This window comes from Garra rufa, chromosome 19 (assembly GCF_049309525.1).
Source record: "Garra rufa chromosome 19, GarRuf1.0, whole genome shotgun sequence".
In the NCBI taxonomy this organism is placed as follows: Eukaryota; Metazoa; Chordata; class Actinopteri; order Cypriniformes; family Cyprinidae; genus Garra; species Garra rufa.
The window spans coordinates 11,605,536-11,677,167 of NC_133379.1; the positions used below are offsets into that span (position 1 = coordinate 11,605,536).

The window sequence follows — 71,632 nt, forward strand, 5'->3', positions numbered from 1 at the left end:
ATGTAAAATTAAAATTAAAAGTAATCAGTTACTACCCAGCTCAGAATATTAATAAGAATTATATCAAGTTATTTATACATTGTGTAAAGGTGTATGTAGTGTAAAAAAAGTAACTTGCGTTACTTGTAATGCGTTACCCCAAACACTGCGTTCATACGCAAAAAAATGTCTTAAATCGTCTTTTTTTCTCTCTTTTTCTTGCTGAACTTGATTCTCTTGTTCTGTATCTTAGACTCTTAGTGCCAATATTTTGTTGCATTATGACAGCTTTTCTAAAAGGATGTATTTTTTTATATACTTTTCTTTTCTGTATGGATAACGCCATAATTTGATGTACGCAAATTCAGAATATTATTTTTCTGTTTTTATCTTTATGATTGGTCCTTGTAGGAATTTATCGATGTCTAATTTCTAAAAAGTTTTGCAAAAAAAAAAAAAAATTATGTTACTATATCTAGCTCTGTATACGTTAGATAAATCTATAAGGAAAGCATTAACATGGATAAGTGTGTGTGGTGAAGTTCCCTGATGGTGGCAGCAGCTTTAGTGACGCAGTGTCTGTGTGCTCGCGGTCGGAGCGCGCGACTCCACCCAACGGCCAGAGCTGAGGCACAAAACAACTTTGCGAGCGCAGCGAGAGTCATGGCGTCAAAGAGGATCTCCTGAAGAACAAACTCTGGACAAACTCTCACCAAAAGCGTCTAACAAGCCATCGTGACCGTCTGGATCTTATATCACTGACAAAAAGTCTACTTTACGACGGAATTATGCTTACAGAGTGTCGACTTTAAAGCTAGCAGAGCGCAGCTAGCTCAAGAGTTTGGCGTCGCTGGGAGTTTGACGAACAGTGTGAACATAGTATATATAATTTAAAACGAAGCAGTGTGGGGAAAATAACTCTTTAAGTATCTCTCTGAGACTTTATTCGGCGTGTAGGTTGTCTGTGGACGGGTGGATATGGCTCAGTCGCCGGTAGCTGTTCAAGTTCCTGGAATGCAGGTGAGTTGGTGTGGAAAGGTAACGCCAGGCCATCATCACCACCATCATCATCATCATAATCATAATCATAATCATAGGCTAACCTGCATTAAGTATAAGACACTCATTAATCATCCATAATGCGTCTTTACATTCACTTAAGTCAGTTCTTTAAGACTTAACGTTAACCTTAATCACTGTTTTTTAATAACTTCTAACATAAACACTAACAAAAAGTATTATTCTATTAGTATTTTTTATTTTTTATAATAGAAAAGCATGTTTTTGTGCATTTGCCATGGTATTCTTTTCTATAAGTGCTATGGTACATGAATATGGTGGTTATCTAGTACCATGGTAAATGTCATAGTAGCCTACCATGGCATTATTGTTATTATTTAACACCTGTGCAGTTGTATACTAATTTAGGTACTCTTTTTGTTACTTTGCTCATACTTGTCTATTCAAACAATTCTGTTCTGTTGAATGACAAAAGCGTTGTCAAATCAAACTGAGATGGGGAACTTTTTTTAACAATGCTTAAGTTCCCCATGGTAAATAATGTGACATAAAGATTCGTTTTGTTTTTTAATGTTAGTAGGCAGCTCACAGTATACTGTCAGACATTTGAATTTGAGAAAGTGAAATATAATTAGTGCTTTCAAACGATTAATCGTGATTAATTGCATCCAGAATATTTTTTTTGCATGATATATATATGTATGTGTGTGTGTGTGTGTGTGTGTGTGTGTGTGTGTGTACTGTGTATATTTATCTATATAAAAATACACACGCATACAGTATATATTTAGAAAATATTTATATATACAGTGCATTAGTACTGTCAAACAATTAATTGTGATTAATCGTATCCAAAATAAGTTTTTTACATAATGTGTGTGTGTGTGTGTACTGAGTATATTTATTATGTATATAAAAATACACATGCATACAGAATATATTAAGAAAATATTTATATACATAGTACACTAATTAATTGTGATTAATCGCATCCAAAAAGTATTTTTTTTGCATAATATATGTGTGTACTGTGAATACTTGCGTATATATAAATACACATACATGTAGTATATATTTTGAAAATATTTCTAGTGCAGTCCAATGATTAATCGCATCTAAAAAAAATTGTTACATATTTGTTGTGTACTGTTTATTATATATATATATATTTTTTTTTTGCGTAATATATGTGTGTACTACTGTGTATACTCGCGTATATATATATACACATACATACAGTATATATTTAGAAAAAATTTCTAGTGCCTCAAACGATTAATCACATCTAAAATACGTTTTTTACATAATATTTGTTGTGTAATGTGTATATTTATTATATATAAATACACACACGTACAGTATATATATTTTTTATTTTTACAAATATTTCTAGTGCTCTCAAGTGATTAATAGCGATTAGTCACATCCAAAATAAGTTTTTTTTATAATATTTTTGGTGTACTGTGTATATTATATATATATATATATATATATATATAAATACACACACGTACGATATATATTTAAAAAAATATATTTATATACATAGTACAGTAGCGCTGTCAAATGATTAAAAATTATATTTTTCTTAAATATCCATGCATGTGTATGTATTTATATGTGACCCTGGACCACAAAACCAGTCATAAGGGTCTTCTTTTTTTTTATTGAGATGTATACATCATCTGAAAGCTGAATAAATAAGCTTAATAATAATAAGATATATACAAAATATCTTCATTAAACATGATCTTAATATCCTAATAATATTTGCCATAAAAGAAAATCTATAATTTAGACCCATACAATTTATTGTTGGCTATTACTACAAATATACCCATGCTACTTATGACTGTTTTTGTGGTCCACGGTCACATATATACATTATGTACATTCTGTTATGTAAACAAAAAATGTATTTTGGATGCGCTTATTCACAATCATTTGGCACCACTAAATAATGTAATTCTGATAAACAAAAATGTGTAAGTTGCTAAATAAAACAACACAGCTCCTCGTTAGTGACATGTTTAATAGCATAATGTTTTCTATTAATTAAAGGATCATTATTTGTTTTAGAAATGAGTAATGGCAATGAGCAACGTGCATCTAATATGTAATTATTTAATTGAGCAGTTTTTCCAGTATGTTTGGAATGAGGACGTTAAGGAGCATATTAATTGATTCTAAGTGTTTATTTGTGTATATACTTTGTATACATGATTGAGTGGATGGCTTAGTCACTATGAACTGATTTGTGGTTGCGATCAGTCTATATTTGGATATCTCTATGCTCCTGCTCTAATGATGGAGCAGATATTTGTGTATAAGGTGGCATCTGCTCCCTAAAGGTGTGCTAGTGCTCTCTCTTGCTCCCATCTCTCTTTATAAAGCATAATGAGTGTGCATTTGCTGGCCGTGATCTAGGACAGTGATGTAATCCTTGTGTTTTAAGCTATTTTGTGTGACAGCCTTCCTTGCAGCACAGGAAGTGTGAATGTGGTTCCGCGTTGTGGCCGCCGTCTCAACTTCACACGTAATGCACGCTTGGATTCAGAACTTGTGTTTGAAATTCACCTTAGTGTTTTGATAGCAGTTGGAGGTCAGAAAGGCCACTGATCCAGAACACCACATCTAAGCGTGTGCTCCTTCCTGGAATAACACACACGTACACTGACTTGTCTGCTATGACAACTGGGAGGTATTGTTAATCATTATGCACAGCAGATGGGTAACAGCGATGCCTAACTTTGCTCATTAATGTAGCACTTGTGACGCCTTTTTAGTGTTTATTTTGTGAGTCTGCCTGCAGTTTAAAGTGCAATCTTGTCCTTGTGAGTAAGCTATACAATTGTCCATTCACAGAAGTGATGTGTTGTAGCTAAAGAGGCATGAAGGAGTGTCTGTCTTAGGCGTATTGTCTGGGTGTGGCCTGCAAGGAAGTGTTTCGAGCGCTGGTTTCCCGTGGTTAACACCTGAGTCAGGTAGAGCGTAAGAGGAGAAGTCTGAAGGAACACGATGAAAGCTTGTTGTGTCATGTCGCTCGTACCCACGTGTACTCGCTACGTTTTCCCAGATGTGTTTCTGCAGCCCCTGAGGGATACCTCTTTGTTGCCAGTTCATGTGTTTGTATAGTGGAGGAAATGCAGCCAGCTGATAAATCTTGTGGGGTGCGTACAACACCCTCTTCGTGAGCTTGTTAACATACAGATAGCTTAGTCATTAACGTACCGGTCTGTGCAGAGAGGTTTATCAGAAGGACACAGACCCGTGTACAGACAGTGGAGCAGGATATAGCTCATCGCTGCCGCTCCTGATCTCAAGCGCTAAAGACTTAGCTGCTTTTTCTTTTTTTTTTTTCTTTTTTCAGACTAATTGGATGTGAAATATAACTATACGAGCCAAGTTCAGTGTCTAAGTAAAACACTGCAGATAATCTAAATTTGCAATGCAAGAAAAATGTAATGTGGTATTTTTAGAATTTTAGTAGACCGCTATTAGGGATGCAAATTTTGGTGCATTTTTTTTAACCGGTTAACCCAGTTAAAATGGTTAACCATCAGTGATCAAACATGTGGTAAATGCAGTATTTGGGATGGAATGTATAAGAAAAAGCCATGTTTTTATATTACTCATATTTGGGTGATGTTGAAATCACAATGTGCACATTTTTGTAAAAAAAGCTGTTTTTTGAAAAAAAGGCGTTCACTTTTTCCAGTCGTCAATTTTTCTAAAGTATTGAGAGACCTACTATATCACAAATATGATCATTTTTAAATATTCTTGAGCATGTCAAGTCAAGTCAGTTATTTGTGTTGCGCTTTATACTAGGGCTGTGCAGTTAATCGAAATTCAGGTTCGATTTCGACTTTAAACAATTATGAAAATGCAATAATCGAGATAAATGATCCCGATTCCGCCCCTTTCCGGTGTTGAGCTTTCGCTTCTCCGTAAAAACCCAATTTCACATGCAAATCAGTAAAATCATGTAACATGATTTATTAATGTTTTTGTGACTTTGCACTGTGTTCAGAGACAGAATCGAACACGGACAAGTAAAGTAAATGTTTAGCTTAAGATGCTAACCTGAACGGTCAAATACATGCAAATATATGTCAAAATGCGGCGTTTTGTGATTATTCATGTAAGCCTCAGTTATGTCTCAAATTAATGTAAACAGTTGAGAAGGAAAATTTGTGTGTAACACTATATTGGATCCGTGCAGCTCTCAAAGTGAACACAAGTAATATTCCTTCTGCCTTCTCTGTGCTTAATGTTAATATTATAACAAAAGACAAAGACTAAATAATTTGCTGCTCTTGACGGAGGGACTTTTCTAGTTTTTATAAGAAACTAAGCATATTTAATAATTACGATGAAGACTAATCTGTTTTTTACATAAAAAAAGGTTCATTTGTATTTATTTATTTTTTATTTTTTTCCCATTGTATTGCTATCTTTAAATGAATCAATTATATAATGTTCCAGACCCACTCATAATTGTGTTAAATAAGCGTGATTACAATATTGACCAAAATAATCGTTATTATGATTTTTGCCATAATCGAGCAGCCCTACTTTATACAATACTATGTCTGTAACGATATCAAAATCTCACGGTGCGATAATACATCGATATGAAGTACACAGTAAAAAATTGGGGGAAAAATGATTTTTTTTAATATTTTAAAGTTAAATTCTTCTATCTAATGCACTTTGAGAGTTCAAAATTAAGAGCTCCAATCTATTTTCTTAACTAAGAAAACTCATATATATTGTCTCAGTCTAAATTACATTCACACTGGTGTTTTAAGAAGCCAAACATTATGATAAAACAATAATAACGATTTTATATTATTGTTATTCCAGTGACAGCAAGAGGCCTATATTGTAAAGCAATTGCACAGTACAATAAATGAAAATTAATATTTCATAGGTATATTGTTTTTGCTTTACACTACAGTAGGGAAATTACAATACTTCTTTTCGAATTTCTACACTTGAAATAGTGTTGTCACGGTACCAAAATTTCAGTATTCGGTACCAATACCAGTGAAAATCCACGGTTCTCGGTACCAATTTCGGGACCAAAGTAAAACACTATAACATTAATTGAACAACACACTATTTTTTATTAATAAAGTTCAAGAAAAATAAAATGTGCAAAAACCAATGTCATTCATTATACTTATCTAAATTTAGTTTCAGGTTTTTCCAAGTAATAAAAGTATTTCAAGGATTGTAAACATTTTAATAATTAAATAACAACTAAATAAATTACAGGCATTCAAAAAATGTACACAAGCTTCATCCAAAAGTTTGTTTCTGCTGCTTCTAAAAACATCTGTACTGTTGTCTGTTTTAGAGTTTGCTGGGGTGTTTCATGATCTTCCTCAATCTGCAGCTGTAAAAAGAAAATATAATACATTTAAGTAAAGCAGTGGGCTAAGTCTGACCAGATGCAACATTAGATCATTGACACCAGCAAAAATATTAATTTTCAGTAAATAACAAACCTCAGCTTTTATAATAAATTTAGATAAGATTACATATATTAAGTTAACTTTCTATCACAGATAGAAACTGCAGTATTGAAAACTCTTTACAATACGATTTCATTTGTTAGACAACATGACCTTACAAAAAAACAGTAGTTATATGGCAATTCTTCTTCTTAAGGTTAGGCTCATTTCAACATTTACTAATCCATAAAATCATGTTAAACTGTTAAACATGAACAAACATGAATGATCATGTGTTTGTATTGAATAACATTTTGAATTAATGTTGTAAAAATATATTGTTCACTTAAGTTTGTTAGATAATGCATGAATTTGATCTTATTGTAAAGTATGACAAAACTAAACTGGAGATCAAACGTGTTTTATTTGACTGTACTTTTATTTAATCCAAACTGCGTTCATATTTGATAATAAAAAGCTTTATGAACCTGCTAGAGTTATCCAGCCAAGAATAAGAACGTTTTCTGACAGACTGATATTAAGGACATAAACATTGTTAACGATACATTTGTACATTCTTTAACACACATATTTTGGATAAACAGGTCATTTGTGTGTATAAATAGTACATATATCACGTCTTTCTTTTTTCTTTTACCCTAATGAAAATTATGGGAGCGTTAAATAGCTCAATCGTTCTAAGACCCAGCATATTAGCGTTAACCGCTTATGCTAATAATTAACTACATTACAATCCGACATTCAAATTAAAATATGCAATGTTCTTAACAGAAGCTCTAAATATGAAATTAAATTGAAACATACCGTACTTGAACTCTTTAATTTGATCCTGCAGTCAGCCTTCACTGTGTTTTGTTCAGTTTGATGCGTTTCCTTCTTTTGAGAGAACCTAGACGATCTATGATGTTCGCCGCCTTCAGCCGAAAATCGAAAATGTTTGGAGCATGCCTGGCTCTTCCTTGTCAACAAGTGGATTCAGAGCGACCGCATCAGCAGCAGCGCCGAAGAGAGCGCAATTGCGCAGTGCGCACCTTTTAAGTAGCGCGTCAAGAACCGGGTCGACCGGATAGTCGGTACCACCGGTACTAAAGAAAACCTGGAACCGTAACATTTTAATTTTTTTAGTACCGACTTGGTACCGAAGTACCGGGACTTTTGACAACACTAACTTGAAAGAGATATTTTAAATTTATACTGCAATAACGTTATTAAGCTGCTTGCTGTCAGCAATTCACACTGCACTTTTAAGGTTTTATTTTGATGGAAAACTCCAACTTCAGTGAAAACAGGCCTACAAAAAGGTGTCTAACTACAAATCTAGTGAAATGCTCTAATCATCTGCCCATTAAAATGTTGGGAGTTACTTAAATGTGAAAATAAAGCATAACTGGTGGCCATTGCGTTCCCAAACGTGCGCTAAACTCACAGCACATGCAATAAATGAGTTCACTGCATCCACTGTGAACTGAGCCGTTCTGAGGTGCGGAAAACACCGGATCACAAGCTGATCGCCTGAACGATGTGCACGCTTCGCTTTGAAACGTACAGCGAAAAACAGACTTGATGAAGAGGTTAAGCCATATTGTGCTCTGGGTTTTAATTTGTTTGACAGATACTGTGCCAAAGCGTAATGGCAACAACAACTTCAATTAATGACAGTAGTGTCATTATTTATCTCAAATTCATTGAGTTTTGATTGAGTTCAAGAATGAGTGTCAGGGTTCCCGAGTTTTGCAAAGAATTGCAAATTGCAAAGAAATCAGATTGATAAACAAGTAAATATTAAAAAAGATGCATGAAGTGGCAATACCTCAGTGGTGTTCGATGCTGCACTGCCATCTATGTGGATCAGATTGATTGTCTTTGAGTTTTATGTAAATGTAAGATACTAGTAAGAATTAGAGAATAGTTAATTATCTTACCTGTCCAAAAACTAAAGCAGCAATTTGGACTTTCGTTCTCATGATTTTCTCCATCATCAAATATTTACACCTTGTTTTGACCAAACTAATGTTTGCACCGTTTTCTTTTCTTATCACTACAGAGTGTTTCTTCTCGTCTCCACTACTTAAGTGTATCCAGTAACTGATTTTTACTCCTTGCATTTACAAACAACACTATGCTACTAGAATATCTACAAAGACAGCAACCAGTGATGCTTAATAAGACACCACGGGTAATGTCATTTCAACACAGTGAAATACATTGCACCATTATTAGTCCTTGTGTGTCGATTTAAATAAGTTAGAGGACAAAAAGTCAAATCAGTGATTAGCAACAACATTCATTCTGATGGATTATTATTTTTCTGCCGCATCAGATTTACTACCTTTCACACACACACACACACACACACACACACACACAAACACATTTCTCAGAACCCACATATAGGATACACTCTGATATCCATACCAATGCAACCATACTATTATAAGAAATTTCAGTAAGCATTTTCATCACAAGTTCCATGACAAGTTTGACATTTCAAGCCCAGTTTTTTGATTCGAATGGTCTTTCCTGGCATACTGAAATATTGGCAACAATATATCCATAATTAACACAAATGACTGCTTAATCCAGAAATTACACTGATTCAAGTTTAATGAACCATACAAGCAACCATATCTTTAATTTTGTGGGTATTTGTATTAATTTTGGTGACATTTTTGACAATCCTTCATTAATTTCTGATGCTGCATAATAGTATAAATCAGTGGTTCTCAGCCAGGGGGCCTCAACAGACTTCTAAAGGGGCCACAAGATTAGGGCTGGGCGATTAATCGAAAAGTAATCGAAATCGACATTCAGAACCTATAATCGATCAAATTTTTCCAGGTCAATTATTTCAATTACTTTCCCTTTAAAAACACTACTGCGTGTGGAGTCACGTGACCCCGCTCCGTTACGTTACATTATTCCGCCGACATGTCGATGGAGAGCTTAAGCAGTATTTATACAGTAAAAAGTATTTACAGGATATACAAGAGTAATTTTATTTAGAAGAGATACTGCTTATTTTCTGCTTTTAACATTTATTATTATTTTATAAATAATCTATTTTGTTTCCAAAAGTGCAAGTTATTTATTTTCACTAATTTAAGAAAATGTGACTTTTCGTTTTAAGCAATGTGTGCTTTAATTTCAGTTGTTCAACACTGATGTTCAATAAATTATCTTAGATAGTAGATAGTGTGTGCACCCTTCATTCAAAAATCTCTCACTTGTAATATGTGCGCATATTTACTGTACAAAACTTGTCAGTGAACTATGAGGACAAAAAAATAAATATTATTTAAATATAGTTTTATTAATCGTAAACGGGTTAAAATGTTCAATTAATCGAGATTTTGATTTTAGGCCAAATCGCCCAGCCCTACACAAGATGACTTAAAATGATTTAAAATAAGACAAAACAAGCGTTAAAATAAACTAAAACAACTAAAAATGTATGATTTCCTTTGTATTGGGTTATTTTTTTTATAATAAATATGCATTGTTCTAGTTATGCTAAGCATTAAAATATTTTGGGTGAGTGGAGGGCGCCTTTAAATATTTTTGTGGACAATAGGGGGACTTGAAGTCTAAAATTTAGAGATCTACTGTCAAAGTATTTATTATTGGTATTTAGTTATTTAGTCCGTTATTGATTGCATTTCAAGCAGAAAGATTTATATCCAATCACATCAATGAGGTTAACAAATAAATCAGACAATGCACTGGCAATTTAATGATATCCCCACAGTCTTGATCGGTCTTGAAACAAAATCCAAGTTCTTTTAGTCTGAGAGCAAGACAAGACCAAGACCTTTGAAAAAGTCACCAAAACCGGTCTTGAGTACTACAACACTAGTTTTTACATATGAAATTTATATTACATTGACCATATAAACAGCAAAAATTATGCCTTTGTTGAGCATTTGGAAGAGAAAAACTGAAATATCAGTGAGTTAGACTACACACTGTAAAGCAAAGTGCATGTTTCTCACAGTACAAATCCTGTGCAATGAAGCCTGTAATTGCCATTGTATTTTGCTTCAACCATAAAACATTATGCAAGTTTATATACTTATTCAACATTGTGTGTATAATTGACAGCAGGCAGAATATGGCTCTCTAGTACATAAAAGTGCCCTTGAACGTGTGGAAAAACAGCTCAGAATCGATTGTGGAATTTTCTCAATCGTTGGTGAGAGTATCGTGACGCATCAGGGAGTCTTTAACTCTTAACTTTTTTAACTTCTTTTAATTTTATGCAATCTTTTCATGTGGACTTTAAAGTTAATAAACAAACTGAACGAACAAACTTTAAGTGTTTTAAGACACTAACTGTAAAATGCATCTATGTGCCTCATTTTAATCAGTATTGACTGGATGAGTTCGATTCACTTCCTCATGCAATGAACTGTATCTGCAATAGGTAATCGAAACCAGTTAAACAGCTGCATATATTGATTCGTAGAGCTCCCCTCTTAAAGGTTTCTTGGAATATTATTGATTAACCTGATATGGCATTGGCATTCTTTCTGTTATAAACTCTTATGAACGGCCAGTCTTTGATCTTCATTGTTCCACTAAGCCTTTTATAGAACTGGTGGACTATAATCAAGCAACTGCATATGTTTTTAGTGCACTGAAACGCATGGTGAATAGAAAGAAAGTGACTACAGAGTTTCTAACTATAGAGTGTTGAAAATGAGTGATTTTATGTTTATGTAGTCTAATTTTATATTATGAACTTGCATTCCAAGTATGTGATATATTGTTAACTAGTTAACTGTCTAATCTGACTCAAACTAACTCTGTGTTACTTTTATATTCTAGAACTCCCGAACAGACCCTGAGGAGTTGTTCACTAAACTAGAACGCATCGGGAAGGGCTCATTCGGTGAGGTGTTCAAAGGTATCGACCGTCGCTCTCAGAATGTAGTGGCCATCAAGACCATCGACCTTGAGGAAGCAGAAGATGAAATCGAAGACATCCAACAGGAGATCACCGTACTCAGCCAGTGTGATAGTCCTCATGTCACCAAATACTATGGCTCTTACCTAAAGGTATGGATTGATGTTTGCTGTTTTACATATTAGGTATAGCACATGCTAGTAGTGTTGACACAATACCAATTTCAGGAGTGAGTACTAGGAATGCAACCATGCACATGAACCGATAAAATCGTTAATGTTGATGTTAAACAAATCGCAATACAATTGGGAGTGGTTTACACGAATGCATCTCTAAGGAGAACTGACTGTCTTCAGAACAGTTTGCCTCTGTATAATGTATATTAAAGTAGCAATTTATCCACCTTATTCTACAACACCAAAATAAGCCTATGGGTAAGACTTAGGGTTCATTAGCCGATATAGGGAAAAAAAATTGAACAAAATTGTGAATTGCATCTCATCGAACCTACATTGGTTTGTGTGTGATAGAAAGTCAAAGTTCAGTTGCAGAACAAAAATTTACAGATAAATTACTCACCCCCTTGTCATCCAAGATGTTCATGTCACTCTTTTTTTTAGTCGATAAGAAATAGTTTTTTTGAGAAAAACATGTCAGGATTTCTCTCCATATAGTGGACTTCTATGGTGCCCCCAAGTTTGAACTTCCAAAATCTAGTTTAAATGCAGCTTCAAAGGGCTCTAAACGATCCCAGTCGAGGAAGAAGGGTCTTATCTAGCAAAACAATTGGTAATTTTCAAAACAAACTGACAATTTCTGTTCTTTTTAACCTCAAACGCTTGTTTTTATGCCTGCATGAACTCTTGTTTTTTCCAGTTTATTACAGATAGGGTATGTCGAAAAACTCCCATCTCGTTTTCTTCCCCAACTTCAAAATTGTCCTACATTGATGCAAATGTACCGACCTAGTGTTTACAAAGTGAACATGCAAATAAGATCAAATGCCCTTTACGGAAAAAGGAAAAACGGCGATCTAGGACTATTTTGAACTTAAAAAAAGAAAATGAGATGAGTTTTTTTGACATACACTAACTGTATTGACCCGGATTACACAGACTTTCGCATCGCAGAGATGAAACGAGTATTTGAGGTTAAAAAGTATATAAATTGTACATTTTTTTCGAAAATGACCGATCGTTTCTCTAGATAAGACCCTTCTTCCTTGGCTGAATCATTCATTTCAAGCTGCATTTAAACTGCATTTTGGCAGTTCAAACTTGGGGCACCATTGAAGTCCATTATATGGAGAGAAATCCTGATGTTTTCCTCAAGAAACATAATTTCTTTACGACTGAAGGAAGAAATACATGAACATCTTGGATGACAAAGGGGCAAGTAAATGATCTGTACATTTTTGTTCTGAAAGTGAACTAATCCTTTAATGCTCAGGCTTTTTTTTTTGGTCTCATCTGTTGCTTTAATAGTCACTTTGTCAGTCATTGCAGTTTCATATTCAATCCAACATTTTAATATGGATGTCACTCCTGAAACTATGCAGTGAGGAGCATCAAAGAACAAAAAACAACTTTTTATTCAAATTGTGAATGGGTCATATAAAGCTCCCTTTATAATCAGTTTAGTTTAGCGAAAGCTCTCAGAGTTCTGCACTCTTGCAAAAACTTACTATAGAGACATTCCTATATTAGCTACGTCTTGTTTTAGAGGCAGCGTCCTCCAGAGGATGGCATTTGTAGGCTGCATACTTCAAGAATATCTTATTTAAGAAATGTAGCTATAATAAATTGACTGTTATTCTAGTGAGGTGTAAAATGCTGTAATTTCTTAATTATTTGGCAATTTACTTGTTACTTTTCTTAATGTATGCAGCCTTCAAATGCGACGTCCAGAGGATGCAGCCTCCGAAATTAGATACAGACAAGAAATAAAAGTTGTAGTAGTAATAATAATACACTTTAATTAACCTTTAAGAAATATGACACAATTTGTCTATCCATGTTTTAATTTATTTAGTACGCCTCTATTACAGCAAGTTAATAAATAATAGAAATGCTGTTCACCAGTTTTTTTTTTTTTCAGGCCAATGTGAAAATCAACCCATAATTTTACACAGCAAACACAGAGTTGTAAATGTGAAAGAAGCTAATGTGCCTTTTAAAAATCTAATCAATGAAGACAGTATACTCGTCCCTTTTCTTAAAAATGGTTTAAAGGCTGAAATGTGAAATGTTTATCAGTTTAGAATATTAATTGTTTTGTAAAAACCTGTATCTGAACTGTAAGCCATTTCTTTTAAGTCATTTAAGTTTAATATGTTACCATAGACATTGCCCAACCCCACTCATATGGTGTTCGTTTTATTTGTGCAGGTCTTAAAAGGGGTCATAAAAAGCCTTAAAGTGATTTCTAAAAAATAATATTCCTTTCTTGATATTTGTGTTTTGGGGGAAAAAAAAGATTTTATTGACATTTCACCTCTTAACTAGTTTTCTATATTTATTTATTTTTTTTTTTTTTTCATTATTATTAAATTTAATAAATAATTTATTATTTTGAGCTACCAAAACCTGAGCAGTGCCTACCCGAAAGGCTACCAGTGATTTTAAAATTTTGTGAGCCCTGTAGTGATAATGACTTAATTAAATCATTAAAACTAAATCAAGACTGGAATTCAGCACTGACATGCACTTTCAGTTGCACATTGTCATCAGATAGGAATTTACACAAGGGTTAAATGGGGTTAGGTGTTGATTTTCCTTCAGAAAAATGTATTGTTTTAGCAGAAATAATAAAATACTATATATTGACTTAGGTGATAATAAATTAAATGACATGGAATGACCCAATATTAAAGCACAAAAAGACTGCTGTTTGAGTCCACATGTTCCGCATGTCTCTGTGTGAATGTTGGGTGTACTACACATATTTTAATTTTTTATGAAAAATATTAAGGAAAAAAATTATACATAGTACTTAATGCTTTTTGTTTTAAAAAAATTGGAAAAATAATATTTATGGCACTCAGAATGGTATGTTCAATGCAGCTGCAATATTATTTGTTCTTCAGCCATTTCTCTTTAAAACAAAAGGAGTATTATATATGTATATATGTATTTATGAACTTTTATGATCCACTTCGATTATTGACTACTATATATACTACTATATATATTTTTTTTTTTTCCAAATTGACCCACATTTAGTTTTTGACCACTGAAAATGTCAAACTTTGGTGAAAAACTTGAAAAGTGCTATTGAATGCCATTGATGAATAATGCAACAAGAATCTAAAGTCAACATATTTTACTAATAGAACCAATCTCTGTGTAAAAATAAAAATATCTAAGGTGAAAATTGCCATTTTAACCTCCTTCTACATAATAGTGGATTACTCAGTAAATATTCATCCATGACATTTAGTATTTTGGCTTTCATCACTATACATGTCTATCTTTCCTCAGAAAAAATACTAGCAAAATCAATAAGTTGAGCCGGGGAAGTTTTTAAAATTTGGTTGATTTGACACGGAATGACCCAATTCACAGACGCTAGTCCATATCACCATTAAAGGATCCGCTCTCATCACTTTGCCCAGATGTTTAAGAATTTTACATGGTTCTAGATAAGCACTGATTCTCTGTTTTCAGCCCTAGTTTTTATGGGGTACTAGTTGCACAATATTATCATAGCACCATGGTGCTGCACATTGTGTGTAACACTAGCACATGCGCAGTACACATGATTGCCTTTGCATGAAAATGTATACAAAAGATGGCTGAGGATATATTTTAATGCTGAGTTCAGTAGCTGTTTGTAAAGATTTGATGTCATTGGTGACTCATGGCCAAACCCTTTGTGCTATGTCACAATACCTGTATTTCTGGAAGGCTGCCAGACAGAACGTGGGCTCATAGATTTTGTCTGGCTGCTTTGTGTGTCTGTCTGCATCCATGGTCAGTGTTTGTTTGTAACAAATGTTGACAAGTCTGCATCACGGTTAAATATAAGGTTAAAAAAAGAACAGGCACCTTGTGTATTTCATACTAAATGTGTGCATACAGTAGTTTTTTCATGCATTTTTTAGATTTATAAAACCGTGCATTGGAACCTGCACAGAATTCCCTTTTCCTTCCTAAAATAACCATATATGGTGCTTGCCATGTCTAGTTTCACTATATGCATCTAATTTCCATATGCATAGTCCCATCCATTTGCTACTACCACTACAACAGAACAAGACACTAGAATATGAGTCAACGAGCCCCTCAAAGTGTCATATTATGTTGCTAAGTCATGAACTTGGCACATTAATTAAAAAAAAAAAGTCTCATTATGTATGAGGAAAATGTTGTACACACGTTTAAGTGGGTTTTTTATTATTAAATACCAACGCTGCTGTTAAAAATGAACCGTTAACATTAAAGATAGCACCATAAGAGGTAAAACCTACCAAGCTCGGGTTTAAATGAACACAACCTTAGCAAAGCAAAGTGCATGTAAGAACAGTAAACCATATAGGGATGGGCATTTTTATCCTTTCAAGGACTTGATAGGTCAGTAAAACAGGTAAAACGATAACGAAAAGATTTTAATTAAAACGTACTGTGGAAAATATTAGAAAAATAACTTAATTATTAAGCATGCGTCATCAATATTTCTTGGAAATAAGGATCTACATTTGTTTTAAAAGATCCAGTCTTTGTCTTGTTTGTCGGGCGTTGCCGTTTGAATAGTACAAGTGACTGTATACTGTTAAACAGAAGCACATTATTAACATGCATCCTTTATTAGATCAATCAGATACATGCACAACAGAAACATTACAACGTTTTCTGTCTACACAGAATGACGCGAATGCACAAGTGAACTTGACCTAAATTATGTGCTAGTCAGGATGTGTAACTCCTGATGTAGATGCATACTTTCCATAAGAATGCACTAAAACGCTGGCAACTAAACATAAAGAAATCACAACATTGTATCACAGTAGTGTTTTCATGATAATGATATGCATATGACAGCTTGGCGCACTATACATCTTGCACATCAAGTTATTCCAGACATTGCTGATTTTTTTTTTTTTTTAAAGCCATGATGAGTAACTCATTTAAAACACATTGTTTGCCAGTAATGTGATGAAAAAATAATGCTACTGGATTATTAATAATATATTTTTTATTTTTTATTTTTTAAATAGAATCTGATTATTTCAGATAATTCAATCATAGTTAGCAATGTTGGGTGTGCCTGTTTTTGTAAGGCTTAGTTAACTCAACCAGACAATATCCTATATGGAATTAATCAGATACGTAGTGTTCTATTACATTCTATACATTCTTTTACAATAGTGAAAGATTCTTGCATTTAAACACAATCAAACACCATTTAAATGAAAATTAAAACATTAAACGATGATACTAATCATCTGAAATTTTACAGTGGAATGAAAATTTTAGTTTACTCACATTATGTCTTTCCGAACTTGTATGGCTTGCTTTTATCTGCAGAATACTAAAATATCTGAAGGATGTTACAACAGAAGTTTTGTACATATTATGAAAGTCAATTCGACCCCATAACATTAATGTAATGCCCTATAAAGTAAAAAAAAAATCTTTATCATAAACAGGTGTATTTTAAGGTGTATTTCAGAATTTGCTCTCAAATCAAATATATATGTGACCCTGGACCACAAAACCAGTCTTAAGTCGCTGGGGTATATTTGTAGCAAAAGCCAAAAATACATTGTATGGGTCAAAATTATTAATTTTTCTTTTATGCCAAAAATCATTAGGAAATTAAGTAAAGATCATGTTCCATGAAGATTTTTTGTAAAATTCCTACTGTAAATATATCAAAATGTAATTTTTGATTAGTAATATGCATTAAGAACTTAATTTGGACAACTTTAAAGGTGATTTTCTCAGCATTTAGATTTTTTTGCACCCTCAGATTCCAGATTTTCAAATAGATGTATCTCGGCCAAATATTGTCCTATCGTAACAAACCATACATCAATAGAAATCTTATTTATTGAGCTTCCATAAGATGTATACATCTCAGTTTTGTAAAATTTAACCTTATGACTGGTTTTGTGGTCCAGGGTCACATATATCAACAATAATCATTTAACTAACTTCTCAAATGTCTTCTGACATGCGAAAATCAATGAGTTTTGAGGTTAGTCAATGTTTTATATTTGTCATGTTTCAGGCTTTGCTGTATTTCAGTCTTATTTTTTTTCAGTATTTTGCAATTTTAGTCAATATTTTTTTTCATTGAAAAAAACGAGACGATAACGAAATTAAAACTAATTTTAAATGACAAAAACTATGACGAAAATGTGTTGACATTTTTTACCAACGAATAAAAACAAGCCATACAAGTAATTCCAAACTTGTATGGCTTGCTTTTATCTGCAGAATACAAAAATATCTGAAGGATTTTACAACTGAAGTTTTGTACATATTATGAATGTCAATTCAACCCCAAGACATTAATGCCCTATAAAGTAAATATGTGACCCTGGACCACAAAACCAGTCTTAAGTCGCTGGGGTATATTTGTAGCAATAGCCAAAAATACATTGCATGGGTCAAAATTTTAGATTTTTCTTTTATGCCAAAAATCATTAAGAAATTAAATAAAGTTCATGTTCCATGAAGATTTTTTGTAAAATTCCTACTGTAAACATATCAAAGTGTAATTTTTGATTTGTAATATGCATTGTTAAGAACCTAATTTGGACAACTTTAAAGGTGATTTTCTCAGTCTTTTAGATTTTTTTGCATCCTCAGATTTCTGATTTCAAATAGATGTATCTCAGTCAAATATTGTCCTATCCTAACAAACCATACATCAATAGAAAGCTTTTTTTATTGAGCTTTCATATGATGTATAAATCTCAGTTTTGTCAAATTTAACCTTATGACTGGTTTTGTGGTCCAGGGTCACATATTAAGTAAAAATCCTTATATTAAAACGGGTGTATTTCAGAATTTGCTCTCAAATCAAATATTGTTAAATATCGACAATATACATTCAAATAATGTCTTAAATGTCTTCTGACATGCGAGAACCAATGAGTTTTGAGGTTAGTCAATGTTTTATATTTGTCATGTTTCAGGCTTTGCTGTATTTCAGTGTTAATTTCGCAATTTTAGCCAACAATATTTTTTTTCACTGACAAAAGTGAAACTATAGAGACTATAACGAAATTAAAACCGATTTTAAATGACAAAAATCTGTTGACATATTCATCAGCTATTAAAAACGAAATGAAAATGTTAGAGAGGGACGATTTAGGAAAAGATTCAGTCAGAATGAATCTGCTGCGTGGTTAAAAGGGTAAATGTGAACGTTTTAACTAAGTGACATAAGCTAGCATACACTTGCTGCACATCTCATAAAAGGTAAAAAAAAGTCAATATTTGGGAGTAAGAGAAGAGTGGATGTATGGATAAATTTGACGAGGCAAAAGAACTCCATTAGATAGATTAGTTTTCTTAGCGCACACACAGTATGCACTTAAGTATGTTTAAGTATGCACACACAAAAAGTGACTCTTACGCCGCACACAAGTACTCTTTGGCTTCGGAAGAACAGAGAAATACACACAACTATATCGAATTGTCCGTTTTAATGATTGTTCATGTAAATACACTTGGTTATGTCCTAAGTGAACATAAACAGTTGGAAAAATATCAGTATTACATCTGTGCATTCGGTTTTAAAGAGACACAGGGTGGCCGCGGATCCTTAAAGTCTTAAATTCCGTTGTCCTAAAATAAGGCCTTTAAATGTCTTAATTTGTCTTAAATCTCAATCCAAGGGTCTTAATTTTTTTAATCTTGATTTTAGAGGGAATGTCTCCATCATTAAAATGTTACGTTTTTTTACACTTTGAAAAGGAAAAGTTTATCGTTTTGAGGAGAATCTCCTGTGCGGGTTCTAAATCTGTTCTGTTGCTAGACACGCGCTTGCTTGACAGCGCCTCAGTGTTGCCAGATTTAGCGGGTTTCCGCCCAACTACACGCATTTGATTTGCGGATTAACTGTTAAGTTTAACCATCATAAAGTAAAAGTTTATAATTAGCACATGTTTTGTCTTGCCACTTTACCAATTCCAACAATTTAAAAAGGGAACACGCACGCTGATTTTTTACCGCTGCCGCAGACACCTGACGCGAGCACGCGCACAAAGAGAGAGAGAGAGAGAGAGAGAGAGAGAGAGAGAGAGAGAGGGGCGCGAATCGCCGCACGATTCACACAGATTGATTCCTCTTTAACTTCTATTTGAACTGAAACGTACATACAAAGTCATGTCTTAATACCCGTTTTGGTATTCTGGTAAACACAGTCGTTTATGTCTTCAGTGAACCGAAACAGCTGAGAAAGAGATGCGTGCCAGTATTAGATACGTGCATTAGGCCTTAAAGAGACAGCGTCCTATAAATACCTGCAGTGAGAAGCACTAGTTATTTTACAATTAATTATTAAAGTTCCGCTCCTGAATACTAGTGTTATAGATTTTATTACTAACTTTGTTGTATTCATTTACACTTGTCATTTGTGTAATTGTTCTTGTTTTGTTACTGAACTTAAGTTCAGCTAGTAGTTTTTGCTGTGGATTAGAAGTACCTAAAGTTAGTATTCAGTAATTAGGAAAAAACAAACTTTTTTTTTTTTTTTTTGCTGATCCGAAAAATTATCCGATCCGTGACTCAAAATCCGTGTTTGTTACACTGTTACATTGGCTTCAAAGTGTGGGAGAGCCTTGACATTGTCATGGAATAGAAAATAATTTCTTCTTCTGGAATAGTGTTTTCTGTTGAATATTCCCAAGAAAAATCAGTTAAATAAAATAATAATTTAAAATATCTTCATAGTTTTGTGCTAGACTTTTGCGGGACTTTCAATTTGGTCTTAAATTTTGTTTGAAAATGGTATTAAAAAGTCTTAAAATGTCTTAAATTTAACTTGGTCAAACCTGTAGACACCCTGAGACAGCAGCAAGGGATGAATTTAGTTACTATTGTCTGTCATTGATGTTGATCAAGCAACAAAAGAGAGACAGAAAATCACTCACTGCTCTTGACTCAATCACTTTAGTAGCCATAATAAGAATTAATCTAAATGTGTTTATGTGGGCCATTCTTGGTTCATTTGGAAGGTGGTAAACGTCTTGGAAAAAAGTATTTTTCCACAAATTTTGTATGTATGCAAATTGTATACAATCCAAGGTACACATTACACATTAATTGTGCCATTAATTCTCATAATGTATTTTCAGAAAGTTTTGGAATATTTGTCGTCTTCCCAAATTTGTCACTACCGAAACACAGTAATATATAATTTAATAAGAAGGGTTATATTGAGGGTTATATTAAGATTTTGCTTACATATTCCTTGTAAATATATATTTTTCTATTTTATAAAAAGGTTTTGAGAGGTAAATCAATAATGATTACAATTTTAACAATATTTAAAGTGTGATTTATGAGAATTGTTGTATTTTGAATCTAATTTTTCTTTGTAAAAGGTAAATTGTTGGTCATACTGATTTCAAAGTTAAGGATTCATTAGTTTAAATATACATTGAACCAAACGCTATTATAACATTTTAGTTGGTAATTCAGTATACTTGATTTTTTATTTTTATTTTTTTGGACCAAACATCCTCCCATGTTTCAGTCGTGACTGCACATTTTTGGTAGTGACCACATCACATTACAGAATTACAGAATTACGCATACTGAAACATACTAAAATACTAAAAAGTTGCATAAAATGTATCGGTAGTGATAATTTTATGGGATAACGCAAAGATGTCACTACCGAAACTTCACTAAATGTTTCAGTAGTGGCAATTTTAGATACGTTTAAACCAAGCTCAAAGATGCTAATTAATTGTGGAAAAAAGGTGTTCAGTAGTGATGTTCCTCAAAGTTGCACACAGATTTTCATACTTTTGAACACAATTATCTCAAAATGATGAGGCCTATCTACTTACCATATGGCTATGAGAGAGAGAGAGAGACACAGGAATATTTCCTGATCATGAATGTAGGGGTGTAGAGCAAGGTTATTTTCGTAAACTAAAACTAAGACGAAAACTATTGATCAGAAAACATTTTCGTAAACTGAAATAAAATAAAAACGTAAAAATAAATGAAAAACTAGAACGAAACGAAACTAACAACTTTTATTGAAAAACTAACTGAAATAAAATAATAATTATCAAAAATAAATAATCGTTTTCGTAATAATTACGTTCTCATCCCATGGCGAAAAAAAAAAAACAGCGACCTGAACAGCACCTGCATTAAATCTAGGATACTGCATCAGTTTTAGGCAAAATCATTTATTTTTTATGTAACACAAGCGATCAAACCAATATACTAGAGCTGATTAATCTTTAAAGAATAGAGATTCAAACACCTACTCGATCTCATTTGTAAATGACAACGATTCCCCATGTCTATTAAACCTTTGAAAAAGTCTTACCGGAACATTCAAATCTGTATTTGTACTGCCGCCGACACAGAGAGCAGTCATCATGTTTATGTGAAAAAACAGCTTCACAAACAGTCTTTACATATACAGTCATTCATATTATCACAGCAATTAAAGATCACAGTTTGGATATAAACATTGATGTCTATGGTAGAGATCAAAATAGAGCACGTCTTTTCAAAGTAATTGGCGCTTCAAGTAACGTTTGTGTCGATTGCATTGTTTCGCCACTAGATGGAAACAACTGTTAAAATATGTATTTGTCATTGAATAGAGATTGATTCAAAAACGCAGATTCATCCAGTAATGTTTTTGTGAGCAAGTCATTTATTTATTCAAACCACTTTATCAATTTAGTATTATAAATTGGTATTAGATATATTATTTTTTTAAATACAAATATTATGTATTAAATGATTAAAAATAATAATTAATTTAAATGAATTAAACACTTTTAAATATACTGCAGCAATTTATATTTTGTCTCACATTATTTCGCTTAGTTTAGAATTGCGAGGAAAACGTGATCTCTGTTTGATCTCCAAAAAAACTAAAACTAAAACTAAACTATATAAAAACTAAATAGAAATGTATTCACAAAATAGAAACTAAATTAAAACTAACAAAATTGTTAATGAAACTAATAAAAACTAAACTAAATTTTATTGAAAATTTGAAAACTATATCAAAATAAAACGAATTTAAAAAAGCAAAACTAAATTAACCTTGGTGTAGAGTAAATCATTCTCAACCAATGGACTAAAATGGAAAATGCGTGAAATGCGTTTTTTTTTTTTTTTTTTTACATAAAATTGTATTATTTACAAAGGAAATATAATATATATATATATATATATATATATATAATTTTTTTTTTTTTTTTTTTTTTTTATAAATATATATATTTTATATATATATATTATATATATTTATATTTTTTATATATAAAAAAAAAATAATAATAATAATATAATAATAATATATATATAATTTTTTTTATATAATATATATATATTTTTTTTTACTTTACTTTAAAAAATATATTTATTCATTCATATCATTTTCATAAGTTGAAATTTAGGGGTGAGGGTTCGGGACAGCCATCTCCCAATTGAAAGTACCCAATAAATTATGATTTTTATGTATATTAAGCTTACTGATATTTTAAAAATGATTGTGGGTTTCAATAGATAATAGAAGGATCTTAATAAACATCTTTTTAAATGTGTTTTTTTGATTGTGGGACACCACCAATTCTGTAGAATGGCCCAAAAAAAAAAAGGTGTCTTCTTGAAAGAATGAAAAATGTGGTAAGCAAGTTGTTATAAAGAATGCATATTATATCGCCGTTTTTATGTTAATTGAAAAGAAGACCATGTTCTTGTTTTCTTTATGAGAAATGGTTTCTTTTAATTTTTATATAAAGGCATGTTTTGTGTCACAGCAGTTAAATCTGTGTCTGTCATGATAAAACCTTAATATCAAATCAATATAATGAGTTTGGAAATTTTAGAGAAATGCTTAATAAAGGCATTAAAATTGTAACTAAACCCATTCGATATTTAATCAACTAAAACTAGACTAACACTAAAACAATTCAGATGACTAAAATATGACTAAAACTAAACGCCATTTTAGTTAAAAGAAAGTCTAAATCAAAATTTGCTGTCAAAATGAACACTGCTTTATTTGATGTAGTCTTATTTGGGTCACAAATGACTTTCATACTATGAACAGAAACAATGGATAGATTCTTCAAATATTTTCTTTTGTGTTCCACAGAAGAAAGAAAGCCAGGCAGGTTTAGAATTATATGAGGGTGAAAGTCTGAAAGAATTTATTTTGGGAGGAAGCTTTAAATGAAGACTTCATGCTGTTGTTTTAATATGTTTGTGTTTATAATATTTAAGCAGAGCTGCTTCTAATATTCATTTTTATAGGTTCAGCATTTCATAGTTTAATAATTGAATAAAAAGCCATTTTCTTATGGATGTATTGAAAAGAAAATACTATACACTCTTAAAAATAAAGGTGCTTCACTATATCATAGAAGAACCTTTTATGTCTAAATGGTTTCATAAAGAACCTTTAACATCTGAAGAACCTTTTTGTTTCACAAAAGATTGTTTCTTCAGATTATAAAAAGGAAAGAAAGAGATGGTTCTTTAAAGAACCTTTGATTGAATGGTTCTTTGTGGAACCATAAATGGCTAAATTATTTTTAAGAGTGTACATTGGCCAGTGGTCTCATAAATATAGGCTATTCTATACATTGTGCATTAGAAAGCTTTCAAATATAAACATAGATTATTATTTAATTTCATATTTCATATTTTGAAAGCACTAGGACAAGTTAATAAAAAATAAAGAGAAACAAAAGCACAAACTCCATGTTAACTGGTAAGAGGTTAATTGTTTTGCCATTGGTCTCACATTCTCTCCTCTGACATATAATCCCATTATAGTTGCTTATCTCATAAAAATGTGATTATTCATCAGATTATCATGCTTGCCAGTGTTTTCCTGTTTAAACAAAAAAAGTCAGACAAAAAGAGATTTACGAAACTCACTTGTGAGTTAGCGATTTGAATAAGTCTCACTCAGTGAATCAGAGCTATTGCACAATTGATCACAACTGACATCAGTTTCCTACCCCTGAGATCACATCTAAATGTCTTGTTTTTCCTTCAGGGCAGTAAACTATGGATCATAATGGAATATCTGGGAGGAGGTTCGGCTCTGGATCTGGTGAGTCATTTGACTTTATCTGTGAGCCTCCACAGCTACAGAATGCGAGTGATCATGTGCCCTAAACCCTCAACCTGTTCTGTTTATGTGTGTGTGTGTGTGCGCAGCTGAGAGCCGGACCCTTTGACGAATACCAGATAGCCACCATGCTGAAAGAGATTTTGAAGGGTTTGGACTACCTGCACTCTGAGAAGAAAATCCACAGGGACATAAAAGGTGTGTACGCAGAGTCTCCATGTGAGGAATATTTGTGTCTGCTTGGATGAGTGGGTGTGACTTCTTTGTTTTTCCACTGCCGTTTGTTTTTCCACTTTGCAGGGTGAGGTAGATTCCGGCTGGCTGGTCTGCAAATAGCTGCACTGATTAGTGTTGTGTCTTCAGTAGTTTTGTGTTTTTAATATTAAAGGGGTGGAGCTCAACCTTAAACTTTTTCAGGAGTAAAACGTGAGATTTTTGAGAGGGTTTCCTAAACTTTCACTGCAGTCATATTTGTGTCATTTCCAACACAAGGTTACAGCATTTCACCAGTATTCTTCCAAAATAAAAGAACTGAATTGAGCATCTTAAAACCTTAAAGGAACACTCCACTTTTTTTGGAAATAGGCTCATTCTTCAACTCCCCCTGAGTTAATAAGTTGAGTTTTAGCATTTTGAAATCCATTCAGCCATTCTCCTGTTCTGGCGATATCACTTTTTGCATTGCTTAGCATAGATCATCCTATGAGACCATTATAGCATCGTGTTCAAAAATGACCAACGAGTTTTGATATTTGTCCTGTTTAAAACTTGACTCTTCTGCAGTTATATTGTGTACTAAGACCGGCGGAAAATCTGTGATTTTCTAGGCCGATAAGATTAGGACCTACACTCCCTTTCCGGCGTAATAGTATTATATAGTATATTTTAATATACTATATAATTTATTCCTGTAATGCAGAGCTGAATTTTCAGCATCTTTACTCCAGTCTTCAGTGTCACATGCTGATTTATTATAATATTATGATATTTTTTTTTTTAACCTGTGATAATTTTTACAGCATTCTTTAATGAATAAAAAGTTAAAAAACAGAATTTATTCAAAATAGAAATCTTTCACAAAAGAAAGAACAAATTTACTGACCCAAAACTTAGTCTATATTGTTACAAAAGACTCCAACATTGACAATAAATCAGCATATTACAGTGATTTCTAAAGGATCATTTGACACTGAAGACTGGAGTAATGGCTGATGAAAATTCAGCTTTGACATGGATCACAGGAATAAATTATATTCTTAAGTATAATAAAATGGAAAACCATTATTTTGAATTGCAATAATATTTCACAATATTGCTATTTTTTCTGTATTTTTTTATTAAATAAATGCAGCCTTTATGAGCAGAAGAACTTTTTTATAAAGCAATCAAAATCTTACTAATTCCAAATCAGTGTATTAGCAGTGTATATATTATTGTAACTTGTGTTAGTAGGTTCTGTTAGTAAGGAGTGTGGAGTGAACACGCTTAAAAGTAGGACTGCAAGATAATGGTAAATCAGCCAATCACGGTTATTTTGCTCAAATATATGCTATCAGTCAAAAGTTTATGAACAGTAAGATATATATATTTTTATTTTTATTTTTTTTAAGAAGTCTCTCCTGCTCACTAAGCATGCATTAATTATTCATAATTATTTGAATATATTTTAAAATGTAATTTTTTCCTGTGATTTCAAAGCTGAATTTTTAGCATCATTACTCCAGTCACATGATCCTTCAGAAATTATTGTAACATTATGAATGTCTTTTTCATCACCTTTGATCAATTTAAAGCATCCTTGCTAAATAAAAGTATTAATTTCTATAATTTCTTTCTTAAAACAATTTATGACTCCAAGCTGTTGAATGTACTATAGTGTATAATGTTAAAAGCTTTTTATTTCAGATAAATGCTGATCTTTCAATTCATCAAAGAATCCTGTAAAAAAAAGACTAAACTATTTTAAATATTCTTATTAATAATTAATAATAATAAAATGCAAATCAGCATATTAGAATGATTTCTGAAGAATCATGACACTAAAGACTGGAGTAATGATGCTGAAAATTCAGCTTTGATCACAGGAATAAATTACATTTTAAAATATATTCAAATAAAAAGCAGTTATTTTAAATAGTAAAAATATTTCATAATATTACTGCTTTTGCTGTATTTTGATTCAAATAAATGCAGGCTTGGTGAGCAGAAGAGACAATTTAAAAAAAATCCATTAAAAACCTAAAACTTTTGGCTGGTAGTGTATATTTCTTGTAAGACAGCTTACATGTTTGCCAGTGTTTTAGCTCATCAGCTCTTTCACTGTAATGTAGAGAGAGCTCTATAAAATAATCTCATATTGCAATTCAAATCACAATTGTGATGTATAACAAAAGTAATCACAATTTATTTTATGGCCAAGACTTGTAGCCCTATATATGTAAATATGTATATGTTTGTTGATCTCCATCGTCTTTTATTTTTACATGGTTACAGCTGCCAACGTGTTGTTGTCTGAGTCTGGTGAGGTGAAGCTGGCAGACTTCGGTGTGGCAGGACAGCTGACGGACACGCAGATCAAAAGGGAGACGTTTGTAGGTACACCGTTTTGGATGGCACCGGAGGTCATCCAGCAATCCGCCTACGACTCAAAGGTAAGATAAGATAAGATAGTCTAAATCCACTCACACACTGTCTTTAACCAGCTCATCTTAAACACTTATTGAGCCAGCAGGCTTGTGTATCATCTCAACACTATGAATGAAAACATTTCCAGAATCACACTGATGTTTTCTTTGTAGTGCAAGCACATGATGAGATTTAAAGCTTGACTTTGTTCTCATGTAAACCACTAATTATTAAGAAGCAGCACGAACAAGCTGGAGTTATTAAAGGCTAAACTGTTACATATAGACCAATTATCGGTTTGTAAACATTCAGGATGTGTGCGCATCTTGGTTGTAGAAAACCCGGGAGAGATAGCATTTACAGCTAGAGAATTACACGGATACGGTATAAAATACTTAGATTTAAAAAGGTTATAGATTTTAATGTTCTCCGCATATTACAAGGGCTTGTCAGCCAGTGATAAGCACTGTTATTCAACAAAATTGACGTTAGATAATGGGATAGTCTTACAGATCCGAAACAGGGATGACGTTTTTTAAGTAGCAGTCTATGGAACAATGAAATAAATAAATAAAAAAAGGTAAATTTGATTTTATATTTCAATATTTTGATTTTATTCTTGCAATTCCAAGATTATGTCTCACAACTGTAATATAGAAAAACAACTCGCTATTCTCTCTTTCCCCTCAGCTCAGAATAGTATAGAGTTTAGAGTAGAACAGAACAGAATAGAGTTTATATCCCACACTTCTTTCTTTCGTTTTTCCCTTCAGAATTGACAAACTCACTATTTTTGAGTTAAATCAATTTATAAAGTCCGAATTAGGAGATATAAACTTGCATTTGCGAGATAAAATAAATAAATGCTATGTAAAAATGTTAATAGTAGAGCTGCAGCTAACGACTATTTTTATTGTCGACTAATCTGTCGATTCTTTTTTCGATTAGTCGACTAATCTATTGATTATTTTTCAATCTATTATTTTCTTATCAGGTAATGAATACTTTAGTTAGACTATCAATAAATAATAATTCAAAATTCAAATATTCAAACGTTTTCTCATAGTTAATACATTACAAAAAATAACAACAATGAAAAGAATAACAAAAAAAACAAGAAAAGAGAGAAAGAAAGAAAAAGAATAACCAATCATTAATAAAAATCAATAGAAATGCGCATTATGGCTGCATTCACAGTTACTCTTTGGGACTGACAGCAGTTGCAGGTTAGAGACTTTAAATATTTTATTTATTCAGCAGATTAAAGCATCTACTTGAATAGGCCTACATATCAGTATGGATAAACCAACCCAATCTCATGAAAGTGCGTATAAATAGTATGCCAAATAAAAGCAAAAACTCGAGGTATTGATATGCAAAAATTGACTTTGGTGTGTGTATATGCTATGCGATAGGTAGGATTTTTTTTGGGCTTAGGTCAACTATTTATACATATTTTCATAAGACTGGGCTCGAATTCAGGACACTAGAGCAACAGAATCAAAAATGTGTGATAATAGGAAAGGAAAGGAAAGGAAAGGAAAGGAAGTGAGGTGAGGCCAAGTATGGTGACCCATACTAGGAATTTGTGCTCTGCATTTAACCCATCCAAGTGCACACACACAGTAGTGAACACACACACACCGTGAACACACACCCGGAGCAGTGGGCAGCCATTGCTGCGGCGCCCGGGGAGCAGTTGGGGGATCGGTGCCTTGCTCAAGGGACTCACCTCAGTCGTGGTATTGAGGGTGGAGAGAGTGCTGTGCATTCACTCCCCCCACCTACAATCCCTGCCGGACCTGAGAATCGAACCTGCAACCTTGGATTACAAGTCCAACTCTCTAACCATTAGGCCACGGCTGCCCCACAAATAATAATACCAGGTAGATTTATCACAGTTGACAGGCCGTTTTAAATAAATGGCAGAAAAACAGTCTTAAGTAGGGACAATGGGTGTGGCTACAGGTGCATTCCATGCTAATCAATGTATTTTCTTAATCGACGTAATCGATGACATTGACAAATCGCTGCAGCTCTAGTTAATAGTAATAGGTTTAATAATATTTCTTGCTGTAATTGTAGAGCTAATACATTACGTCTCCTATGAACAGCATATGTGAATATTATGTAGACCTATTGTTTAAATCAAATGTATGCTTTTAGAAAGTAGAGTAATCATAGCAGTTTTCATCCATTGTATGTCCGTTTAAACGTCTGCATTTAGTTTCAAATGTCGTCTTTGATGACAGTTTTCTATAAAAATTATTTGCATTCTGATTTTGACATCAAAAGGCACAAAAATATTTTTTTCTCTTATTCCATGGATTTTACCTGTTTACCTTTACTTTAAAAGTCTTAAAGTATGTGATATTTATTGTACTTAAGTACAAAAAATATTTTTTTAATCTTAAACATACTTAAGTATTGAAAGTAAAAGTACAAGTAAATACAAAATTTATTTCACAATTGGGAGTTTATATCATCCATTTCTGAGAAAAAAAAGTCTGAATTAGTTTATATTGCAATTCCGACTTTATTTCTCACAACTGTGAGTTTATATCACCAAATTCAGAGGGGAAAAAAAGAGAATTGTGAGATACAACCTTGCATTTGTGAGAAATTATATCTCACAATTGGGTTTATTTCTTGCAATTGCAAGTTTATTTTTTCTGAGATAAAAAGTCAGAGTCATGAGTTTATAAACTTTGTTTGCTCACAAAAAAATTTGTGATGGAAATAAAGAGGTGAAAGAAAACTAAATTTCAATGCAAATGCACTCCTAGTTGGTCTATAAACGTTAAGGACCATTGGAGGCCGATTGATTAATGCGCCCTTAGTATATTCATTTAAATCATAATTGTATTGGATTTCATGATGTATTTTGCTCAGCACAATTATTTTAGTCATCGCCACAAATCATTAAATGATTTAAAAATGTAAATATAATTTAACTAAAATATATACAGAGTGGGAACCAATATTTATATGCATATGCAGTAAGGAGTTTGTAATACTTTGTGTCAGAAAAATTAACCAAATCAAAAATGAAAATTGTCATTTCCTCACTCTCAGTTGTGACCCTGGACCACAAAACCAGCCAACAGGGTCAGTTTTTTAAAATTGAGATTTATATATCACCTGAAAGCTGTGTGTGGTTTGTTAGGACAATATTTGGTTGAGATACAACTATTTGAAAATCTGGAATCTGAGGGTGCAAAAAAATCTAAATATTGAGAAAATCGCCTTTAAAGTTGTCCAAATGAAGTTCTTGGCAATGCATATTACTAATCAAAAATTAAGTTTTGATATATTTAGTGTAGGAATTATACAAAATATCTTCATGGAACATGATCTTTACTTAACATCCTAATGATTTTTGGCATAAAAGAAAAATCTATAATTTTGACCCATACAATGCATTTTGGCTATTGCTACAAATACACCCGTACTACTTAAGACTGGTGTTGTCGTTCAGGGTCACAATTTGTTTCAAAACTGTATGAGTTTCTTTCTTCTGTTGAACATAAAAGACATTTTGAAGAATGTTGGTTTCCAAACAGTTGACTTCTATAGCATGTTTTTCCATACTATGGAACTCAGTGGGAACCAACGACTGTTTGTTTACCAACATACTTAAATATTTTGGAGCAACTTTATTGTGAGGAAATCACAATATTAATTTTTGAGTGAACTATCTTTTTAATCGTTGATATTTCGGTCAATGTTTTTCGCCCTCCAAACCTATACAGACTGAAGCTGTGAAAAAATTTGGTTGCTGATATTTCAGAGTATCTCAAAACTAAACAAATATCTTGCTGTGTGTGTGTGTGTGTGTGTGTGTGTGTGTGTGTGTGTGTGTGTGTGTGTGTGTGTGTGTGTGTGTGTGTGTGTGTGTGTGTGTGTGTGTGTGTGTGTGTGTGTGTGTGTGTGTGTGTGTGTGTGTGTGTGTGTACCTGGTATTCATCACGTTATGGGGACCAAATGTCCCCACAAGGATAGGAATACCAGTAAATTTTGACCTTGTGGGGACATTTCTCAGGTCCCCATGAGGAAACAGGCTTATAAATCATGCACAATGAGTTTTTTTGAGGAAGTAAAAGTTTGCACAATCTCCTGTGAGGGCTAGGTTTAGGTGTAGGGAAGGGTAGGGCGATAGAAAGTACGGTTTGTACAGTATAAAAACCATTACGCCTATGGAATGTCCCCATAAAACATGTAAACGTGTGTGTGTGTGTGTGTGTGTGTGTGTGTGTGTTCTCAAAATAGCTCTGTCATGGCAAGTACAGTATGTGTTTAACTTGGTTGTTGTTTGTTCTGCTCTCAGGCTGATATTTGGTCTCTTGGGATCACTGCCATTGAGTTAGCCAAGGGCGAACCCCCAAACTCAGACATGCACCCCATGAGAGTGCTCTTCCACATCCCGAAGAACACGCCACCCACCCTCAACGGAGACTTCTCCAAGACTTTCAAAGAGTTTGTGGACTCCTGTCTCAACAAAGATCCTACATTTGTAAGCACAGTTCAAGCATTGCTTTCTCATGTAGGAATGCTGCACTTATACTGGAGTTGTCACAAAAGATTCAATACATTGGGACAAAAAGGGCCCTGTGTGAGGTTATTGATATAGTAATGTAGCATCACACAATCATATGTACTGTTTTTCTAGAATATTGTCAGTATTGTGTATTTTTGCTCTGTCACCAATGAAAAATGCTCCTAAATGGATCATGGTTTTTGAACATTAATCATTTTAAAGACATTCACTTGTTACATTCCTAAATGTATCATTACAGCTAAAAAAACATTCTTTATGCAATTGTGGTTGCTGTGTACTTACACTATCCAACAGCAAAAGCAGGAATATTGTGAAATATTTTTACTATTTAAAATAACTGCTTTCTATTTTAATATATTTTAAAATGTAATTTATTTTTTGTGATCAAAGCTGAATTTTTAGCATCATTACACCCGTCTTCAGTGTCACATGATCCTTCAGAAATCATTATATGCTGATTTGCTGTTCAAGAAACATTTTTTATTATTATCAATATTTAAAACAGTTGAGTGTGAAATTTTGATAAATACAAAGATTTTGTAATATTATACACTATACCATTTAAAAGTAGGGGTGAAATTAATACTTTTATTTAGCAAGGGTGCTTTAAATTGATAAAAAGTGATGATAAAGACATTTATAATGTTACAAAAGATTTCTGTTTCAGATAAATGCTGTTCTTCTGGACTTTCTATTCATCAAAGCAACCTAAAAAAAATCTACTCGGCTGTTTTCAACCTAGTAATAATAATAAATGTATTTTGAGCAGCAAATCAAAATATTAGAATGATTTCTGAAGGGTCATGTGACTGGAGTAATGCTAAAAATTTAGCTTTGAAATCACAGGAATAAATTACATTTTTAAATATATTAAAATAGAAAACAGTTATTTTAAATAGCAAAACTATTTTAGAATTGTACTGTTTTTGCTGTACTTTACATCACATAAATGCAGGCTTGGTGAGCAGAAGAGACTTCTTTAAAAAACCTTAAAATCTTACTGTTCAAGAAATTAAAATATTGCTTTAAATGCAACTTCTGTACTACTTCTGCGGTGCAAAAATAGATTTTGTTGATAGTGATTTGATTTTATTAAATGTAAGAATTTAACATAAAAGATGATGTATACTTTAAATAGGGAACGATAGGATGCTTTTATTAAGGTAAAATGCCCATGGAAATCAATTGAAGGAGGAAAATATATATTATAATGTGAATTAAGGGTGTATAATGCATACAAGTTCCACATCTGAGCTCCAAATGTCATTTCACATGTAAGAGTATTTAGTATTGTGATGTTTTGAGGTGTGAGTACCTTGATAATACTGGTGCATGTTATACTGTGCAGCACTAACTTCTACTGATGTGTTTGTGAAGTTATAAAGGTAGTAAAATGTCATGTTATCTCCTTTTCTCAGAGGCCAACAGCAAAGGAACTCCTGAAGCACAAATTCATCGTTAAACATGCCAAGAAGACATCCTACCTCACCGAGCTCATTGACCGGCTGAAGCGCTGGAAATCTGAGGGTCATAGCGATGGAGAATCGAGTTCTGACTCTGACTCGTAAGCAAGCAATTGCATTTACAAACTCCCTAAATTATCATTAACCGGGCCTTGAGCTGACAAATCAATATACATTTCAGAAGAAAGCTTTACATTGCACCACTATTGGCTTTTCTGGAAACAAAACAAAAATCTTAAAAAGGATTCTAATATAAATAACATTAAAATCAGACCCAGAATAAGAACCCATTTGCACACACTGCTTTCCATGACATTTCCATGACATTTGACATTAATCAGCTTGAATTTACATTTAAATGGCTAATTCACATCAATTTTACTGTGGAATGTTATTGCAGTTCTTTTCATACAGTATCCAAATCAAAGCAGCTGATATGACAGACTGAAATTTAAAGTCTGTTCTTGGCTGAAAATGTTCCATTTGCCTTTTTTTTCACTAACAACTCCAAATATCTAAAAAAATTAATTAGTTTTTTCTCCCACTTCAATTGTTGCAATTTTCAACAATAGTGAAGACTATGGCAAAAAATCAGTGAACACCAGATTTTCAAACAACAGTCCACAAGAGGGCGCAATAAATAAATCTAAGCCAAACAGCACCATGTTGTGTTCATTGCAGAGAACAAATCTGGTTGTTAACAAAAAAGCATTTTGTTTTTAAAGTGCATGAAGTTATAAAAGCAATAGACTCAGTCAAGGTTCTCCGTATAGTTTCAGTCATTTTAGACCGTTTTTGTTTTTTATTCAGATGTTGTTTTTCAGTAGAAATGTCATTTAATTTTCATGTCATAATATGTCAGTTTTGCTCATTAAGATCCCAGCTACCTTGAGTTTTGACAACAAAAAAGTGAAAAGTGAAACATTTTAACATTTAACAGAATGTGAAAACTCCATTCAGTGCAGATACAAGTAACAGTGTTTATTTTTATATTGTACAACTATTACTGTTCTGCTCATGCAGCTCAAATTAAAATTATAATTTGACAGACCTTTTGTCCACAAGCAAAAAAAAAAATCACATACACGAGGGCTACATGCATGTACTGTGCAGCTAAGTTCTCAAGGGTTTATACACATTATTTTGCTTAGTTTAGAATTGCGGGGAAATCGTGATCTCTCAACTAAACTATATAAAACTGAATCGAAATTTGTTCACAAAACGAAACGAAAGTAAAACTTACACAATTAATGAAACTAATATAAACGGAACAAAATTTTATTGCAAATTTGAAAACTATATTAAAATAAAATGAATTTAAAAAAGCAAAACTATAATAACTTTGCTACAAAGTGTTGCTTTTTGTTTTTCAACCCTTTAACATACCTGAATCTTGTCCATTATTTTTTGTGGGTTCACATAGTTAATTTAACAAAAGTCATTCCGATGAAGTGAAAATGTTACTTTTTTTTTGGTCAAAGTGACCAAAGAGGTCCATAGGGTTAAGTCTTTTTCTTTTTTCACATGTATTTTAAATTGGATCAAACTACACACAAACAGTGACTTGAGTGTCTCAATAGATTCTAATGGTCTGATGCTGTCTGTATGATTTACAGGGAGCCCAGCGGTAAGGACAGTGACTCGTCTCCTGAGTGGTCCTTCACCACTGTCCGTAAGAAGAAGCCGGAAAAGAAGCAGCAGCCTAATGGAATGGTGAGATCTGGATGATGATTTGAAAATTTAAATTCAAAATTCTGTAATCTTATTAAGAACGTGTTTTTGATCTCTTGCCTTCAGGATGAAGAGCTGCAGAAGAAGTCAAGCAGTTTAACCACCGTCATGGCTCCTGTTTTTTCAGAGGTTGGGGAGCTTGTCTTCTCATATGTGACCCTGGACCACAAAACCAGTCTTAAGTCGCTGGGGTATATTTGTAGCAATAGCCAAAAATACATTGTATGGGTCAAAATTATCGATTTTTCTTTTATGTCAAAAATCATTAGGAAATTAAGTAAAGATCATGTTCCATTAAGATTTTTTGTAAAATTCCTATTGTAAACCTATCAAAATGTAATTTTTGATTAGTAATATGCATTAAGAACTTAATTTGGACAACTTTAAAGGTGATTTTCTCAGTATTTTGATTTTATCGCACCCTTAGATTCCAGATTTTCAAACAGATGTATCTCAGCCAAATATTGTCCTATCCTAACAAACCATACATCAATAGAAAGCTTATTTATTGAGCATCCATGTGATGTATACATCTCAGTTTTGTAAAATTTAACCTTATGACTGGTTTTGTGGTCCAGGGTCACATATGCTCTTGTTTGAGGAATAGAGCTGAACAGAAATTAAAATGCCATTCAGAATTGTCATTTGACCTGAAATTAGTCTAGTTATGTAGTCCTGCAAACAAAAGTGGCATTGACTGTATAACAGAACGTAACTTGGTGTGGTGTTTTTGTTGTAGCTGAAATCGCAGCACAGAGAAGATGACGTGACGAGAGGAGTGCTGGAGCAGCTGGAGAAGAGCCTGCATGTGGCTGAGGACATCTGTCCTGGTGTCACAGACAGGATGATCACCCACATCCTGGAGAGGGTGCAGAGGTCAGATAGACACCACTGACATGTTTTTGATATTGAGCAACGGCTTTAATTTAAGACTGTCTGAATGCGGTTTACAACCTGGAATTTGTGTAATTAGCCATTCAGTTTTCTAGAGGTAAACATTAAAAGTAGTGGTGGACAGATGTATGTGACCTGATCCAGCAAAATGAGTCACAGTGACCCAAATTTAAAAATTTAGATTTTGATATCAATGGAAAGAGGAGACGTAAGCTTTAAAATGAGATCCTACTCTCTCCATTGACTTTGTATTGCGGGAAGCTGACTCCTTGTCATTTCTGACTTATAACAAAAATCAGAACCATGTCTAAAAGCTGCTATGAGACAAGGTGTACAGTAAACAAGCTAAAAAACAGAACTATGTTTTTATAAGCTGTCGACTTAAAAAACAAGTGTTTAAAGACACAAATAGTTGTAGATGTCAGGTTATTTCACGTTGGGCCGTTCAGTTGGATCATTTCTCCAACAAAACGAAGGAAAGGAAAAGGAGCTCTGACGTTGACCAATAAAATGTAGTTTCTCAATATATCTCCTCCTTTCAGGGAGGTAAAATAATACTTTGACATGGTTAAATAATGAATGTTTACTGTCGCCGTTAAATTTCCCTCCAGCGGACATAGTTCTCAGAGTAATTGCACTCTACTTTTGTGTCCTTAAATGCTCGTTTTTGAGGTCGACAGCTTATAAAAATGTAGTTCTGTGTTTTTTAGCTTGTTTCCTGTTCACCTTGTCACATAGCAGCTTTTAGACATTGTTCTGTTTTTTTGTTATAAGTCAGAAATGACAAGGGGGCAGCTTCCCGCAATACAAAGTCAATGAAGAGCGTTGGATTGTTCCTTCAGATTGACGCGTGTCGCTCTGTCTCTATTGAAGTTACAAAAGTGATTCAGTTGAGAATTTGTCTCTTTTGCTGTTTGATTAACATTAATGACAGTGAAAGCAGGAGCTTAATTAGGCTGCTGTCACTTCACGACTGAATATACAGATCTAATATACTGATTCACCTATGTTTTCTCCAACTATTTACATACATTCAAGATATAAACACCTGTGTTTATGAGGAAGCTCTCATAGACCGTTCAAGCCCAAAAGGCCCAGTTCAGAGCTCAGTTCAGTACTCACATGGTGTGCATTCTCAAAAATAGTGTACAAATACAACATTTTTTGCTCAACAGTTCGAAATCACTCGATTTTAAAACACAGCTCTTTAAAACGCATTCAAATGATAAGCTTTCAAGACTTTGACAAATTTCTACAGTTGCTATCATGTATATCATCCACCCCAGGGATCTACGCTTACTTTTCTTGTTAGGAGCACTCAATTTAGGAGCACAGTCAAAATTTCAAGAGCACATTCTAAACAATAATCAAAAAACCTGATAGAAAAATTAGCCTTCCTGTTACGAGGTGATATTTGACTCAGTGATTTACAGGGGAATTTTATTTTTACCTTTTCATATGTTTAATGATTGCATGAGTGCAATCAAATTCATAAATTCATGTTGAGATTAATGTTTTAAATATAAAATTTTGAATACAGATATATTAAAGATTTAAATAACTGAAAAGATCTGCCAGCAGGTGGCAGCAAGACACTGATTTAATTACTGAATCATTTCATTCATTTGATTCATTCAAATGGCTGATTCATTCAGGAATAAAGCAGGTGACTGTCTTTATGAAAGGGAAATTGAATCATTTCACTAGATTCGTTTAAAAAACGCACATTCATTCATAAACAGAACACTGCTGTGTTTGAACGGAAATGCGCAGCGGCTCAGATGTGACTTGTTTTAGACTACTTTTGACAACGAAACAGAGCAAAATCAGGAATAGTGTTATAGTCATAAAGTCTTCTTGTTTATATAACTGTTGTATTAAATCAATATCTCAATTACAAACTCCCTTAAAAATTATTAAAAGCTGTCACTCATCTTAGTTCACGATCTGACAAAGCTCTAATTATAATCACTTATTTACTCTCTCATTACAATTTGTTCATGAAAGTATTCATGAGATATGATGCATTACTCAACATTTAGGTGCTCCTAAATATTTTTTCATAGTCGCACGCAGTAGTTTTCAGTCTCAAATCCGAGTGAAATTGTCGCACAGTAGAGCCCTGCACCCCTGCATTCTTAAAAATAAAGGTGCTTCACGATGCCATAGAAGAACCTTTCTGGTTTACAGTGCCTTACGAAATTATTCATACCCCTTCATTTTTTCACATTTTGTTATGTTGCTGCCTTATGTTTAACTACTTTAAATTACTTTTTTTCCCACATCGATCTACACTCCCTACTCCATAATGGCAAAGCAAAAAATAGTTTTTTAACATTTGTGCAAATTTATTAAAAATAAAAAACTGAAAAGATCCTGTTGCATAAGTATTCATACCCTTTTCTGGGACACTCGAAATTTAGCTCAGGAACATTCATATTGCTTCTAGATGTTCCTACACTTGGAGTGGAGTTAAACTGTGGCAAATTCATTTGAATGAGTCTGATTTAGAAAGGCACACACCTCTCAGAAAAGGTCTAACAGCTGAAAATGCATTTCAGAGCAAAAACCAAGTCCTGAGGTCAAGATAACTGCCTGTAGATCTCAGTGACAGACTTGTGTTAAGGCAATGATCTAGGGAAGAGTTCAGAAAAAAATCTGCTGCATTGAAGGTTGACAGAAGCATTCTCCATAATGGAAGACGACTGGAACAACTAGGACTCTAGAAAATGTCTGCCAGCCCCCATCCAAGCTGACAGAGCTTGAGAGGTGAAAAGGTGAGGCATAGAATGGCAGATAATTGCCAAATGCAGATGTGCAAATCTTGTCACATCAGACCCAAAAAGACTTGAGGCTGTAAAGGTGCTTAATTAGGTTTTAAATGTGCTTAATTCCAGGTTTTAATAAATTTGTAAAATTTGCAAATCTGTTTTTTGCTTTGTGATTATTATGGTGTGTGGAGTGTAAATTGATGTGGGGGAAAACTAATTTAAAGCAGTTTAACATAATGCTGCAACAAAACAAAATGTGACAAAAATGAAGGGGTATGAATACTTTTGCAAGGCACTGTAAATGGTTCCATAAAGAACCTTTAACATCTGAAGAACCTTTCTGTTTCACAAAAGGTTCTTTGTGGCAAAAGAAGGTTCTTCAGAAAAAAAGGTAAGAAAGAGATGGTTCTTTAAAGAACCTTTGACTGAATGGTTCTTTGTGGAACCAAAAATGGTTCTTCTATGGCATCACTGTGAAGAACATTTTAAAGCACCTTTATTTTTAAGAGTGTACCTGGGCCTAACTGCTTGACCAATGAGCAATGCTGATGATGTGTTTCTCCATATCTTCCCTCTGTAGGTTCTCTATGAGTTAGTGCTGCATGGGGTCGCTGGGAACACGCCACCCGTCTGCTGTCAGCCCTGATGACTGCACCTTAACACACTCACACATGTACAGAGACAGGAGGGACGCGGGGTCGCGCGCACACTATCTTATCATAACCAAAAGGAATTCTTCTTTTTTTTTTTTTTTTTTGGTCCCAAAGAATGAAAATATAGTGCGTGTCCAACTGTATTTATACAACTTTGCCACATGCTTTTATATTAGCCTTCCGCTGGTGCCCAAGGATGTGTGTTACTGTTATTTTATTATTCCACATTTTACTTCGAAAGACACAACAAATCCTTACCGGTTAAGTAGATCATTAAGCAAATCTTTTGGTTGGCATATGTTTATATGTATTTGATATCCCAATCCATTACTTTATTTTAAACTATGATCAATAATATATATATATATATTTACGTTTGGGAGATTAACAGTGTCTTTTTCTTTTTCGTCTTGGTTTGGGATTCCTTTATTTCTCTCGACACACTGTTAACTGTAGCATTACAGAACTGCTGTATGGGATTACATGCATATCATATCAGTCAAAAATGAATAGAAATACCTCATTTAAGCAATCAAAACAGAACGACAGCTCCTGGTTAATGAAGATCGATGGAATTTAACACCGTTAGGAAAACGAGAGGAATTTTGCTGTGCAAAAGCTACCTCCACTTCTGCCCCCAATACAATAGGGAATTTCAGTTTTAGTCTTTTCACTTTTTTTTTTTTAATTGGCAATTCATTCGTCTTAAAATTCTAGACCTTTTTATATGCAGCACTGTAGCCTTTGATTTCTCAGTAACGCCCCTCTTTTTACAGCGTCTTGTTTTTTGAGCTAATATTTTTATACGAGAGTAGAGTTATACTGTATTTTTGAAGGAAATATGCACTTGCGCACACTTTGTACGGAGTGGGCCTGTTTTGTGTTTTAATTTCAGAGCTCTCTTGCTCCGAAGACATTCCACGTACTTTGAGTAGATCTCAAGGCAGCCTGCTTCTGTAACCGATGGGGGAATTTCTACACGCGAACTGATGCATTTAAGCTACCCGAAACGACAGCAAGTGATTCACGCTTTTTAATGTAATCTTCTGTGATGAGGGATTTGTTTTCTCTTTTTTTTTATTTTTTTGGTTTGCCAAGCTTGTAAAGAAACACGAGGGTGCCATTGCTGGTGCGGTGGTCGTATGTCATATTCGCTCCTGTTGGCTTGGAGAGACTGTGCCAACGTTGCATCCCATTGTGCCTAAAGCTCACGTTTGTATGTATATGATGTTATTGTCTTCTCAAACAGCTTTAAAACGAAGTTTCACACATGTTGCCAGACTGCTGGAAGATTTTAGAGCAATAAAGGTGTTTAGTGGATTTGTATATTTCTTTAGAGAAATGTAGATGCAGAAGCTAGGTTTTGTACATTTCTTCACCAGAGCTTTTGTAAATTTAAGAAACGCCAGACAGAAAATCTTTCTAGGTTGTATCATATAGATGCTGTTCTCTTCATTTTTTTTTTTTTTTTTTTTTTTTTTGGACTTTAACTGTTACAGATAAGTTTTTGTTTGGTGTGGCAAATAAAGATTTAAGTTATGACATGTCAGTGTGAGAGTTTTGTTTTACTGCTCCAGACTTATTGCATGCTTTAGGGGTCTTTCAGACAGAATGCATCTAAAATCGTGAGATGCAGTTTAAAAATGCACAACGCAAGGGTCTCTAGATGTGTTTTTGACTATACTTTTTTGACTAATAACTCCATTGATGTATGGTTTGTTAGGATAGGACGATATTTGGCTGTTTGAAAATCTGAAATCTGAGGGTGAAAAGAAAAATCTAAATATTAAGAAAATCGTCTTGAAGTTTCGACCAGTCTTAGGTGGCACAGGTATATTTGCAGCAACAGCCGAAACAAGTGTATGGGTCAAAATTATAAATTTTTCTTTTATGCCAAAAATCATCAGGATATCATTGTTCCATGAAGATATTTTGTGAATTTCCTGCCGTAAATGTATCAAAACTTAATTTTTGGTTAGTAATATGCATTGCTAAGAAATTCATTTGGACAACTTTAAAGGCAATTTTATCAATGTTTAGATTTTTATTGCACCCTCAGATTCCAGATTTTTAAATAGTCAACATTTGAAGTGAATCAAAAAAAGTTAGTCAAAGAACTGGTAACAACATTGACATATGGTTTGTTAGGGTAGGACAATATTTGGCCGAGATACAACTATTTGAATATCTGGGATCTGAGGTTAAAAAAAAAAATGTAAATATTAAGAAAATCACCTTTAAAGTTGTTCAAATGAAGTTCTTAGCAATGCATGTTAATAATCAAAATTTAAGTTTTGATATATTTACAGTAGGAAATGTACAAAATGTCTTCATGGAACATGATTTGGCATCTTTTGGCATAAAAGAAAAATTAAAAAATTTTGTCTCTTAGCCTTTCAACACTGCATCTAAAAAGGCGTCTCTCATGTGCGAGACGCTGAAAATGGTCATGTCTTTTTTTTTTTTTGCACGTTTTTACAATGATAAATAGCACATTGGAATGGAAAAATGCATTCTGTGTGAACAGCCTCTTACCATTGTTGAAATGATGAAAAAAAAAATAAATAAATCTCACAATATGTCCAATAGAACAGGGGTTTTCAAACCTGTCCTGGAGCCTCCCCTGCCCTGCACATTTTGCTTGTCTCTCTCATCTAATACACCTGATTCAAATCATCAGCTCATTAGTAGAGACTGCAAGACCTGAATTGGGTGTGCCTAATAAGGGAGACATACAAAATGTGCAGGGCAGGGGAGGCTCCAGGACAGGTTTGAAAACCCCTGCAATAGAATATACCCATGTTTTTACACTGCAAACAGGCAAATGTGAACAGGTGGATCGTCAAGAAGATAATGCATTATAAAAATCTAAACAATTAAGGCAGTAAAATATATTTATTTCATTAATATAATGATTGATCGATAATTGTTTATATTAATATTATTAATACTTGTGACTCATCCATTTTCTTAAAAATGGTTTAAAGGCTGAATGCGGAATTTATCATATAAGCCTTTTTGTTTTAGTGAAAACCTCTATTTGTAAATCGGTAAACTGTGAATCATCCTTTTTACAGTCATTTACAGTTTTATACAGTTTAATATGCTACCAGACATTGCCTTATTTGTGCAGGTCTTAAGGTCATAAAATACCTCAAATTTGAGTTTAACAATCCTGCAGATACCCAGTTGATATTTGTGGTCTTGCAAGCAAACATTTTGTCTTTTTCATGATTAAATAAGCACAATAGTGGGTTTAACCTTATTAATAAAACTTTATCACATTTGATACATGCTTGAAACATCAAAATGGTCAAAAAATGTATTGATAATCCTGTCATTCACAATCTACTATGTCTTTTGTTGTGTTTGATAGTTTAGTCGCCTCCGCAAATAAAAAGACAGAAAGACAGTAACACAGTAACGTATATCATTTTATGTAAATTTGCTATACTGTTATAAAGATCTCACTTATTTACATTTTGAGCATTTTATCACTATTTGGTCATATAAATATCCTCTGCACCAGATCAGTTTGGGCCTCTGAATAAAACTGAGCAGTTTTTTTCCTCCCCATATTCTTACTGTATTAATAGCCTAATATGTGACCCTGGATATATTTGTAGAAGTAGCCAAAAATACATTGTATGGGTCAAAATTATCAATTTTTCTTTTATGCCAAAACTCATTAGGATATTAAGTAAAGATTATGTTCCATGAAGATATTTTGTAAATTTGCTACTGTAAATATATCATATAATATATAGTAATATGCATTTCTAAGAATTTCATTTTGACAACTTTAAAGACAATTTTCTCAATATTTTGATTTTTTTTTTTTTTTTTTGCACCTTCAGATTTTAGATTTAGACAACCTTTGAAGTGGATCAAAAAAGTTAATCATAGTATTCCTAAGACAAGAACTATATTGTTTTGGTTTTAGGACAACTTTGATGAAAGGTTTTGATCCACTTCAATTGTTGACTACTATAGTTGTATTTCGGCCATGGACTACAAAACCAGTCATAAGGGTCAATTTTGTGAAATTGATATTTATATATCACCTGAAAACTGAAAAAATAAGCTGTTAGGATAGAACAATATTTGGCCGAGATGCAACTATTTGAAAATCTGGAATCTGAGTAAGTAAATTGCCTTTGAAGTTGTCCAAATGAAGTTCTTAGCAATGCATATTACTAATCAAAAATTAGGTTTTGATACATTTACAGCAGGAAATTTACGAAATATCCTAATAGAACATTATCTTTACTTAATATCCTAATGGTTTTCAGGTAATATATAAATATCAATTTGACAAAAATTGACCCTTATGGCTGGTTTTGTGGTCCAGGGTCACATATTTGATATTCCAGGCTTTTATTGCTATTATATGTTACCCTGGACCACAAAACCAGTCATAAGGATCAGTTTTTTGAGATACAACTATAGTAGTAAACATTTGAAGTGGATCAAAACCTTTCATCAAAGTTGTCCTAAAACCAAAACAATATCAGTTCTTTGATGACCTTTTTTTGATCCACTTCAAATGTTAACTACTGTATTTGAAAATCTGGAATCCGAGGGTGCAAAAAAATCTAAATATTGAGAAAATTGCCTTTAAAGTTGTCCAAATGAATTTGCTAGCAATGCATATTACTAATCAAAAATAAGGTTTATGTATATTTACAGTAGGAAATTTACAAAATATCTTCATGGAACAACATCTTTATTTAATATCCTAATGATTTTTGGCATAAATAAAAACTAATAATTTTGACACATACAATGTATTGTTGGCTATTGCTACAAATACACCCGTGCTATGTATGACCAGTGTTGAGGAAAGTTACTTTGAAAAGTAATGCATTACAATATTGAGTACTGTTGTGTTACTTTTTAAATCTGGGCAAGGGTTGCTTGTTTGTTTTAATATAAAAAGGTCTATTTTTGTCAAATGTAAAAGCCTTTTCACACCAAAAGCCTCAGGCTTAGAGAAAAGTAAATTCACGTCTGTGCAGTAGACCGCAGAAGAAAAAAGGTCAACTCTTCAGCAATAAAAAAAAGGAAAACCAAAGTTAGATTATCTTGAGTAATTTTTGCTTATTAGTATGGATGAATTGGATCATCGAAGGTCGGCAGCGAAGACATCGGTTAATAAAATGGGATTAAATACATAAAGGATATTTGTATTATTTAACATATTTAATTATTTCAGGTTTGCGTTGAATTGAAATGTTTTTATTCATTTTGAAGAACACTGTATCTGCTTTTTAGTGAGTGAGATGAATTAATGCATGTTCACATTTATTCTAGAACTAAAGTAACATCTTTCTCACAATTTCTCTTAACATGGAGACAGGAGAGCTTTTAATCAATAAATGAGGGAAAAAGTAACTCAGATATTTTCTTGTCAATTACAAAGTAATGCGTTACTTTACTAGTTACTTGGAAAAAGTAATAGTATTACGTTACTTGTAATGCGTTACCCCCAACACTGTTTATGACTGGTTTTGTGGTCCAGGGTAACATAATACTCGACAACAACAACAAAAAACGCGCAAACTCTGCAAAATTTTTTGCTTTTTAATATTTATTCTAAAGTTTCAACAAACTGTTCTATTTATTGCAGGGTTATAATATGGCTAATGCAGTCGGCTACTGAATGACTTTTCAGTTTTATTCCCCATGTGTCTCAGGACTTGTGTTTGGCTTTGACAGCTGTTGCAGACGAAGTCCCTTCATTACTAAACGAATGCTCCTCCTCTTCATCCAGCTGTAAGCTTCCAGAGGAAATGCGCATGCGTGCCAGAGGCGCGGAGCGCACCAGTCTGCTGATCCCGGGACAGTAGAAGGAACACACCACGTCCGGATCCGAGTCGCTCTGGCTCATTTCTGACCTGCTGCTGTCCGTCAGTCGCTCTGAATGCAGCGGCAGATACGCGGGCCTCGTGAGGCCTTGTCTTCGAGACAGATGAGGATAGTGACCCAGTGGGCGAAACTCTGCCGGCTCACACAACAGCTTGATGTCAGATTGGCTGTAGGACCGGCGAGGAAGTCCCGTTTGGTAGCTGCAATCGTCACTGAAGTGGCCTAACTCTTCCTGATCTCGCTCTCCAAAGCTTCCCGCTACGTAAAACCCAGGCACCGCTCCTATCCGTTGCCATTGTATAAGCGCCGGGGAGGCTCCAGAGAAGCTTGAAGAGCGCATTTCGTCGTCTAGGAAGTAGGCCATTGTTGGCTGCATCTGTTGAGTTGCGTGGCTGCAGCACGGCAAAAGAACCGGAGCACAGGAATGATCCAGAGCGAATGACGGGCAGACAGGCAACAGTGGATGCAGGCAGGCATGAGGCTGGTTTGGGTAAAGCAGCACCAGCTGTTGTCTGTTCAAATGGCCGCGCTGTGAAGAACAGCATCTGCTCCTGGATCTCTGGTTGTTCCTGTGCTCCCGCTGTGCACAGGGCCCTGCATCCGCCTCAGAGTTGAAGGGCCGAAGAGAAGACGCCTGAGAAACCTCTGGCTCAGATGAGATGAGAACTTCCACAGCCGACTGACTGCGCATGCCGCTTCCCGCATGAGGAAAACCACACGACTGCTGCTCGTATGCCTGCAACAGACAGTCCGGTCGATGCAAACAACCTCTGTTACATCAATTATAACAATAACAAGACTCATTGACAAGAAAATTACACTGCAACATAGTGCACAGACTAGGAACCATTTGGTTGATTCAAGTCCAGTTCCAATTCAAATGCATTACAATATTGCATTACTCCCTAAAAATATACAGTGGATATAAAAAGTCTACATGCCCCTGTTAAAATCCCAGGTTTTTGTGAAGTAAAAAAATGAGACCAAAATATATCATTTCAGAACTTTTTCCACTTTACCTGTAATCTGTACAACAGAATAAAGTAATCATACCTGCCACAGCTGCCTTTATTTAAGGTGCCACTGATTAACCCCAAATAAAGTTCTATTAGAATTTTCCTGACATTTTCGTAGTTGCATCTTAAAGCAAAAGCCATGGTCCGCAGAGAGCTTTCAAAGCATCAATGAATGCCACAGAATGCCTCCGCTGCCGCATACATATGAGCCATAAAAGCATGATTTATCAAAAAAAATTTAAAAATGCATAAAAACTGCAATGCATGAAAAAGATTTTTTTATCTAGTTTCAGAAAACTCCAAGATCATCTTAATAATAATTATACTTTTCTAGTTATTCAAAGCTTTGAAATATTTCATCAGGTAACAACAGAGCAAAATTACTTTTAAAAATTCAATTGTAATACTTTTGTTTTCTAGTATAAATATCTACACGTTCTAAAACCAAAAGGCATTTTCTTTAGAAGCAAAATGACAATGATTAGTTGTCATGTTAATCTAAAGACTTAATGTCTTCTCAAGTAAATGCATCTGGATGATTTTAGAATGATTAGATATTTTACTGAATAACAAGACAAAAATACGAAGTAAGAAACCCTTTTTTGCGGTGTACCTTCAAGATCAGTTCATTTCTGAATTGAAATTAAAAAAAGATGAATAAATCTGAGTCTGTGCATTGTTTTGGCCTCTCCAGCAACTATATCTCTGATGATAATAGTACTATCATCTATAATGAATAAGTGACTTTTGCAAATAAGAACTTAAATATTAAGAATGCACTATGTGACTTTCTATGCCAGTCTCAAAAACAGTAATTTCTGAAAAGTAGATAATTTAGCATCTTGAACAATCACCAGTAGAAGCATATGATTCATGCTAAGCTATCATAGCATATATTTAGTATGTCAGAAAGTATGTAACAGCTTCCAGCTTAAAAAGTACTGGCTGTACCTGCTTGGAAACGTCAGTCAGTAAGTCAGGTGAAGATCTGCATTGTCGTGAATCATAGTAATCTCTACAGTACTTCCTAAAGGGGGGAAAAAAATAAATACATTTTACATACAGTCATCTTTCAAAGAAATATGAGCTATTTCTCACCTCTGAAAAGGTAAGTTATTCTTCTCAGATTTCTTTGCGAAGTCCAAAAGCTGCTTTTGAGTTCTTCCACTGTTAGTGGCAAATAAAAGATAGGCTTTTAATTACATTTGCAGGCTTAAAATGCCTATATAAGCACTGATGCCAATATCCATGGATTTTTCAAAACAAATATCAAAGAACTGGTCATAGTTTGTCTGAAATGTAAAATGGCTCATTCCTGATATTCGGTGCCTTTTGGCTAAAATGTTGAAAATCAAACAGGTTTTTAAATAGCTTTGTGTAATCATGATAGTGTTACGGAAGCAGACCAAACAAGAGAGGTAAGTGATCAATATAACAATGTTTATTGTCAGCAGAGCGTTGTGGATAAGATGACGTGCAGAACCGGGTAAGTATCAACAGTCCAAGTATGATATTCGTTGACTAGAGATGAATACTGAATACAGATCCTTTTCCTTTCCAGGAACGACGGGAGGAGGACTCCGACCCACACACACACACGCACACCGTTGGTGATAGACGAACAGACTTATGGCTGACCACAGCTGACTGGAACAGAGAACAGACTTCGTACTGGAATAGATGAGATAACAGGTAAGTTTCAACAGGTAAATAGCGAGGTAAGTATGTCTTTTGAGGTTTGTGAACTCGACAGAGAAACACAATGAGTCCGCTTCGTGGAAACGAGCCCGGACACTGAGTGAGGTGTGTGGTGTGCTTATATGTGGTGCTGGTGATTGGTTTCAGGTGCGTCTGATTAGTAATCAGGTGACTGTGATCGTTGAGTGAGTGAGGGAGTAGAACCTGGCCAATCCGTGACAGATAGGGAGATAGGGTACATTTGCAAAATGATTTTGGTCAAACGCAGGCAAATAAATTTAGGCAAGGCAAAGCAAAGTTGATTTATCCAGCACATTTCATACACAATGGTAATTCAAATTGCTTTACATATAAAAGGAATTACAATAATCATGCAAAAGGATTTTAAACTTTTTAAAAATTTTTAAATGTTTTTAAAATAAATTAAAACAGTTACAAATAAAAACAAATAAATTTCAACATTTATGAAGCAAAATCTATCAAATGAAAGACCAACAAATGTTCCAACAGTCCAATAGTTTAAAAGACGTATGGTTTTAATGTATGGGCTAAGTGTACATTATGTATTTAAACTCACATCCCTTTGTTCATTTACATTAGTTTGTGTACATTTTGTAGTCTTTTATTTCATAAATTCTTTAATTTATTTGCCTGAGCTATACATATGCTTTTCCTTTTAAATAATGCATTATTGAATATGTTGCACTACTTTTTCAGCTTAAACCAATTACATTTACATTGACATAGTGACATAATGCATGCATAATACAGCCTTTTAGCCAATCAATGTGAATGGGAATTGTTTCGACAATGTTGTATGGGAAACTTCAAAAACGCAAAAGACAAACTTTTCAGTTTTTCATATATCATTATCATGTAAACATGCCTAAAAATTCATATTGTTCAGAGTTTTAAAGGTGCAGTATGTAATGTTGACAGCTAGTGGTTGAAATGTGTACTGCAGTTCAAATTCCAGATATTAGAGAGAGTTGTTTCTTCTGCACCACCTCCTCAGATTCTACACCCAAGCGGGTTGCCAGATTGAGGACACGCAACAAGAACAAACACAGTTGACAATGGAAAGTAACGAGCCTTACACTGTAAATTAATTCGTTTATCTTCCTCTGCTAATATAGATTATTTGATAGATGCCGAGGCTTTTTGGGCTGGGTTGTATCTGTCATCTCTGACTCAGTTCATTATCTGGATTTCACAGCTGCAATACGCTGTGTTTACCAACAACTGGCAACCCAGAATGTCAAAGTCCTATGGTTAAACTGACAGTGGGAGGAGTCACACAGACCAAAATAAAACAGACAGAACACACATTTCAAAGCAGAATAGATTTTTTGGAAGCTATGATATTTTATGCTTATGTGCAGCCAAAATATTACATACTATTACATACTAGTAGTAGGCGAGACACTGCAGGTGAATAGGGTAAAAAAAATTAACTAACACTTTTCACCTTACTTACCCAGTTGATTGATTACACTGATAATTGGCAACATTTTTTGTATTACAAGTTTTCTAAAATGTTAGGTTTAAATATGCAATTTAATGAAATATGTGCTAATTTGCATACATTTCTAGTACAGAAATCTAAACACTGGATGAAGTCAGTTTCAAAATTGTTTACATTTTTTGACGTATTGGAGTCAAGTGTTTTTACACAGGGGATTTTTGGTCTCATTTTGTTACTCCATAATTCAGAATAAACTTATAACAGACAGAAAACAATACATTTTTAAATATTTTGGGGGGAATAAAATGTTGTATACAATCAAGCAAATTATATATGAACAAATCCCTCTGTAAAAACCTTCAGGATATAGACAGGAATAAAAATGGTGTGTGTCAGTGCTACTGAAGTGGAGATTTATAGCTCAGTGTAGAAGAAAAAAATCATTTTCAGAAAACAGCCTTTATAAACATAGATTTAAATTAAAATCTATTGACACAAATAGATAAAGTGCAATAAAAGAAACACTTAACAATGTCTTTTGGATGTTTTCTTTCCACTAGTCTGAAAAAACACTGAAAAATGCCGAAATCTCAAAATTGACAGATTAATGAAAAGTGTCTCCTAGTGCATGTATGCATTAGAGTGCATTCTTTCAATGCATGATTCAGCCCATTAAAATGCATAATTTGAGATATGGGGGAAGAAAATGTATATATTTATATCATTTTATATAGTTAATATCACACAAAGAGAGAAAATCAGCATGGCTGCAAATGTGATACTGCTTTTATATAACAGTTCGATAAACAAGAAGCAATTAAGCGACTTATGTTTTAGACACCATATTGCCTGTTTTTGCTCTATTTCGCCAACAAAAATCATTCCAAACGCAGCCACTGTACTGTTTTGTGTCACTGAGCAACATAACAGTGTTTCGTTCTTGAATGAATCAACCGTTTAAATTATTCGGTTCAATCACTCGCTTGCTGCCACCTACTGGCGGTTTTAATTTCATGTTTAAAGTATCTTTTCATTTTTAAATAATTTCAAATATCATTATTAAACATTTTATGTTTAAAATATAAAAAACTATTTAGGCATTTGTAACTGCAGTTTAAAGCTTTCTATTAAAATGTGTGCAAATACATCTAAATGCCACTTCAGAGGCAACTTCTGCAAAGATCTATTTTGTTGATACTGATTTCATTTGTATTATTAATATAATTGACTGATTACATGTAAGAATTTGACTCAGAGATGATGCACACTTTTTAAAAAATGGCTTTATAAAGGTAAAAATCAATTTAAACTCATTGGAAAATATTTTCTGAACTGAGCACACAGAGTATAAAGAACATCAAAAACTTTAGGAGTCAGCAAACGTCCTTAAATATCACAATAACACACGCAAAATATTGTCTGATTATGGTTATCAATACAATCCCAGAAAATATTGAGATGTTATTTGTTGTCAGTATATCGCACACCCCTATTACATACAGCACCTTTGCATGCAGTAAAATCATGACCTTTACTGGGAACACAAAGGCACAGAATACCAGAAATGACCCTTATGCAATGGCATTGCCAATATTGTGCAGTACTGTATTGTTTTTGACAATATCTACCTGTATCTAAAACAAGATCCCTTGCTGTAAAGGAGTGATTTTTGCTTGCCCTTGGGTTCCTCAGAAAGACGGAAGAAGGCATGGTACTCCACACACATCTTCCAGAAGGCCTTACAAACGTCTCGACTGGCCATGGCAAACTCTACAGTGTCCTTATGGGATGCCTGATGAAACACAATGACAAAAAAAAAAACATGTTTAAGATTTGTTATATCACATAAACAAGGACCATGGATATTTTTTCCAGTACGTTCTTTGGAGAATGAGCAAAAATAATTACCGCAATCGTTGCATGAAGTTTTATCAAAAAGTGTTTTCTCTTGAAGCTAAGTTTACGAATGTTGGCCCAGCTGAACGTGTTTATTTTAGTATTTCCCTGAAATAAAAACACACAAGCAGTGTTAAAGCTGCTAATGCTTAATCTATCTTTATTATAAATGCTACAGTCCATACCTGAAAAACCAGCACTCCAGAGTGAGTGACGGCTAGATTGATTCTCATGTCTTCTCCGTCGCTGGCAGCGTGAGGCCGGATGCCGTACATGTCCAGTTTACGAGCCACTTCAAGCAACTGACTGTCCGCTTCTTCTGGGGACTGACCTCTACAGCACAGAGAAACACACATCCAAGTGTGTTTTAACAATTCTCTGTGTTGATTTTAAGTTTGCATCTGTGACAAAATGTTACTGAGTTACTGTGTCACAGAAAAGCATTTTAACAATAAAAAACGACAAAAATCAAGAGTACAGTAATGCACTTACTATGGGATGCACTGGATACAACATTAAAAATACTGCTTTGGAAATACAGAAAGCCGTTTCCAACACAGCTGAGTACAAAAATTTGATTCTGTGAGTATGATTTACAGGTATGTGCCAAAAAATGTGAATATCGAGGGAAAGTCCATTTATTTCACTAATTTGTTTCAAATAGTTAAACTTGTATGTTATATTAGTTCACTACACACAAAGTGAAATATTTCAAGCCTTCATTTGTTTTATGTTTTAATTTTGATGATTATGGATTAAAGACAAAAAATAAATAAATCTAGTATTTCACAAAATTAGAATATTTCATGTGACCAATAAAGGATCTTAAAAACATGTTGGCCTTCTGAAAAGTGTGTTAATGTACTGTATTATGTCCTCAGTACTTTGTTGGGCCTCCTTTTGCACTAATTACAGCATCAAGATGGCGATCAGCCTTTGACACAGTTGAGGTGTTATGAAGCCCATGTTGCTTTGATATTGACCTTCAGCTCGTCTGCATTTCGGGGTCTCTGTTCCCTCATCTTCCTTTTGACAATACCCCATAGATTTTCAGTGGGGTTTAAGTCAGGCGAGTTTGCCGGCCAATCAAGTACAGTTATTCCATGGCTATTAAACCAGGTTCTGGTAGTTTTGGCTTTGTGGGCAGCTGCCAAATCCTGCTGGAAAATAAAATCATCATCTCCAAAAAGCTTGTCGGCAGCAGGAAGCATGAAGTGCTCTAACATTTCCTGGTAGACAGCTGCGTTGACTGTGGACTTGATCAAAGACAATGGAGCCACAGCAGCAGATGACATGCTCCCCAAACCATCACTGACTGTGGAAACTTCACACTGGACTTTAAGCAGCTTGACTTTTGTGCCTCTCCGATCTTCCTCCAGACTCTGGGACCTTGATTTCCAAATGAAATGCAAAATTTGCTTTCATCTGAAAACAGGACTTGTACCAGTACTTTTTCTCCTTAGCCCAGCACTGACACTTCTGATGTTGTTTTTGGTTCAGGAGTGACTTGACGCATGGAATTCTCCAGCTGTAGCTCATGTCATGCAGACGTCTGTATGTGGTGGTTCTCAGTCCACTCCTTATGAAGCTCCCCCAGATTTCTGAACCGCCTTTGTTTGACAATCCTCTCAAGGCTACGGTCATCCCTGTCACCTGTGCACCTTTTCTGGCCACATTTTTCCCTTCCTCTTAACACTCATCCAACTTCTTTTGCAATTGCCTTTTGAGACTTTTCCTCCTTATGGAGGGTGTCAATGATGGTCTTCTGCACAACCGTCAAGTCAGCAGTCTTTCCCATGATTCTGAAGCCTACTAGGCCAGACTGAGACAATTTAAAGGCTGAGGAAACCTTTGCAGGTGTTTTGCATTAATTATCTGACTAGATTGGGACAAAGGGAGCCTACAATGTTGAACTTTGTCATGATATTCTAATTTTGTGAAATACTGGATATGTTTTTTTGATCTTTAATCCATTATCATTAAAATTGAAGCAAATAAAGGCTTGAAATATTTCACTGTGTGTGTAGTGAACTAATAAAACATACAAGTTTCACTTTTTGAAACAAATTATTGAAATAAATGGACTTTCTCTCGATATTCTAATCAACAAAAATGAACAAGTGGGTGGCTAACCATACACTGATCTACTCAAGACTGGAAAAGTCTACAAAACATCTTTTCTTTATTTTATAAATTGCAGTAAAACACATGACCAACAACCCATTTCACATGTAACGAGGAATATACTGCTCCTTAACTTTACCATTATTGCAGTTACTGTTACCATTTTTGGTCAAGCTTTAGTTTGAGGACCAATCACTATTAACTAACTATTACCTGACTTTTGCCTCAGTAAACTCTAATTCGCTGCTTATCAATAGTTTAGGTAGTTATTAAGATTAGGTATGGGGTTGATTAAAGTCAATATGCCAGTAATATGCACACTAATAAACAGTACAAGTAGTTAATAGTGAGAATTGGTTCTTAAAATAAAGTGTATTATGCATTAAATGTACATTATGATTCCATTTAGAATGCATTATACATGCAGACCTCAAGTAAAATCACTTGACGTGCATCTGACTGACTATTAAATAAACATTACCTGTGTCTCTTATGGAAACGCATGATCTTTTTGTGGAGGCATTCCTGATTGGGAATATACCTCTTATTGTCCAAATGCTGCTTGTCCAGCTCTTCTACATAGTCGCCGATCTCTGCTGCAGAAACACACAGAGATTTCTTCAGTCGTGCTGCAGAATCACACTGATCAAACACAAGTGACATGGGAAAGTCTACATACCCTGAAGAAGATATGAGACCAGCAGAGCAGCGCTGTTATCGTTACACGTCAGACTGCCGTTAGACAGATCCTGCTTGATCTGCAGCGCAAACAGATACCTGTAGGAGAGTCCAGAGATGTGCAATGTGCCATTCTGTGCTGCTGTATATAGTTTGATGTAGTGTGTGATGGGCTTGCTGTACCTGGTCAGTTCTCTCTGTAGTTGTCCTGGATCTGGAGGGAAAAACTTCACTATGAAGCGAAACGTCAGACCAGTTCTTCCTGTTTTAAAAGAGGAGAAGAATGTAGTTTTTGGTTATGAACGTGTTCCCTAGTACTCACCCTCAGGCCATCCAAGATGTAGATGAGTTTGTTTCTTCATCACATTTGGAGAAATGTAGCAATCCATCACTTGCTCACCAACGGATCCTCTGCAGTGAATGGGTGCCGTCAGAATGACACTCCAAACAGCTGATAAAAACATCACAATAATCCACAAGTAATCCAGTCATTTTGGTTTGTAAACAGAGCTTGATCTCAAATTTCTGTTCTGATTCAGACCAGATCACTTTTGAAGTAAGTGTTTTTATAGATTATGGACTCATATTTTAGCCGGAAGAGATGCACTGTAAAAAAAAAAATAGTTGTTCATACTGCCTTAAAATTTTAAGTTTACTCAACTCAAATATCCACGTTTTTATGTAGTACAATTTCATGTTGGCTAAGCTTAAAATTTTAAAGCAGTACGAAAACTTACTTTTTTTAAGTTGAAACAACTTTTTTTTTATATGAATCCATAATCCATAATAACACTTACTCCAAAAGTGGTCAGGTCTGAATCAGAACAGAAATTTGTACAGATCAAGAACTGTTTATAAACCAAAATGACTGGATTACTTGTGGATTATTGTTATTACTTATGTTTTTATCAGCTGTTTGGACTCTCAATCTGATGGCACCCATTCATTGCAGAGGATCTACTTTTTAAGTTGAAAATACTTCAAAAAAAGTCTTAATAATGGATTTGTTTCTTACAAACACACAGTTTTTAGCTTCTCAAGATGTTAACTGATGGACTGGAGTGGTGTGGATTATTTGTGGATTATTGTGATGTTTTTATCAGGTGTTTGGACTCTTATTTTGGTGGCACCCATTCACTGCAGAGGATCCATTTCTGAGCAAGTGATGGATTGACACATTTCTCCAAATCTGATGAAGAAACAAACTCATCTACATCTTGGATGGTCTGAGGGTGAGTACATTTTTTTTAGTTAACTTTCATTTTTGGGCGAACTATCCCTTTAAGGGCACATAAAAAATAAACACTTTATAAACATTTTATAAAAAAATAAAATAAAAAAGAATTCTTCTTAGTAAGACTTAATAGTAACTTTAACATAAAATAAAGTAACGATCAAATACATCTGCATAAGCGTGAATCCAATGGAAATTATCCATGCAAAGGTTTATTTGTGCATAAAAGTACAAATAATCCACACAAAAGTAAATCATCAAATACGCCTTTTTTTTTTATACCTCATCTGAAATCAATAAGCTTTCCATTGATGTATGGTTTGTAAGGACAGGACAAAATTTTTATCAGAGATACAACTATTTGAAAATCTGGAATCTGAGGGTGCAAAAAAATCTAAATATTAAGAAAATCGCCTTTAAAGTTGTCCGAATGAAGTTCTTAGCAATGCATATTACTTATCAAAAACGTTTTGATATATTTATGGTAGGAAATTTACAAAATAGCTTCATGAAACATGATCCTTGCTTAATATCCTAATGATTTATGGCATAAAAGAAAAATCAATAATTTTGACCCATACAATGTATTTTTGGCTCTTGCTACAAAAATACCCATGCTACTTAAGACTGGTTTTGTGGTCCAGGGTCACATATAATGAATAAATCAACATAAATGTACAACATTATTAGAAACAACTTAATGTATGCTTTAATTACGATTTCAATATTAAAGACTTACTTTTAATCTGTTTTGCAAGAGGCTTAAGCAGTTCCAACCAAACCTATGAACAAAAATCAACACAAATGACTGCAGCTCACAGAAATATTAACAACATCTATAATATCTTAGTGTCTCATTAAGAAATACATATTTAACTTACATAACTGCCACAATGATGTCGAAATTCAAGCCCAAAATATTCCCTTTCCACAAGTTTTAAGTATCCACATACTGCACTGAAGAAATCCTTTCCCAGTACCCTTTGCTGTGAAAAATCAAATGCTTTATATCGAATAAAAAGCATAACAGTCACTGCTAGACTCAATAATACTGCTATTATGGAATCATCCATGATATTAACCACTGGTAAATGAGAATTTAGGAAAATAAAGGATTTCTTCTTTTATACCCGAAATTAATAGTAATACATGTATTTAATGCTAAGTATACTACAAATACATTTACACATTATGTACTTAATAAAAATACCCTGCAAAAGTCTGCTAAATTGGAACGACTAATTTTGTGCTGAAGTATATTTGATTGTGCTAAAGTGGAACTATTGCAACTATACTTTAGGTACACTTTAAATATCTTACATTTTAAATACCAATATTACTCTCAAAAAGTTCTCAAAAAATCCTCATCAATAGTGAAATTAAAACCTATTTCAGGCTTAATATTAAGGTACTCCAAATAAAGTTTAATTACAATTTTTATATCATTAAGTCTCGAGAGTCTTTTTTACTAGGGTATTTATAGCATAGGATGCAGGATACGGAGTGGCAAGACATTTTTGGTTGGACACTCAAGCGTGCACAGAAAAATTGGGATGCTGACATACATTTGCTCTTGCAAACCCTTAAGCCAAACTTCCTGGTATTCTAGACCACTCAGCAGAAAGACACACACACACATGCACACACTTGCGTGACTTATTGTCCAATGTCCCACTCAAAAGATGCAATAAATGCCCCTCAGCATTTATGGCATAAAATAAGAAGCAATAATAGAGTTCTGCATGCTTTTTGAAAATGTGAAGAAAATCACTTTAGCTGCTTTAAATCATTCTCAGATGTAGTGGCGTGAACTTTTATTAAAGCCGACTAATCTCACCTCCATTTCAAAAACATGCTGGCTATTATCCAGAAAGACGACTCGAAGAGCAAACAAGCTGTTTTTCTGTGGCTTTCTTGTGTTTTCAGATTTGAAGAGCTCAGGTTGCTTTCTTCTGCAGCTCATGCTCATGTCGCCCTTATGAGTCGACACCCTAAAAAAAGCAGCACACTTTTAAAGTTGGCTTTATTTTCAAGGCGTAAACCTGGTGATCCTTTCATTAAATTAGTAACAAATATTACATAAAGATTTACAGATTAGCTGCAGATAAATAAATGTTAATAAGGTAGGCTACATGCATGTTAAGTAGACCTAAGTGTTATTGAACATAAGTGTTATTACTGAAAGGTATCAAAAGATACATTTTCAATACATTTTTAGTGACATCTAAAATATCAGAAGTTTGAACCTGATGTTAGTGTGAAATGTAATAAATCAGGATTTTATTGAACAATGAAACGACTTTATATAGACATAATATGATACATTTAAAACGTATTGTTTTTACATGAAAGTCAGATATCAACTTTGCACGACTAAATGCAAGCACAGTCCTTAATATGCAAATATTAAAAAGCAATATATGTGCACTTACGTTTTTCTGTTGCCATGATATGATTGTGTGCTGGCTGTGGTCCTGTCTCACATCAAATAAAGATGTCAGATACAGCAGCATCAGTCACGTCCTTTAACCAATCCGCCTGAGCAGCTGTCCAGCACAAATACAAGCTTATAGCACAGAAATAGACCGCTTCTCCTCCTTCATTTTCGTCCATTGTAACAGCTTTTTAGAACCATTATGTAAAAAGGCCCCCAAAAAGTGGTGGCAATATAAGGACTTTTAAAAATTTATCGGTCACACTTTATTTTAAGGTCCAGTTCTCGCTATTAACAAACTAAAAAAATAATAAATGAATATTTAGTAAGGTAGTTGTTGAGTTTAGGTGGGTAGGATTAGGTATGTACAGAGGCGCACTAGACATCTGGATGTTCTGGAGAAGTCCTGCTGGTTCATCATCAAAGAAAAAGTGTCAGATTAAGTGACGTTGACGACCGACAAAAGGGGGCGCTAATGCAATCCATTTTTGCTTACAAGAAACCGAAACTGACGCGAATGAGAGTGAGCTCGTGATGGCCGTAGACATGTAAATATGGCAAGCCGTTTTAGCCTAAAATATACTAAGCGTTACTCGTCGTAATTGCATTTTTACTAGTAACAATTCAATCAAAGAGCTCTTTAATTCAATTCTTACTAGTAAAAATAAATTTTAATCGGAATTGTTACAAGTAAAAACTGAATTAGAGAGCTCTGTAATTGGAATTATTACTAGTAAAAATTAATTTAGAGAGCTCTCTAATTTAGCGGTTTTCAAACTTTTTTGAGAGCGACCCTATTTTTTCCTTTTCAAATTGACGCAGCCCATACATATATATATATATATATAGGGTGCGATTTGTGAAAAAAGCAGAGGGGGGATGCTTTTGAAAACTTTTTTCTCTCTCCATAGGCTGAGGTTGACCAAACTGTTAGTGTAATCTGTTAACAACGCGCCTTCCAACAACTTAAGATCTTCAGCACTGCTCCTCTCCTACGTCATCCCGATCCTGACCATCCCTTCGTGGTTGAGGTTGATGTATCTACCATCGGCGTCGGAGCAGTGCTGTCGCAAGCGGCTGGTGACTCCACTCTCCTCCATCCCTGTGCCTACTTTTCCAAAAAGCTGTCCCCGGCGGAGCAGAATTATGACGTTGGCAACCGTGAGCTACTAGCCATCAAGCTCGCCTTGGAAGAGTGGCGTTATTGGCTGGAAGGGGCTAAACGCCCATTTCTGATCATCACCGACCACAAGAACCTTCAATACCTCCGAGAAGCTAAACATCCCACTCCGAGACAAGCCAGATGGGCTCTGTTCTTTACCTGGTTCCAGTTCAAGATTACCTACCGCCCCGGATCCAAGAACATACCGGTTGACGCACTATCCTGACAATTTTCCAGTGACTCTTCCACCGAACCAGAACACATCATTCCACCAAAGACTATAGAATACCAAAGACATGTCACTCGTGTAGTTTTGAATGGGGAAAAATGCAACGGTCATCATGGCCGCGAAGCTCCACCTTCTTAGTGAAAGAGCCAATCGTTGATTAGTAAAGTCAGCGCGTCACTGCAGCTACCTTGAGAAGTTCCGGTTGCTATAGAAACAGTCGGCGCTCTAAGACGTGCGTTCAGTACTGCGCATGCGCACTGGCTCATCTAGCCGGAAAAATAAGCGTTTTTTAACGCTATTAAAGCACAAGGCACTATATTTATGAGGCAGTTCTTGTTGGATTTCTTTGGAGATTTCAAATATGAAATTTAATCGTAAGTTTGGCAAACAGTTTTGGAGAATTTGATGTTTCCCCATTCAAAGAGATAGGAGCTGCACTTGCCCGAGAGGCGTTTCAAAGATGGCCGCCGAGTGACACGACTTGTCTTAAAAGGACTTTGATTCCACCCAAACTGATTGTTAGCCCCATCCAGTGGGACATCGACACCTGGATCCAAGAGGCCACTCTCCAAGAGCCTGCTCCGCCGGAGTGTCCTGAAGGAAAAATCTACGTCCCTAGCTCCCAACTTCAACGCCTTCTGGACACTGTCCATCAATCTCCGGGCTCTGGTAGCAGAAGGACCCTCTCGCTTCTCCAACCTCGTTACTGGTGGTCCAGTATGACCCGGGATGTCAACAGGTACGTCCAAAGCTGCTCAGTCTGTGCCACTACTAACACTCCTCGTCATCTGCCCACATGAAAACTGGTACCACTCCCCATCCCACAGCGACCCTGGTCCTATCTCGGGGTTGACTTCGTGACGGATCTTCCGAATTCAGAAGGCAACACCTGCGTGCTGGTAACTGTGGAGAGATTCTCCAAGGCCTGCAAGCTTATCCCTTTGCGAGGCCTCCCCTCGGCTATGGATACCGCCGAACTCCTCTTCCAGAACGTCTTCCGTCACTTTGGTCTCAACGAGGAAATAGTGTCGGACCGGGGGCCACAGTTCATTTCACATGTCTGGAAAGCATTTTTCAAATCACTCGGAATCTCTGTTAATCTCTCTTCAGGGTACCATCCGCAGACCAACAGCCAGACTGAGAGGAAGATCCAAGAGCTTGGACGCTACCTCCGGGCATACTGTTCTGAGGACCAACACAGCTGGAGCAGGTTCCTCCCTTGGGCTGAGTACGCACAGAACTCTCTGCGCCAGGACACTACCGGCTTAACACCTTTCCAGCGCGTACTCGGTTTTCAGCCTCCGCTGTTCCCCTGGATGGAGGAACCCACACACGTTCCAGCTGTCGACCACTGGTTTCGAGAGAGCAAGAGAGTGTGGGACTCAGCTCATCGTCACATCCAAAGAGCCATCAGACGACATAAGGATTTTGCAGATGCTCGTAGGAGAGCGACTCCATTATACCAACCTGGGGATAAGGTCTGGCTCCCCACGAAGGACATCCGGTTAAGATTACCTTGTCGTAAACTGAGTTCCCGCTACATTGGTCCATTCGAGATCCTGAGGCAGATCAACGAAGTGACATATCAGCTTCAGCTCCCACCCAGGTACAGAATTCATCCCACTTTTCACGTGTCCCTTCTAAAAACCATTTTTCCCCTCTGCCACAGAGTCCACCGGAGCTGAACCTGAACCTCCTCCTGAGATCCTGGATCAACCATCTGTCTACACTGTGCGTGAGATCCTGGATTCCCGACGTCGAGGTGGACACTTGGAATATCTGATCGACTGGGAGGGGTATGGACCAACAACCAACAATACTGCTGTTTGCTACTTGCCTGCTGTTCTAATAAACTTACCATTCTTATCTTACACTTTCCTCCGTCGCTGTATTCGTCTGTGTGTGACAGGCTGCGGTCGAAACCGCATACTCAATGAGTAGGTACTTAATTTCAATAAGTACCTACTTAACGAGCGCTAAAAGAGTACGTACTCTACAGCCAAATCTCATTGAGTGGATGTGATCTGCACGTCTTCCGCCATGTTGACGTTATTATCATGTGACCAACAACGTTAAAACAAGTGCAACAACTTAAAATAGCGTATAGCGACAGGTTTAATTCATCTTTCTATAACTATTTTGATAGTGATGAAATTTGTTCATTTTGTGGTCATGCTGAAGAAACAGCTGTTGTGATTGTAGTATAACAGATACGTTTTGGGTTCATTAAGGTTGTTTTTTTGTTTTTTAATTCTCAAAGAAATGTTACGAAAACCCAAACTCTTTATTTTTTGAATAAGTTATTTTGTTTTATATTCAATTGTTTATCCACACGCAAAACCAGCTTAAATTCTTGTTGAATTTAATACTTTTTCAACCCTGAGGCTTATCAGTAACAAATCCAATTTGATAAATGATCTGAATATTTTGATTATTCAGAGATATTTAATCATATTTCCCCGTGTATATAATTGCATACTATGATGTAAGCAAGCCTAATAGTTATGTTTTTAGTTTTTGTCATGATTGTTCATTGTTAAAGGTCAATACCACCTTTCCCTGAGCTTGTAATTGTAAGTTAGGTAGTATTACTAATAAAAGAAAATAAGCACAACAGGTGCTCAAACAACTCATAGCATCAGTAACACAACGACCCTAGTACATCTTCCTCTATGTTTGCAATATCTGCACAAAGGAGACGTGGATCAGCTGCTCGAAGATCTTGTATTTGGAGAAGACAGTTGATTTTACACTCTTAATATATATATATATATATATATATATATATAATATATATATATATTATATATATATATATATATATATATATATAATTTTATTTTATTTAATTTTATTTTTTTCTCAATAAATGTCTTTCTGACTATAGTTTTGGAAGAAGTGGAATAATGAGTAACACTGATAAAAAGCAGCACATTTTCAAAAACAATGTAGATTGTTACAGAAAGTTGCCTGGAGAAGAGTGGGAAAGTTAAATGCTTCCTCGTTTCCCCTTAGATACTATAAAGTTAATGTCTGGATGCTGTTTACAGAAAAAAGTAATTACATTTATTGATTTATCACACTTTGTAGTTAACAAATGGTAAGAAAATATATTCCATTTGTTGTTAGTAACAACATGAAGTGCATTAAACATATTACATCAAGGTTTCCCAAACAGGTCTTTGTGAAAGAACTGCAAGGGGTTTAAGAGTTTAATGAATAGCTAATAATTAATTAAATCAGAAAAAAAATCATACATTAAAATAATCATTTTAAAATCAATTAAAAATAAAGCTTACTAAAAATGAAATAATTTATTTGTTTACCTGCATGACATGTGACCATAACCAACATAGAGAACCAATGAACATGTAAATGTGATAATTAAATATCAAAATATTTATTTTAAAATCTAAGGGGTACTTCAAGTAAATATATTAGGTAAAAGAGGATCAGATGGCAAAGAAAGTTTGTGAATTTGTGCATTTTAATGTGTTTGAAAGACAAAAGCCTTCCAAAGACATAGAAATACATGCAAATAACCTACATAATAAAAATCTGTGTTTATCAGTGGTTGATGCAATTTAGAAAGGAAAATTCAAAAGATGAAAAAGAGAAAATAGGGTGAATCAATGAATGATTAATAATTTATTGTTATATCCAGATTACATGTAATCAGTTACTACTGATGGTATTTTAATGGATACTCTGTAATGAGTTTATTTCTAGTGCTGGGAGGATTGCTTTAAATTGTAGTCTGTTACTGATTGTATACAGATTACATGAAAATTGTAGTTAGTAATGTAATTTAGGTTAGCATTTTAGGTAATCCAGGCCTATTCTGACTCCTTTTTTAAGATTATTTTTAGATTACTTAACTTGTTTTAAACTTACCAATATATAACATTGATGTAAAAAAAGCAAAGAGACATTTTAGATCAGAGTTTTAAAGCTAAATGGTATGACACACAGGATTTTTAGAAAGGAGAAACAAGGAGAATATTAAAAGAGAAAATAAATAAATTAAAATGTGCTGCAGTTGTGTGAGTAATCATGTAATAATAAAAAAACGTAATCGTATTATGTATATATTTTTTTAAATGTAATCAATATTGACAAATACTTAATTTGTGGATCCAAATTACATGTTATTACCCAGCACTGTTTATCTCTGCAGTTTTAAATGACCAGAATTCTTTGTATTTGTCCAGTAGGTGTCAGTAGTAACACTAAAATAGACAACAAAGACTGGAATTAGAAATTAATACTTTTATTCACCAAGGATGTATTAAGTTAATAATTAAAAGTTTATTAAAAGTAAATAATAAATAATTTACATTGTTATAAAATATTTAAATTTTGAATAAACACTTTTTAAACTTGTTATTCATGAAAGAATCCTGAAAAAAAATCACAGGTTCCAAAAAAATATTTGGCAGCACAGCTGTTGATATTATCCAACATTGATCATTCTAATAATAAATCAGCATATTAGAATGATTTCTGAAGGATCATGTGACACTTAAGACTGGAGTAACAGCTGATAAAAATTCAGCTTTTCATCACAGGAATAAATTCTATTTTAAAGTATGTTCAAATAAAAAAAAAACATTATTTTATATTGTAAAAACATTTTGCAATATTTCTGTTTTTTTCCTGTATTTTTAATCAAATAAATGCAGCCTTGATGAGCAGAAGAGGCTTCTTTAAAGACTATTACAAGTCTTACTGACCCCAAACTTTTGAACGGTAGTGTAACTATCTTTAATGAATACAGACTTGTTTTTATTTTATAGTAAATAATTTCTACTGACTACCCTATTGCTAAAATAATAATAATAGAAAAAACACACACCCCTCATGTTTTATATAGCTAATGGCCTATATTGTTCACTTCTAAACACACTATAACGCTAAACAAACATTTTAGCATTTTTAAAACTGAACTCATTATATTCTCTCTATATTCTAATCCTACTTATAAAACATCATGATGTACTAAACCACCCCTCAATTCGACCATTTTATACAAAAGAACCCGTATGTGTGACCCACTAACACAATTCAGTCAGTACGTGGGTGACGAGCGTGTGGGCGGGGTCAACAAATCGTGATGTCACAGAGGTGGGCGGCGCCAGCCGTTTAGGCATAAATACGTGGGCGGAGTCAAGCGTGTTTAAAAACAGATAGAGAGTAACTGTTGTCGCCTTGTACGACTTTTAATTTCCTACATTCTCCAAAGGTGATTCTATCTCGACATTCCTTGCTCCAGTGTATGTATATAACTTGTTTTACACCTTTTAGTCTTGTACTGAGCTTCTGTTGTTTTTAAATGAAACATTTGTTGTAAACAGCCGCTCTTTTTTTCCAGACATGGGGAATGAGTTTTTTGCACATTTGTGAAGCAGACGCCAATGACAGAAGCCTTGTTTCTTTTTTCAAAGGTAATTTTTAATGCTCAAACTTTCCTTGTCTTTGTTTACAAGTTGATGCATATCGACCCGCCCATATTATCTCTTGAGCGCGTTTACTCTCTATTGATGTTTTCTGCTTCCTGATATGCTTGTCGATGCAGTTGAAATGTCATGCATTTGTTAATTTTAGTGAATACCAACACGAATTATTAAAATATAGACTGTGGTTGTAAGAACTGTGTTGCAGGCCTGAGGTCGGGACTGTTTAGCATTGCATTGCATTGCATTGCATGCACCCCAACATCAAAATCACAAACTAGAGGAAATGCATTAAAAGCATGGAGGTTCAAACCTCACAAGGATTGATCACTGCAAAAAAGAATGTTTCTTGCTTATAAAGCATGTGCTAAATCACTAACCTGCATTTCTTTGTCAGGCATTACTTCCAGTGGAAAAGGCTAGTTTCCCAAAAAGCCATGAAACCGCCTGGCGAAGAAGAGCATCAGCGACTGGGAACCGTGTTGCTCAACACCCTGGCAAGAGAAATGCGTCTTTGGAGGGCTCCAGTCCTTAAGAAGGGTTGCATTCAGGTAGGAACATATTTGTCATTTGCAGGCTTCTGAACTACCTTAAAGGAGTAGTCCACTTTTAGAACAAAAATTTACAATGTACTCACCCCCATGTCATCCAAGATGTTCATGTCTTTCTTTCTTCAGTTGTAAGGAAATTCTGTTTTTGAGTAAAACATTTTAGGATCTCTCTCCATATGGACTTCTATGGTGCCCCCGAGTTTGAACTTCCAAAATGCAGCTTCAAAGAGCTCTAAACGATCACAGCCGAGGAAGAAGGGTCTTATCTAGCAAAATGATTGGTTATTCTCTAAAAACATTTACAATTTTTATATACTTTTTAATCTCTACACAGAGTACACACAGAGCTAGACAAGACAAGCTTTTGGGGTTAAAAAGTATACAAATTGTAATTTTATTTTAGAAAATAACCGATCATTTTGCTAGATAAGACCCTTCTTTCCTCGGCTGTGATGGTTTAGAGACATTTAAACTGCATTTTGGAAGTTCAAACTCCTTAAAAGAAATTGTTTTTTGAGGAAAACGTTTCAGGATTTCTCTCCATATAATGGACTTCTATAGTGCCCCCAAGTTTGTACTTCCGAAATGCAGCTTCAAATGGCTCACAGCCAAGGAAAGAAGGGTCTTATCAAGCAAAATGATTGGTTATTTTCTAAAAAAAAAAAAATTACAATTTATATACTTTTTAACCTCAAATGCTGGTCTTGTCTAGCTCTTCGTGAACTGTGTATTCCGGTTCAAGGCGGTTAAAGTATGTCGAAAAACTCCCATCTCATTTTCTCCTCCAAATTCAAAATCATCCTACATCGGTGTCTTACCTTTTTTTGTAAAGGGTGTTTGGTCTTCTTTGCATGTTCACTTTGTAAACACTGGGTCGGTACTTCTGCTGCGATGTAGGACGAGTTTGAAGTTGGACGAGAAAATGAGATGGGAGTTTTTCGACATACTTTAACGGTCTTGAACCGGAATACACAGTTCACGAAGAGCTAGGCAAGATGAGCATTTGAGGTTAAAAAATATATAAATTGTAAATGTTTTTAGAAAATAACCAATCATTTCACTAGACAAGGCTCTTTTTCCTTGACTGGGATCATTTAGAGGCCTTTGAAGCTGCATTTAAACTGCATTTTGGAAGTTCAAACTCGGGGCACCATAGAAGTCCACTATATGGAGAGAAATCCTGAAATGTTTTCCTCAAAAAACATCATTTCTCTATGACTGAAGAAAGACATGAACATCTTGGATGACAAGGGGGTGAGTACATTATCTGTACATTTTTGTTCTGAAAGTGAACTACACCTTAAAAGAAATTGCTTTTTGATGAAAACATTTCAGGATTTTTCTCCATATAATGGACTTCTATAGTGCCCCCGAGTTTGAACTTCCAAAATGTAGCTTCAAATGGCTCTAAACGATCACAGCCGAGGAAAGAAAGGTCTTATCTAGCAAAAGATCGGTTATTTTCTAAAAAAAAAAAAAAAAAAAAACCTTTTAAAACCATTTATATGCTTTTTGTTTTTTAACCTCAAGTGCGCATCTTGTCTAGCTCTGTGTAGAGATTAAAAAGTATATCAATTGTAAATGGTTTCGCTAGATAAGATCCTCCTTCCTCGGCTTCCTCCTTCCTTTAAAGCTGCATTTTGGAAGTTCAAACTCGAGGCACCATAGTAGTCCCTGAGTTTGAATTACAACTGAAGAAAGAAAGACATGAACATCTTGGATGACAAGGGGGTGAGCACTTTATCTGTAAAGTTTTGTTCTGAAACTGAACTACTCCTTTAACCAGGAACACCAGAGAGTATGCTGTGTGTGGCCTGAGGTGGTCTTCTCAGTAAGAAACACAGGTGTCTGAAACAAATGTGAGCTCAACATTTGCCATGTTTCATGTGCTTGCAGGGTTCAGATATCAGCCCACCCCAGTATCATGAGGTGATCGTGTGGTTGCGAGAAATGAGCAGCGTATTCCAGTTTAACTCGGAGACGTTTGCTTTGGGAGTCTGTGTTCTTAACAGCCTGCTTGCAACAGTCAAAGTAAGTGAAACCATTACACGTGTCCTATCATTGGAAAAGCTGAAGGGTGTAGAATCTAAGTTCTCTTTCCTTGCAGGCTCAGCTGAAATACCTCAAATGCATGGCCATCACTTCTCTGATCCTTGCTGCGAAAATCAACGAGGAAGATGAGGCAAGATATACAGTTGAGATCAAGAGTTTACATACACCTTTTAGAGTCTGCAAAATGAGAGAGATACAAAATGCATGTTATTGTTTATTTAGTACTGGCTTGAATAACATATTTCACATAAAAGACATTTACATACAGTCCATATAGTAGAGGAAATAATAGTTGGGTTTATAAAAATGACTCAGTTCTTGATAATGTGTTGTTACCTGAATGATCCACAGGTATTTTTATTTGTTTAGTGATAGTTGTTCATGAGTCCCTTGTTTGTCCTGAACAGTTAAACTGCCTGCTGTTCTTCAGAAAAATCCTTCAGGTCTTATGAATTCTTTGGTTTTCCAGCATTTTTGTGTATTTGAACCCTTTCCAAAAACGACTGTATGATTTTGAGATCTTTTTACACTGAGGACAACTGAGGGACTCATGCAACTATTACAGGAGGTTCAAACACTCACTGATGCTCCAGAAGGGAAAAAAAAGTACTAAAAACGAGGGGGTGAAAACTTTTGAACAGAATGGGAATGTGCGAATTTTTCTTATTTTGCCTAAATAAAAAAATAAAATCATTTAGTTCTTCCCTTCATAAGCTACAGAAGATAGTTACATGTTTACAAAAGACAAAATAAGTTAAATTGACCCTAATCTTCAAATTTCCTTCAGGAGCATCAGTGAGTGTTTGAACCTTCTGTAATAGTTGCATATGAGTCCCTCAGTTGTCCTCAGTGTGAAAAATGCTGGAAAACCAAAGAATTTGTGGGACCTGATGGATTTTTCTGAAGAACAGCGGGCAGTTTAACTGTCCAGGACAAGCAAGGGACTCATGAACAACTATCACTAAACAAAAAAAACACAGCTGTGGATCATTCAGGTAACAACACAGTATTAAGAATCATGAACTGAGTCATTTTTATAAACCCAACTGTTATTTTCTCTTGTGGACTATATGTAAACATCTTTTATATATAAACAATAACTTGCATTTTGTATGATCTCTCTCATTTTGCAGATTCTGAAAGGGGGATGTAAGCTTTTTGACCTCAAACATAGCTATGTGTTTTTCTTGTAACAGCACAATAACAACAGAGACCGCTTGTAATCATTCCAGCATGTTTATTGTTCTGTTTTGTTGGTGAACAGGTGATTGCATCGGTTAAAGACTTGCTGGAGCAAAGCAGATGCAAGTTCTCAACAGCTGAGATTCTTCGCATGGAGCGAGTCATATTAAACAAGCTGCACTGGGACCTTTACATCGCCACACCCATGGATTTCATTCACATTGTGAGTAGCGACTGATGCGTCTTTAGAAATCATACAACCCTTTTAATGTGCCTGCTGCAAACTTTAGCAAAAACTGACTTTTGGTCCTTGACGTTGTGCATGTGAAAATCTGCAGCCGCATGGCGATCAACCGCTTGCGGCCTTCTTTTGGGGCGATACGAGTTGCGTGCGGTGCATATTCGGCCAAGGCACTAATCTGGCTTGTACTTTAGCAGTAAAGCAGATAGATAACCCTGCAAAACATCTCCAGTACAAATATACTCTCAGAAATAGGAACTATTGTCTTTGTCTTTCCTATGTGGTGGGTTTCAGTTAAAATGTCTAAAAATATGACTGATGTTCTTTGCACAAGTTAGTGTGGCAAAGACATGGTCGAGGGGTGCGTTTCCTAAAAGCATTGTTGGATAACTATGGTCTCAAGTTCTATTGAATTCTATTGGTAATGATGGAACTTGAGAGGATATTGCTTTTGGGAAAGCATCCCTGATTAATCAGACCAACAGTTGACAAACGGAGAGCAATTGCTGTTTTGGCACACCACGACAGTCATAAAATAGCCATTAGAAATGTAAAGTATGTGAAACGAGACCCTGTTAAAATACCTCTGATTTGAAATGAACTTAAGTTCCTGATGCTTAAAAAAAAAAACTAAAATAATATATGGGAGAAACTCATGAAACGTGGGCATTACTTCACCCAAAATCAAAATGATAAATATATTTTGGATAAAGAAAACAAAGCCTGGTTTAAGACAGTTAAGATGTTTCGTATGGAATGCAATGCAAAAAAGTATTTTTGTATGTCTTCTTTACCATAATGTTATGGTAGCCTGTTTCTGCCACTGAATTAAAAAAAGGTATTTGTGAGTTGTTGTGTTTTTTTTTTTTTTTTTTTAATCTCACAATTACCTCTGAGTTTGTATCTCAGAGTTCTGTAGGTTTTTTTCAGAATTGCATAATACAAACATGCAATTCAGAATTTTTTTTCCTTGCAAATATGTGGTTGTATCTTGCACTTCTAACTTTTTATCTTACAATTCTGGCTTTTTTTGCATGTTTACATCATGCAATTCTGACTTTTTTTCTCGCAATTGATGAAGTCATGATATAAACGTGTAATTCTGTTTTTTTTCTTACAATTGTGAGTTTATATCACAATTATGTTTGTTTTTTTCTCAGAATAGCATGAACTAAACTTGCAACTCTGCCTTTTTTTTCTTGCAAATGCAAGTTTGTTTCTCGCAATTCTGACTTTTTCTCAGAATTGTATGATATAAATTGCCAACTCTGACTTTTTTTCTTGCAAATGCAAATTTGTATTTCACAATTCTGACTTTTTTTTTTCCCTCAGAATTGCATGATATAAACGTGTAATTCTGACTGTTTTTTTTGCAATTGTGAGTTTATATCACAATTATGACTTTTTCTCAGAATTGCATGATATAAACTCGCAATCCTGACACTTTTTCTTGCAAATGCGAGTTTATATCTTGCAATTCTGACTCTTTTCTCGCAATTGTGAGTTTATATAACAATTATGACTTCTTTTTTTCTCAGAATTGCATGAAATAAACTCAGTTATGACTTTTTTTCTTGCAAATGCAAGTTTGTATTTTACAATGACTTTTTTGCCTCAGAAATGTATGATATAAACTCACAATCCTGACACTTTTTCTTGCAAATGCTGGGTTTATATTTTGCAATTATGACTTTTTTTTTTTTTTCTCGCAATTTTGAGTTTATATCACAGTTAGGGCTTTTTTTCTCCGAATTGCATGAACTAAACTCGCAATTCTCACTTTTTTTGCTCAAAATTGCATGATATAAACTCATTGCTGGTTTATATCATGCAATTATGACTTTTTTTCTCGCAATTGAGTTTATCACAGTTGTTTGTTTTTTTTCTTTCTCAGAATTGCATGAAAGAAACTTGCAGTCCTTTGTTTCTCTCAATTGCGAGTTATAAAGTCAGAATTGTGGGAAACTCGTAATTGTGACTTTTTTTCTTGCAATTACCTTTTTTTTATTCAGTGGCGGGAACAGGCTTCCATTTAATGTGGAAAAAAAGTTACTTCAATTAAGTACATTTCCCGAATAAATGTAGTTCTGAATAATAATAATAATAAATGCCACAATGTAAAAAGAATATTGATGGTCCGAAAAAAGCTTTGTTTTCTTTATGCATGCATATGCATTATTTATTTTGGGATATTTCTGTGAGATCTCCCCGTATAGGTCACATTATAGATATCTAGACGTCTATAACACGTAGGATAAATAAATAAATATAATTGCTTGTGAAATGAAAAAATATCTAAATAGCATAGAAAAATAAATTTCCTTAAAACCTCCCAAATAAATATCCACAATTTAGAATACCTTAAATATATTACCATACAAGGTCCATTGGAGAAGTAAACGCTCACATACAGCCATAGATACGAGGAAAGTCACTTCCACGGTAAACATTTAACAAAACAGTCCACAAGGCAATGTGTATTACTACCCTGAACTCATCAAACACTCACGTCATTCCTGTTCAATCAGCATGGCTTATTTCTTAGAAAACGTGCCTCAATGTGAAGAATTGGCCCTGTTTGTTTCTTAATGTACATTCCTGGTTTCATAAGTGCACGTTATTGTATGCATCAATGATGATCAGTGTAATATCGGTTGATGCTAACCAGGAGCCAATTTGCAAACTCATATTTCGCTCTGACCCAAAGTCGAATCATTTTGGTGAGTTTTGCATGCCTTTCATGTTAACAAAATGGCTTGCACTGATGAGAAACAAAACACATCTGGATTGGGAATCAGAGCGAGAGACTGTTATATTTCAAAAACATGGAGACTATCGAACACAGCACATTTTTACAGCCCGCTCACGAAGGGCTAACACAGAAACCATTGCTCGAGAACAAATACAGACCCTCGTCTCTGTAAGTGATTAGGTTTTTTTGGTGGCGTTGTCTCCGTTGGTTAAGCGGTT

At 34.4% G+C, this 71,632-nt stretch overlaps 3 protein-coding genes across 3 annotated transcripts in view; 2 read left to right on the forward strand and 1 right to left on the reverse strand.

Annotated features, from left to right (window-relative positions):
• Nucleotides 1-605: 605 nt before the first annotated feature.
• stk26 (serine/threonine protein kinase 26) lies at nt 606-40,884 on the forward strand. Its single transcript, XM_073824229.1, has 11 exons — nt 606-999; nt 11,307-11,537; nt 24,610-24,666; nt 24,774-24,882; nt 27,178-27,335; nt 31,637-31,822; nt 33,286-33,431; nt 34,947-35,043; nt 35,128-35,190; nt 35,801-35,937; nt 39,307-40,884. Exons 1-11 carry the CDS (start codon nt 958-960, stop codon nt 39,320-39,322), a joined length of 1,242 nt encoding a protein of 413 aa, XP_073680330.1. The 5' UTR covers nt 606-957; the 3' UTR covers nt 39,323-40,884.
• A 4,187-nt stretch (nt 40,885-45,071) lies between these two features.
• frmd7 (FERM domain containing 7) lies at nt 45,072-57,343 on the reverse strand. The gene is made up of 12 exons (XM_073823948.1): nt 57,196-57,343; nt 56,240-56,344; nt 56,098-56,140; nt 54,308-54,386; nt 54,126-54,223; nt 53,928-54,042; nt 51,508-51,655; nt 51,335-51,430; nt 51,055-51,218; nt 47,362-47,430; nt 47,215-47,290; nt 45,072-45,983 (listed from the first exon to the last, which is right to left on the reverse strand). The coding sequence occupies exons 1-12, from the start codon at nt 57,325-57,327 to the stop codon at nt 45,072-45,074; spliced, it is 2,037 nt and encodes a 678-aa protein (XP_073680049.1). The 5' UTR covers nt 57,328-57,343.
• A 7,215-nt stretch (nt 57,344-64,558) lies between these two features.
• The window catches only part of ccni2 (cyclin I family, member 2), a 9,553-nt gene continuing 2,479 nt past the window's right edge, over nt 64,559-71,632 (forward strand). Inside the window, exons 1-5 of the mRNA XM_073823949.1 lie at nt 64,559-64,627; nt 65,034-65,187; nt 67,084-67,218; nt 67,295-67,369; nt 68,504-68,656. Coding sequence (XP_073680050.1) covers nt 65,074-65,187; nt 67,084-67,218; nt 67,295-67,369; nt 68,504-68,656 — 477 coding nt within the window. The 5' untranslated portion in view covers nt 64,559-64,627; nt 65,034-65,073. The remainder of the gene's footprint in view (nt 64,628-65,033; nt 65,188-67,083; nt 67,219-67,294; nt 67,370-68,503; nt 68,657-71,632) is intronic.

Bases quoted from the DNA above. Each gene is read 5' to 3' on its own strand.
- stk26 (XM_073824229.1), top strand. From the start codon at position 958: ATGGCTCAGTCGCCGGTAGCTGTTCAAGTTCCTGGAATGCAG. The intron at 27,336-31,636 runs GTAAGATAAGAT...TTCTGCTCTCAG, and splicing joins AATCCGCCTACGACTCAAAG to GCTGATATTTGGTCTCTTGG. The intron at 35,191-35,800 runs GTTGGGGAGCTT...TTTTTGTTGTAG, and splicing joins TGGCTCCTGTTTTTTCAGAG to CTGAAATCGCAGCACAGAGA.
- frmd7 (XM_073823948.1), bottom strand. From the start codon at position 57,327: ATGAGCATGAGCTGCAGAAGAAAGCAACCTGAGCTCTTCAAATCTGAA. The intron at 51,219-51,334 runs GTAATTATTTTT...GTGTTTCATCAG, and splicing joins AACTTCATGCAACGATTGCG to GCATCCCATAAGGACACTGT. The intron at 47,291-47,361 runs GTGAGAAATAGC...TCCCCCCTTTAG, and splicing joins AATAACTTACCTTTTCAGAG to GAAGTACTGTAGAGATTACT.